The sequence below is a fragment of the Puma concolor genome, chromosome A2, assembly GCF_028749965.1.
Source record: "Puma concolor isolate L17-30 chromosome A2, mPumCon1.1.hap2, whole genome shotgun sequence".
NCBI classification, from domain to species: Eukaryota; Metazoa; Chordata; class Mammalia; order Carnivora; family Felidae; genus Puma; species Puma concolor.
This window is the reverse complement of record NC_141668.1, coordinates 101,599,548-101,671,636: the sequence shown is the minus strand read 5'-3', so window position 1 is coordinate 101,671,636 and position 72,089 is coordinate 101,599,548. Positions and strand designations below refer to the sequence as shown.

The following is a 72,089-nucleotide window of genomic DNA, read 5'->3' as shown; positions in this document are numbered from 1 at the left end:
GCTACAACTCTCTGAACTAACATTTACAAACTTCTCCATCCCTTCTGACTTGGAACCCTTACAAAACTAAAACAACTCTTCTCCCAAAGCCATGTAAACAAAAGCTAGACAACCTAATATAAACTTCAGATAAACTACCGCAACGGCTCACATATAAACAATCTTCACGTATGTTGTTGTGTGAGGCACTTAGAAAGATTTCCAGAGATATTGAAACTGCAAACACGAAAAACCTATTGGATTGTCACTGCCTGCACTCACTTCGTCTAAACACCCTCCAAGCCAGACATCTAAAAATCTACTCAAGTGGCTGCCTTCAAAACTTAGAAACTGAGATTGTAATCTGCTCCAATTATTAACCTTAGTTTTCCTTTTATTTCCATAGAAATTTGCACCACAGGCCTAAGTTTGGGAGCCCACCTGCATCACCATCTGAAATGAGACACAGCTGTTTAACAGAAGTGACCTGTTTTCAGGACTGAGGTTCAATGAAATGGGGCAAGATACCAAGCCGAAGGGTTTGGAATGAACCTTCCCAAAATGTGCACATGGGTTATTTTGAACAGAAAGCAATCAAGACCCAGTTGACTCAAGAACAGTTTCTACCTTTCCTTTAAACTACCTAAAAGAATTTAGATAAGAACTATGGCCCAAAAAGAGAACTATTACTAAGAGATAACTTTTTATCTGAATGACCTTTTCTGTACCGCAGGACAAGCATTTAATTGTCAAACATCTGCTGTTCATATCATCTTGTAAATCGCCTTCATCCCCTTTGAAGCCCCAGGCCTCAATCTCATTCTTTAGCTCAAGATGGCACATAAGCCTCAATTGTCTCGTTTGTCCTTGGGTCTCATAGTCTTATGGGGCCCAATACTTATGTAATTAAATTTGTTTTTCTCCTGTCAATCTGTCTTCTGTTGATTTGATGATTAAATCAAACAAAGAATCTAGAAAGGTAGAAAGAAAAATTTCTCCTCCCCAATGATTTTTGGATTGCCATTGGCAAGATCACAGAAGTTTTTCCAATTAAAACTAAGAAAGGACATGACAAAAATTATGTAGTGTCTTCCAGTTTGTTGCCAATTCTCTATAAAGACCATTGAAATACTTCTTTTAAGGTGTCTAAATTATTTACATATCTAAATCATCCTACAACTGTTAATGTTGTCACAATATTGAATTTTGTGGCACTGTCTCCCTACCATAAAAATAAGAGGCAAACATTACCAACTTTGTTTCACACAAAAATAATCAAATTTTATGTGATTTACTTTGAATCCAATGAAAGGAAAATAAATCTAAAAGTTGAGAAAAAGTCAAAGTGAATTATATGCCAATTTATTTTATAAATTCATCAGTGATACAACATTGTCAATATTTTATTTGTATAAACTAAAAGAATAAACATTTTAAGTATTTCCTACCAAGAGATACCTAAAATAGTGTATTTTTTTATGTGTGCACTGGTTTTACCAAAATTGTGTGTCTATTCTGGGATTTCTCTTGGCCTTACCTGCCCATCCATTCCTCATATCCATTTATTCAACAAATAATATCAAAAGTCTGCTGTAGCCATTGAGTTAGGTGTTGTTAATACAGAGGTGAATAAGGTAGATATAGTCAATATCCTCCTGGGTCTTAAGAGTCCAGTATGAAAGAAAACCATTGGACCAACTAAATAATTATGTATGTAGAATTGTGATATACTCTAATAATGCATGAGGTACAGAGTGATTATACCAAGAGGTCTGAGCTGTGGTCTCAGATTGATAAGTCACTTACATAAATTGGCCAGAGGTGGGTCTCTGCAAGAAAAACATCACATAATTGTGGGATAAATATGTCTGGATAGATTTCTCTGATGAAAAATTAAATAAACAGAAAAGTAGCCAAAAAAAAAAAAGAAAAAGAAAAGAAAAGAGGGACATCTGTAGAGAAACTTGGAAAAAAACTATGGTGATAATACAAAAATTCCAGCTCCTAGAATATATAGTTTAAGAGATACCCAACAGGAAAAAAAAAAAAAAAACTTTAGATAGTTATAGTCTGTACACTCATATTAAATTACAAATTTAAAAAATGTGAAACATACAAAAAACTAGGTTATAGGAATGCCTCAGAGATATTGTGGGTTTGGTTCCAGACCACTGAAATAAAGTGAATATCACAATAAAGCAAGTCAATGACTTTTTGGTTTCCCAGAGCACATAAAAGTTCTGTTTATATAATACAGTAGTCTTTTAAAACTACAATAGAATTGTGAATTGTGGTACCTGGTTGGCTCAGGTGATGTAGCATGCCACTCTTGATCTCAGGGTCGTGAGTTCAAGCCCCACATTGGAATCAGAGATTACTTTTTTTTTTTAATATGAAATTTATTGTCAAATTGGTTTCCATACAACACCCAGTGCTCATCCCAAAAGATGCCCTCCTCAACACCCATCACCCACCCTCCCATCCCTCCCACACCCCATCAACCCTCAGTTTGTTCTCAGTTTTTAACAGTCTCTTATGTTTTGGTTCACTGCCTCTCTAACCTTTTTTTTTTTTTTTATTTCTTCCTCCCCATCCCCCCCCCCCCCCCCCCCCCCCGCCATGGTCTTCTGTTAAGTTTCTCAGGATCCACATCAGAGTGAAAACATATGGTATCTGTCTTTCTCTGTATGACTTATTTCACTTAGCATAACACTCTCCAGTTCCATCCACGTTGCTACAAAAGGCCATATTTCATTCTCTCTCATTGCCACGAGATTACTTTTTTAAAGAGTGCAATGGAATTATGTCTAAGAAAAGTACATACCTTAAATTAAAAATGTTTTATTGCCAAAAATGCTAACCATCATCTGAGCTTCCAGTGAGTCAAAATCTTTTTGTTGGTAGAGGGTTTTCCCTTCATATTGAAGATTGGGGTGGCTATGAAATTCCTTAAAATAATACAAAAAAGTGGGGCACCTGGGTGGCTCAGTCGGTTAAGCGTCCAACTTCGGCTCAGGTCATGATCTTACAGTCCGTGAGTTCGAGCCCCATGTCAGGCTTCCATGCCTTCCTCTTTCTAAGAACTTCTTTTTTCCAGGAGTGTCTCTGTGGCTCAGTTAGTTAAGTGTTCCACTTCGGCTCAGGTCATGATCTCGCGGTCGGTGAGTTCCAGCCCCGCATCAGGCTCTGTGCTCACAGCTCAGAGCCTGGAGCCTGCTTCAGATTCTGTGTCTCCCTCTCTCTCTGCCCCTCCCCAGCTCATGCTCTGTCTCTCTCTGTCTCAAAAATAAACAAAAACATTTAAAAAATTTACAAAAATACAAAAAAGTTTGCTGCCTTAATTGACTTTCTTTCACAAACAATTTCTCTGTAGCATGTGATGCATTTGATAGAATTTCACCCACAGTAGACTTCTTTCAAAATTAAAATCAATCCTCTCAAACCTTACTGCTGCTTTATCAACTAAGTTTATGTAATATCTGAATGCTTTGTTTCATTTCAACAAAGTCCTCCACTGTCATGCCACATCATCTTCACCAGGAGTGGATTCCATCTCAATAAACCACTATCTTTTCTTACCCATAACAAGCAACTCCTCATCCATTAAAGTTTCATCATAAGATTGAAGCAATTTAGTCCCCTCTTCAGGCTCCACTTCTAATTCTAGTTCTCTTGCTATTTCTACTACATCTACAGTAACTTCCCCCATTGAATCTTGAAACTTCAATTTGTAAATAAAAAAGAAGAAGGAGAAGCAGTATCTGCAAAGTGCAATAAAATGAAGGACAATAAAATGAAGTATGCCTACGTAAGACACTACTAGCCTGAGAGGAAAGGGAGAGCAAGCGGTGATAAACAATAACATAGTAATATCAAAGCAGAATTGAATTTTCACTAGAAATTAAAAACACCATAGTAGGCATTTTGCAGAACTGAATTAGTAATTGTAAGTGGAACTCTTAAGAAGCTATTAGGAAATTCAGCAAAAAAAAAAAAAAAAATCAGAATAGAAGATAATTAAAGAAGAGATAATAGTTATGGAAGACAGAGAACAGTAATAAACTATATTAATGGAAGAAATCACATGGATCTGAATTTATAATCAAAAGTAAATTTAAAAAAACTTTTGAGTTGAAGAGAAATGACAATGTAGGATAGAATGGCTCATCAAATTCAAGATTCACTAGTGGTCATATTCACTTTTTGCATTTGTCAATGATTCCCTCAATTACTACAATAAATATGTAATTGTTTAAAGTAACATATTTTTATGTATATTTAAACTTTTTATTTCAGAACAGATTTAAAGTTACAGAAAAATTGAAAGATAGTACAGAGAATTCCTATACATGCCACGTTCAGTTTTCCCGGTTATTAATATATTACACTTTTATGGTATAATTCTTACAATTAATAAACAAATGTTGATAAATTATTATTAAAGTTGATATTTTATTCAGATTTACTTAGTTTTTACCTAATATTCTCTTTCTGTTTCTATTGTTTATGTGACAGACAGATGTAGTTTAACGTATTGTTATTTGGGGGATTTTATCATTCTAAGCAAAATTTAATTCTCACAGATAAACCTATCCTCTCTAAGTCCAAGTCGTGGGGGAATCTCTGAAGTGTGAGATTTTGAGATACAACCCCATCTGAGAGAAAATTCTGGAGGGAGGTGCACCTGGCAGGTGGAGAGCTTGGACAGGGGCAGGGTAGAGGGGGGGAGTGGATGGAGGTCTGAGACAAAGGAGATACTTAATCGCAGGTTGGTGAGAGCACAAAGTTCCTGTGCCAGAGATTAGGGAGCTGGGTAAAGCCTTTTTCACCTCTCCCATGTACATGCATGCACCCATGCACACTGATCCACCCCAGTAAGCTAAGCAGCACCACTAGTGGAGAAGTGGAGAACAAAGCCATTACACCAAGTCCTGTCCAACTACGTCCTCCAATCACATCCCCCAGAAGACAATACAAGTCACTCTACCTGCTTAGTGTATTGCCTATAGAAGCCTTCATAGTTTCATTTCTAGGGGAAACTGGATATACTTCTTTGGGTTTCATTCTGTTTTCTGGTTTGCTTATTTGTTTGTTTTCTTTGCTTCTGTTTTTGCATAAATTGTTTTCTTCCTTTCTTTCTTTCTTCCTTTCTTTCTCTTTCTTGAACAAAGAAAGAGAAAAATTTATTATTTTTTACTTTATTTTATATTGTTTTAAATTTTTAATTTTATTTCATTTTCTTTATTTTATTTGATTATATATATTTTTTAATTTTTCTATTTTTTCTTACCATTTTTTTTCTTTCCTTTTCTTTTTTTCTCCATTCTATCAAACTTCTTTCAACAAGCAGACTGAAACAGAACTATATCCAGCTTCCTTTTTTTTTTCAGTTTTTGTTTTGTTTTTATTTTTTTATTTTAACTCTCTTTTATTAATTTTTTTCTTCCTCCAAAATGATAAAATAAAAGAAATCATTCCAAAAGAAAGAACAGGAAGAAATGACAGCGAGAGACATAATCAACACAGAAGTAAGATGTCAGAACTAGAATTTAAAAACACAATAATAAGAATACTTGCTAGGGTTGAAAAAAGTATAGAAGACACCAGAAAATTCCATTCTGTGGAGATAAAAGAAATAAAATCTAGGCATGCTAAAATTTAAAATGCTATAACAGAGATGAAATCTTGAATGAAGACCATGATGGCAAGGATGGACAAAGCAGAGCGGCATATCAGCGATAGAGAAGATAAAATTATGGAGAATAATGTAACAGAAAAAAAAGAGGGAAACTAAGGCAAAAAAATCATGACACAAGACTTAGATAACTCAGTGACTTTTTAAAAAGAAATAATATCTGAATCATAGAAGTCCCAGAAGATGAAGAGAGAGAAAAAGAGGTAGAAGGTTTATATAAGCAAATTATAATGGAAAACTTTCCTAATATGGGGAAAGATACAGGCATCAAAATCCAAGAAGCACAGAGAACTCTGATTAGATTCAACAAAAACCAACCATCACCAAGCATATCATAGTCAAATTTACAAAATATAGAGATAGGGAAAGAAATGAAAACAGCAAGGAAAAAAAAAAAAGGCCTTAATCTATGAGAGAAGACAGATCAGGTTTGTAGCATACCTATCCACAGAAACTTGGCAGGCCAGAAAAGAGTGGCAGGAAACATTCAACATGCTGAATTGGAAAAATATGCAGCCAAGAATTCTTTATCCAAAAAGGCTGTCATTCAAAATAGAAAAGATAGGGGCGCCTGGGTGGCGCAGTCGGTTGGGCGTCCGACTTCAGCCAGGTCACGATCTCGCGGTCCGTGAGTTCGAGCCCCGCGTCGGGCTCTGGGCTGATGGCTCGGAGCCTGGAGCCTGTTTCCGATTCTGTGTCTCCCTCTCTCTCTGCCCCTCCCCCGTTCATGCTCTGTCTCTCTCTGTCCCAAAAATAAATAAACGTTGAAAAAAAAATTAAAAAAAAAAACAAAAAAAAAACAAAATAGAAAAGATAAAGAGTTTCCCAGACAAACAAAAACTAAAGGAGTTCATGACCACTAAACTAGCCCTGCAAGAAATTTTAAGGGGGACTCTTTGAATGGAGAAAAGACAGAAAAAAATAAAAAAGACCAAAAGCAACAAAGACTAGAAAGGACCAGAGAACATCACCAGAAACACCAATTCTACAGGCAATACAATGGCACTAAATTCATATCTTTCAGTACTCACTCTAAATGTAAATGGATTAAATGTTCCAATCAAAAGACACAGGGAATCAGAATGGATAAGAAAATAAGACCCATCTCTATGCTGCTTACAGGAGACTTATTTTGGACCTAAAGCCACCTGCAGATCGAAAGTAAGAGAATGGAGAGCCATCTATCATGTTAATGGTCATCAAAAGAAAGCCATTTTTATAGCCATTTTTATACCACACAAGCTAGATTTTAAAATAAAGACTGTAACAAGAGATGAAGAAGGGCATTATATCATAATTAAGGGGTCTATCCATCAAGATCTAACAATTGCAAATATTTATTCCCCCAATGTAGAACATCCAAATATATAAATCAATTAATCACAAATATAAAGAAACTCATTGATAATAATAGTACCATGATAGTAGGGGACTTCAACATCCCAGTTACAGCAATGGGCAGATCATCTAAGCAGAAAACCAACAAGGAAACAATGGTTTTCAATGATACACTGGACCGGATGGACTTAACAGATGTATTCAGAACATTTTATCCTAAAGCAGCAGAATACATTCTTCTCAAGTGCACATGGAACATTCTCCAGAATAGATCACACACTGGACCACAAATCATCTCTCAACAAGTACAAAAAGATTGAGACATATCTTGCATATTTTCAGACCATAATGCTATGAAATTTGCCACAAGAAAAAATTTGGAAAGACCATGAATATTGGAGATTAAAGAACATCCTACTAAAGAATGAATGGGTTAGCCAAGAAATTAAAGAGGAAATTAAGAAGTACATGGAAGCCAATGAAAATAAAACACAACAGTCCAAAACCTCTGGAATGCAGGAAAGATAGTCATAAGAGGAAAGTATATAGCAATCCAGGCCTTCCCAAGAAGGAAGAAAGGTCTCAAATATCTTGATACCTATCCTTACACCTAAAAGATCAGGAAAAAACAAAAAACAGCAAATAAAACCCAAAACCAGCAGAAGAAGGGAAATAATAAAGACTAGAACAGAAATCAATGATATCAAAAACAAAAACAAAAAACGCACAGTAGAACAGATCAATAAAACCAAGAGCTGGTTCATTGAAAGAATTAACAAAATTGATAAATGCTTGGCCAAACTTATCAAAAAGAAAAAAGAAAGGACCCAAATAAATAAAATCATGAATGAAAGAGAGATCACAACCAACACCACAGAAATACAAGCAATAGTAAGAGAATATTATGAGCAATTATGCCAACAAATTGGGAAATCTGGAAGAAATGGACAAATTCCTAAAAACATATAAACTACCAAACCTGAAACAGGAAGAAATAGAACATTTGAACAGACCTATAACCAGTAAAGAAATTGAATCAGTAATCAAAAATCTCCCAAGAAACAAGTCCGGGGCTGGATGGCTTTCCAGGGGAATTCTACCAAACACTTAAAGAAGGTAACACTTATTCTTTTGACACTGTTCCAAAAAATAGAAATGGAAGGAAAACTTTCAAACTCATTCTACGAGGCCAGCATAACCTTGATTCCAAAACCAGACAAACACCCCACTAAAAAGGATACCTATAGACCACTTTCCCTAACATGAATGCAAAACTTCTCGAAAAGATACTAGCAGACCAGACCTAACAGTGCATTAAAGAATTATTCACCACGATTAAGTGAGATTTATTCCTGGGCTGCAGGGTTAGTTCAATATCCACAAGCCAATCAATGTGATACAACACACTAATAAAAGAAAGTACAAGAACCACATGACCCTCTCAAAAATGCAGGTAACATTTGACAAGATACAGAACGCTTTCTTGATAAAATCCCTCAAGAAAATAGGGATAGAGGATCATACCTCAAGATTATAAAGTCCACTTACAAAAGACCCACAGCTAATATCCTCAGTGGAGAAAAACTGAGAGCTTTCCCCCTAAGGTCAGGAATACAACAAGGATGTCCATTCTCTCCACTGTTATTCAACATAGTGTTGGAAATCCTAGCCTCAGCAATCAGGCAACACAAAGAAATAAAAGACATCCAAATCAGCAAGGAGGAAATCAAACTTTCACTCTTCATGAATGACATGATACTCCATATGGAAAATGCAAAAAGACTCCACCAGATCTGATACGTGAATTTAGCAAAGTTTTATATTTGATATAAAATCAATGTACAGAAATTGGTTGCATTTCTATACACCAATAACGAAGCAACAGAAAGAGAAATAAAGGAATTGATCCCATTTATAATTGCACCAAAAACCATAAAATACCTAGGAATAAACCTAACCAAAGAGGTGAAAAACATATACACTGAAAACTATAGAAAACTTATGAAACAAATTGAAGAGGACACCAAAAAAATGGAAAAATATTCCATTCTCACAGATTAGAGGAACAAATATTGTTAAAATGTTGATATTACCCAAAGCAGTCTACATATTCAATGCAATCCCTGTCAAAATAACACCAGCATTCTTCACAGAGCTTGAACAAACAATCCTAATATTTGTATGGAACCAGAAAAGACCCTGAAGAGCCAAAGCAATCTTGAAAAAGAAAACCAAAGCAGGAGGCATCACAATCCCAGACTTCCAAGCTGTACTACAAAGTTGTCATCAAGACAGTATGGTACTGGCACCAAGAACAGACACTCAAATCAATGGAACAGAATAGAGAACCTAGAAATGGACCCACAAATGTACGGCCAACTAATCTTTGACAAAGCAGGAAAGAATATCCAATGGAAAAAAAACAGTCTCTTCAGCAAATGTTGCTGGGAAAACTAGACAGTGACATGCAGAAGAATGAATCTGGGTTACTTTCTTACACCATACACAAAAATAAATTCAAAATGGATGAAAGACCTAAAAGCAAAACAGGAAGCCATTAAAATCCTAGAGGAGAAAACTGGCAACAACCGCTTCGACCATGGCCACAGCAACTTCTTACTTGACACGTCTCCAGAGGCAAAGGAAACAAAAGCAAAAATGAACCATTGGGACTTCATCAAGACAAAAATCTTCTGCACAGCAAAGCAAACAATAAGCTAACTAAAGACAACCAAATGGGAGAAGATATTTGCAAATGACATATCAGATTAAGGATTGGTATCCAAAATCTATAAAGAACTTATCAAACTCAACACACAAAAAACAAATAACCCGGTTAAGAAATGGGGCAGAAGACATGAAGAGACACTTTTCCAAAGAAGACTTCCAGCTGAGGAACAGACACATGAAAAGAACTCAACATCACTCATCATCAGGGAAATACAAATCAAAACCGCAATGAGATACCACCTGACACCTGTCAGAATGACCAACGCTAACAACTCAGGCAACAACAGATGTTGGTGAGGATGCGGAGAAAGAGGATCTCTTTTGCATTGTTGGTGGGAATGCAAACTAGTGCAGCCACTCTGGAAAACAGTATGGAGGTTCCTCAAAAAATCATAAATAGAACTACCCTACAACCTAGCAATTGCACTACTAGGTATCCAAAGGATATAGGTGTGCTGTTTCGAAGGGGCATATGCATCCCAATGTTTATAGCAGCACTATTGACAATAGCCAAAGTACGTTAAGAAGCCAAATGTCCATTGACTGATGAATGGATAAAGAAGATGTGGTGTGTGTGTGTGTGTATATATATATATATATATATATACACACATACATACATATACATATATGTATACATATACATACATATACATATATATGCATACATACATATATATACATATATATCATATATATGTATATATGTGTACATACACACACACACACACACACACAATGGAATATTATTTAGTGATCAAAAAGAATGAAATCTTGCCATTTGTAACACTGTGTCTGGAACTAGAGTGTATTATGCTCAGTGAAATAAGTCAGTCAGACAAAGATAAATATCATATGATTTCACTCATATGTAGAATTTAAGAAACAAAACAGATGAACACAGGGGAATGGAAGCAAAAGTAACATAAAAGCAGAGAGAGAGACAAACCATAAGAGACTCTTACATACAGAAAAAAACTGAGGGTTGCTGAAGGGGTGTTGGGTGGGGAGACCAATGATAGGCATTAAGAAGGGCACTTGTGATGAGCACTGGGTGTTATATGTAAGTGATGAATCACTAAATTCTATTCCTGAAATCATCATTACACATTAACATTATATGTTAGCGAACTCAGATTTAAATTAAAAAAATATATATCCTCTCTAAATTATTAGTTTGAATTCTTCAGGTAAGTCTGTGTGTTTGGTGACAGGAAGTTAGATGAGCTTTTTTTCTGATTGCTTCTTTTTTTTTTTTTTAATGTTTATTTATTTCTGAGACAGAGGCAGAGCATGAGTGGGGGAGGGGCAGAGAGAGAGGGAGACACAGAGTCAGAAGCAGGCTCCAGGCTCTGAGCTGTCAGCACAGAGCCTGACGCGGGCTCAAACTCACAAACCGTGAGATCATGACCTGAGCCGAAGTCAGTAGGTCACTCAACCGACTGAGCCACCCAGGCACTCTGATTGCTTCTATTTAATATTTAGAGTGAGAATAGAGAGAATTTGCACATCATAAAAAGGAAACTCTTGTGGCTGAAGGTTTTAGGAAGCTGGCAAAATTTAAAATAGTAACTGAGGATAATGTGGAGTGAGCCAACTAGGAAAATAATAGATTTGTTATTATTACAATGAAAATAATATAGTTACAGACATCATCAAGGGCCCATTTGAGACTGGGGATAATAAATGTTTAATGGTCAGATGTCAGTTTAGTGGAAATGGTTTTGAATTTCTTGTTACTTAACTTTTTATTAAAGAAAACTGCAGAAAACATAAATTTACAAATCAATAAATTATCACCCAGAGAATACCCATGTAACCAGTCTCCAGGTCAAGAAATAGAATATAACTAGCCCCCAGTTGAGTCTTTTTTTTTTTCAACTTTTTTTTTTTCAACTTTTTTTTTTTTTTTTGGGACAGAGAGAGACAGAGCATGAACGGGGGAGGGGCAGAGAGAGAGGGAGACACAGAATCGGAAACAGGCTCCAGGCTCTGAGCCATCAGCCCAGAGCCTGACGCGGGGCTCGAACTCACGGACCGCGAGATCGTGACCTGGCTGAAGTCGGATGCTTAACCGACTGCGCCACCCAGGCGCCCCCAGTTGAGTCTTTTAATACAACACCCATTTTCCTCTCCCGATATTGACTTTAGCACTGTAATATAGTTAGTTATACCTGTGGGGTTTTTTTTTAATTGTATTGAATTGTATGCTATAGTACATATTCTTCATGTCTGACTTTTTGTGCTCAATATGTTTATAAGATGTATCAATTTTGTTGTTTATGGTTATTTTGTTCATCTTCTTTGATGTTTGTTAGATGAACATACCATAATTTACCTATTCTAGTGTAGGTAAACATCTGATTTTACTTTTGGGCTATTAAAGGTAATGCTACGGTGAATATTCCTACACAAATTTCTTGGAGCACATATACATATATTCTTGTTGCATTTGTACATAAGAGTAGAGTTATATTTCACAGTGTAAGTACACCTTAGAATTAACAGATATGTCAAACTATGTTCCAAACCAATAGCACGATTGGGTACTACCCCCACCTAATTGAAGGAGCTTCCCTATTTTGCTTCACATGCAGACCAGTAATTGAGAATACCATTTTTTTTTTTAATTTTAGCTATCCTAATGGGATATCTCATTGCATCTTTCATTGGAATTTACATTACTATTAAAGAGATTAAACATCTTTTCATATTTTTATTGATCTTTATTCTCTTTTGTGAAGCCAGTATAAAGTCTATTGCCCATTTTTAAAAATAGTGTGCTTTTATCTACAATAGGCAAATTATGGAAACAACCCAAATGTTCATCAACTGATGAAGCTATATATATATATATATATATATATATATATATATATATATACATATATATATATATATACACACATATACATATATATATGAAGATTACTCAGTCATATAAAAAAATGAAATCTTGCCATTTGCAATGACATGGATGGAACTAGAGACTATAATGGTAAGTGAAATAAGTCAGAGAAAGGCAAATATCATATGATTTCAATCCTATGTGGAATTTAAGAAACAAACAAATGAGCATGGGGAAAAAAAGAGAAAGAGAAGCAAACCAAGAAACAGATTCTTAACTATAGAGCACAATCTGGTAGGTACCATAGGGGAGGTGGATGGGAAGATGGGTTAACTAACTGGTGATGGAGATTAAGGAGGGTGCTTGTGTTACATGTTAGTATTGAATCACTAAATTGTATACCTGAAATTAATATTACACTGTATGTTAATCAAATGAAATTTAAATAAAAACTTAAAAAATATATGGGGCGCCTGGTGGCTCAGTTGGTTGGGTGACTGACTTTGGCTCAGGTCATGATCTCACAGTTTGTGAGTCTGAGCCCCGCATTGGGCTCTGTGCTGACAGCTCAGAGCCTGGAGCCTATTTCGGATTCTGTGTCTCCCCCTCTCTCTACCCCTCCCCTGCTCATGTTCTGTATCTCTCTGTCTCTCAATAATAAATAAACGTTAAAAAAATTTTTAAAGAAACTTAAAAATATAAATAAATAAATAAATAAATAAATAAATAAATAAATAAACAAATAAGAAAAATAGTATGCTTTTCTTATTGATCCGTGGAAATATTTATATATTCTGGATATGTGTGTTTTGTTGCTTATGTATATTCCATTCATCTCTATGTTTTTAATTCTTACTCAGCTAACAATGTCATTTGATGAACAGAACTTCTAAATTTTAATGAACTCCTATGTATCAATCTAAGTAGCTGTTGGTTTTGTAACCTATTTAAGGAATCTTTCTGTAGGCCAAAATCAAGAGGATTTTCTCCTATATCATCTTCCAGAAACTTAAATATTTCAGTGTTCACAATTAGGTCATAATCAACCTGGATTTTTTTTTTTTCTGTGTGCCATAAATCAGGGACTATATTTTCCTTTATGTAGGTAGCCAATTTGCCAAGAATCATTAATAGAAAAGATTTTCCTTTGACCATGTAGCTGAAATCTCACCCTTGTTGCATATAAAAGTCCAAATATACAGAGGAAGATTTCTATATTTTTTTAATGTTTATTTATTTTTGATAGAGACACACACAAAGACACACACACACAGAGTGTGAGCAGGGGAAGGGCAGAGAGAGGGAGACACAGAATCCTAAGCAGGCTCCAGGCTCTGAGCTGTCAGCACAGTGCCCAATGTGGGGCTTGAACTCACGAACCATGAGATCATGACCTAAGCCAAAGTCAGACGCTTAACCAACTGAGCCACCCAGGCGCTTCTAGATTTTTTTAATTTCACTTTTCCCATTTGTAATCATGCCAATATGATAATGTATTATAAATTATTTATACTGTCTTGATATATCTACCAAATCATCTTCATTTCTCTTTTTCTTTTCTTAATCTTTGCTACTTTCAATTCAAAAATTACCAGAAGAAATGTCGAATTAACTTGTCAATTACCACAGATAACCTCTTGACATTTTGAGTAAAACTGAATAGATACATATGTTCATTTGTCTTCTAATCAATAAAGATAGGAATATTCTCTTTTTATTTAGATCTTCTTTTATTTCTCCCAACTTCTTTACAGAGATTCTGCAAATTTTCCATTAGATTTATTCATGGATATTTGATAATTTTATTCTCCTATAAATTCCATATCTGTATTTTTAAGTGTTTATTTATTTTTTTATTTATTTAGGTAATCTCTGCACCCAGTGTGGGGCTCAAACTCATGACCCCAAGATCAAGAGTCTCATGCTCTTCCAACTATGCCAACCACGCACCCTAGTGTTTATTTATTTTTGAGAGAGAGAGAGAAAGCACAAGCAGGGGAGGGACAGAGACAGAGGATACAGAAAATCCAAAGTGGGCTCTGTTCTGACAGCAGAGAACCCGACCTGGGGTTCATCATGACCTGAGCTAAAGTCAGATGCTTAACTGACTGATCCACCCAGGCGTCCCTTTAAATACTTTTAATATTCTAATCTGTGTTACTACGGTATGGAAATACAATTGACCTGATATATTGACCTCACATCCAACAATTTTTTTCAAAATTTACTTATAAATTCTAATAATTTATATTTATATTTTGTGTTTTCTACATATATAATCTTATCAGCCACAAGTATTGACAGTTTAATTTCAATATTTTCTTATCCTTACATGTTTTATTTCTTTTTCTTGTCTTCATACATTAGCTAGTACCTCCAATACAATGTTGTATGGTACTGAAGACTGTGGGCATCTTTGTCTATGTCCCAAACTCAGAGGCACACATTTTGCTATTAAATATGATATTTAATATTAGCATTTAGTAGATGTCTTTTATAAGGTTTAGGAAGTTCTGTTTCCTGCATAATAAGGGACACTAATCATTAATGGATATTAAATTTTATCACATTTTTATTGAATTATCAAAATGGTTCACTAAAAGAGATTCATACTTTAAGAAGCTAGCATCCAAAATTGAAAGTGACTTTAAGAATTTATTTGGCTAGATGATTAAAACTTGAATTTAAAGATGGCCTACATTAAATGAGGTCAAAATAATGAACTTCCATAATGTGGAGGAAGATAGCCAAAGCTTTAGAAATATAGGAATGTTGTATGTATTTATTATGTGAAACACATTAACCTACTCACTAGCTATCCCCTGAGGGGACTCAGAAGACACCTCATTCACTAAGATATTGACAAATACCTCAGTCAAGCATCACCAGCTTCCATATAATTAGTTTGGTGGGGTCAGTCTTCTGTAGGGCACCACTATAATGAGCTCTTTATGGGAATGATCATTTTGTGGCTGCAATTAACTACAAAGTTATAATAATAAGCCAAAGGAAGGCCATGGCAATCAGAGGGCCTTGACCTTCAGGGATTGGCCAATTGATCATGATGTACTTAAAACTTAAATAGATGACTATCTTTCAAAGTAGTATTCAATCTATATAATTGGAGGCAGGGGGGTAGAACTTTATGTCTGAACGGAAACAAGTTAATATCAAAAAACAAAACAAAACAAAACAAAACAAAAAGATCTTCTCACCAAGTGCTCAGACACAAGTTAGATCACAAATGGGGAGTCATACCAAAGCTTTTTCTCTGAAAACTCCATGCTAGATAGAACATGGCTAAATCAACTATAGAACTCTAGACTGTTATATTGGCCCCCTTCACATGTACATTTCATTAACACAGTCTCAGTATATTTTTTACATAGTCTTTTTGTTTTGAACTAATACTAGTTTTTCTCTTAAATATTAGTTGTTTTTTCTTCTGGATCATAAATCACCACAAAACAAAACAAAACAAAAAAAAAACCTCTTGAATGCAAGAGTCTCTGGGTCCCCTGAAGAAGTCTCCTGATACATCAATCAATGCCTGGGGACCTAATACACTACCATAGTTCACCATATTAAAGGCTAATGGAAATCAGGTCATACACAGAATCTTGAATCTGATGAGTGTGTGGGCCAAACTTGTGGTTTTCTCCCTTGTTTTGAATGGTGTTAGGGAAGATATGCTGAGCAGTTTGCAGAATCCTTATATGACTTGTTGGCCAAAACAAGGGAGGCTAATAGTGGTTAAAGTGATAGCACACTGAACCAGCCTTTGAGAGGAGGAAGTCAAGAAGGAATGAAATGATATATGGGGAAATGTCCAAAGAGAAACTGGTATGAATTTTTTAAATGGTTGACCAACTAATGGTGTGGGAGTTGCGGATCAAGGATGCAAGGTTTTGGTAAGTGACGGGCGATGTAAATTTACTATTTCTAAGTTACAACAGATCTAGGAAATGGCAAAGTCCACAATGAGACAAAGGAGGTATGCGACTGAAAGTAGTGTGAGCAATATTTTTATTTGATATAAAATTAAAAACCGAGAAATCAGTATTTTAAAAGCATCCTCTAACTAAATATTGAAATAACTAAGGAAAAGGGAAGTATCCTTTAGTAGTTTTTAAAGTAACTAAGAGCAGGGAAGAGCTGATAAATTAAGAAAGTCTATAAACAAAAAGGGAAACATGTTCTAAGTTGAATAACATGAGCTCCAAAGGGACACAGTTAAATTCAAGGAGGAAATATCAGGTTAGGAAGTTCTGCTCTTCAGTTACTTGAAATGTTAGAGTACAAATGGCCTAGGTGAAGGTGAAGGTTTCCTGGGGTGTTGTATCAGTTGAAGAGAACCAGGCTTTTGGTTGGTTGCATGCTGAATGTGTACAAAAGACAAAAATGGGGAAGAGAGTGAAGATGTAAGAAAGTTTCCTAATCTCAGAAGACACAGTAGAGAGAACCAGAGAAGAATGTTGGCTAGAGCATGGGCATAAGGGGTCCACGGAGTAGAGAAGCCTGGGACACATCCTCTGTGGGGAACAGATGGGTACAGCATGCTGGATACACGTGTGGTCTAGTAAAGTCAACAAAAGTGGCCAAAACATTACAAGAGAATGAGGGCCAGCTACAGTTTTCCCTTTAGCCCTGTATGTATTTACTCCCCTTTCTCCTGTCCCATCCCACCCCTGAATGTCACTGCTGCAGCACACACATACATACACCTCTCTCCTCTGAAAATGGACTGGTGAACACACCTTCCATTATTGTGAATCAAGCCTTCCAAATATAAAACAAATCCCAGGAAATTCTAAAGACCTCCTTTACTTTTTTGTTCCCTCTTTCTTAAATTGCAAAGCATTTTCTCAAAGTATAGTTTCCTGTACTTATGTTTCTTTAAATGTAAAGCTTTTTTGCTTCCTCTTAGCAATTACCAAGACTAATTGATGATTCAGCCCAGCTATCAGGGGCTACTCCCACAGGGCCTCTGGGTCTTCCAAAGAGAATGTGAGCTGACTCCCACTCTCTGTATTTAGAACATTTTGACTTGGGATCAAAATTTTCTTTCATCCAACCTCAAATACCTTCACAACTAAATCCTGGCTATTTACAGGAGTCTTAAATATTCTCTTATACCTCGCAAGTTACACAGTCATGATCGTCAACTTGACACCGGAATAAGGGCTTTATATTCCTCTTAAACTATGGTGGTCATATAATTTATCATCCAGAAAGGGATGCTTTTGAAAGCAGAAGTATGTGATATTAACAATTATAGTGAGACAGTGACATGAACCAAGACCATTCTGATGTGATCACTATATTTTTAATCAACCTAGGACTTGTATGATGCTCCCTTAAAAGGCTCAAGATTCTGAATTGGGGAATGCACCAAGTTCTTATGATGACAGGGGTTGATTATTTAAGTCATTCAGCCCTTCGGACTACAGTCAGACTAACTCCAGTTAAGTTTGTTACCATATAGAATTACTTATACCCATTTGTTAATATACCTGGCTTAGCTTAATGGAGGTGAGCGGGACCTCCATACATACTGGAGTCACATCAAAGCCCTTTTCTCAAAATAACTAAGTGCTAGAACACTGCTAAATCAGTCCTAGAACTGTGACTGTTGCCTTGGCCCCCTTCTTACAACATCTCATGAATGAAGTTTCATGGTCCTATTGTATTTTTCAAATTTAGTCTTGTTGTTTTGAATTAACTCCATTTTTCCTCTCAAATATGAGTTCTTTATTCCTCCAATACAAATGATTATAATTTGCCACCATTTGCCTGTGGGGCAGCCCAGAATACCCCCATACATTTCTTCTAAAAGATCACTATAAGGGTAATAAGACTTCCCTTTTTATTCATCCTTAATATCTTAAAATCTTGGGCTTATGAATGAAAAATAGGAATAAATGAAAATAAAAAAAATAGTTAGCTTTTATTGAACACTTACTGTATACCTGGCATTTCCTCACAAAGTATAAAACAGGAGCTGTCATTTACAGGGCAACTGGGTGACATTTAGGAAAGAAAAGTCACTTGCTTAAAAGCATACAGATAATAAATGCTGAAGGGAAGGTTGAACTCAATCTTTAATATTCAATAATTAGAAAAATGTATACTTAAAAATGTTTTGAATTAGGAAATATGTATACTTAAGCATGTAAAGCTAGTTAAATGTTTGTAAATCGCTTTGTTTCTTGAAAGATGTTCAAAAGCATTATAATATAGCTTATTATATATAAGTTATTATTTACTTTCATTCATATTATAAATATAGGCAAAGAAACATGGACAAGCATAGAAACTATAGACTCTACCAAAATTGTTGCTTTTCTTGTATTTTGGGTTTCTTTCGCCCCAAATAATTATCTGTTGCACAAAAATAGATGTAGAATATAGTTATTCATGTCTAATCAAACCCACAGGATTTTTAATGGAAAAAAAAGCATATATTGAAATTAATAAATATCACAAACCCTGAGTTTCAACTGCAGCATAATTTTGAAGCCAGAAGAAATATTCCAGAGATAGTAGAAGCAGCTGCGTGATCCTTAGGGGTTTTTTTGTTTGTCTGTTTTTTTTGTTTGTTTGTTTGTTTGTTTGTTTTTTAACTTCACAGCTTCCAGCTATAGACTCTTTATATTTTTCACTAAGGGTGGACACCCAATATTCATGTTAGCTTTTTTACTAATGAAGAAATTACCAGATACAATTTATGTTTGATCATGAGCCTATTTTAATCTCTCACGAGACAAAAGGTGAATGGAAGGATCCGTGAGTTTTGTGGAGGACGTCTAAGCAGAGCATGATATTAACTTTTACAGAAAATGTGAAGCTTCCTTCTGCTGTTTCCAGCGGTCACATCTAGACCAGATATTACAGTTTAAAAATGACATAACATGACCTCATGAATAATTAGAGGTCTGACTTTGTGAACTTCAGCTACAAAGTTACATTGAGATTCACAGAATATAAGCTAGATCTAAGTAATTTCTATTTTGGTCATGCATTAAAGGAAAAAATAAAGGGGAAAATTACGTGTGGAAGATTAAAATGAACAGTAGCCATACAAGGGGTAATTAGTCAATATAGACCACCTGGCTATTTAAAATACTGATCACTGGGGCGCCTGGGTGGCGCAGTCCGTTAAGCGTCCGACTTCAGCCAGGTCACGATCTCGCGGTCCGTGAGTTCGAGCCCCGCGTCAGGCTCTGGGCTGATGGCTCAGAGCCTGGAGCCTGTTTCTGATTCTGTGTCTCCCTCTCTCTCTGCCCCTCCCCCGTTCATGCTCTGTCTCTCTCTGTCCCAAAAATAAATAAAAAAAACGTTGAAAAGAAAAAAAAAAAAATACTGATCACTTCCAATGACCACCCATTATTCTCCCTCCCTGAATTGTTTACTTGATCAGATGCAAGATATGAGACAATCAGAATGTATGTGGAGGAGGTTCAAAGACTGGAATTTCAAGTGACTCATTTACCAGCATCTAGGAGAGAGTTTGGGTGCAACCGATTTCTTTCCATCGGTCACTTTTCCAGTGAAACCTGTAGAACCAAGAGCATGAACATGTTTTGTTTGCTTGCCTTAAAATATGCAATCCTTAATCCTTTGTTTTAAGCATTTTAGATCTTAGGATCTTGATGAAAGAAAGTCTTGATTTAGTTTTATGACCCAAAGGAGTGACCATCACTTTCAGCCCCTGGCCTGTCATCTGTAGAGTGAGCAGGTTGGTTGATAGCTAACTAGGTTCCATTCCATTTCTGAAATTCATTGATTTTAAGGAGACATGCTATATACATATACAGCAAAGGATGTTATTTATATTGTTTCTGTTGTGATTATCTTGTCCTTGACTTTCTCATATCTTTGAGAATGTGACATGTGGAGGAGACCAATAAACCCAGCACTACCAAAACAAATTTTAAAAGGTCATCTTTCCTTAATATGAGTTAGTGACTTTCTCCTAGACTCCTAATTTCTTCCATTGAAAGAGTTTCTCTGTGGGTTTTTTATATATTGCTTCCATATCTAAAGACTCTGTAATATTTCCTTTTAATTCCCCAAGTGAGAAAAAATAAGCCAGGCATGAGGTTACAGGTGAAAATATGCCTCAATATCTTGAAATATTCTCTCCTATACAGTTTTGAGCTTCTCCAAAGACCATGTTTGAGAACACAGTAGAATGTACCTCTAGGTGCATGGATGAAAAATCTGAGCTGCTCAACTAACCTTGCTTGCCAGAGAGGTAAAGAAATGAAGCTTATGTTTCTAGACCCATGAGGATGATCTTCCAATTTCTTAGTTTTATTTTAAAGGTTATTTATAAATAAAATACATAATCTTGGATCTTCCAATTGTTGAGAAAATTTTAAAAGTTTACATTGGGCACTAAGTCTCAATTTAGGACAGATTATGCAAATGGAATATGGAAAGTAATTTCATCTTGAGCCTTTGGAAGTGAAAAATGGTGATCCCCGTCAAGTTCAAGGTGCACAGATGCCCCAAAGCCCTCTTAGGAGAAAGGGCCAATCTACAATCTAGTTTATAATCACCGATCTTGAAGAGCCCTTCTCCTGCTTAGTTAATTCTTAGTGGATCAAAGGCTCTGAAAGTGTATGTGAGACTGTGGACATCATAAGGCAGCAGTTTTTGAAAGATAAAGTTAAACAAGTTTTTATACACAAGAAAAGAGTATGATGCAATCTAAATAAGATATCAAAGGAAGGCAATGGAATGAATTCAACCAGATTGAATTATACCCAAGGAAGGAACATATTCAAATAAGCATTCCTATTACACAGTTCAGAGGAAAAATAGCTCTGGTGATACAAATATTTAAATTTTAAAACAGCAAAAAAAAATTAACAAAAAAGTTAGTTTAGAAGGCAAGAAAACAATTTTAAAAATGAGATTTTAAGATTTTATTTTTGGAGCGTTAGTTCATAGATAGGTTTTTGTTTGCTTGTTTGTTTTAAGAAGAGATTTGCAGTCATTTTTATAGGGTGAGGGACCAGCAATCATTCTGGGAAAGGAGAAATGGGAAGAAAATGTCTCTCCCATTTCTGGATGCAAACAAGTTATCTGTGCTGGTAAGTTACCACCAACTTTATAGGAGAATGTGGTATTTTACAGGAACTTAATAAAAAATAGTGGGACTTTGCCTCAGAACTGTGACATTTGATATATTGGGTATATTTACTTTTTTAATTAAACTTTCTTATCATTTCAAACTGCTAATATAGAGATATTTTGTCTTTAATAAAGCAAATGTTCTAAAGGAAATAATGCAAGTTTGTTTGCCAGCACTATATACTGTCCTTGAAATGATACAGCAGATATTTAAGATGAAATTATTGGTCTATCTTGGCAAAAGTGAGAATAATATACCTATCGGGCATTTTTCATAAGAAAAAGAACATAAATCTTTTTCCAATTTTGTCTTTCTTGTTTCTTTATTTCTTTTTCTTTTCTTTTTTTTTCTTTCTTTTGTTGCTTAAATGCTTATAAAGTAGTTTGATAGCTTATCTGTCCTATAAAAGCTTTTCTCCTACTTTAACACTTTTCAACTTATTTTTATTGTATTTCTATAGTCACAATGATCAAGTTCCCCTTAAAAGAAATTGAAGTGCTTTGCTAAATTAATTCAGAACTTCCCTTGCTTAAAATGGATGCCCTTTTCTTTATACTGGAAACTGTTCGAACAGCAGATAACCTTGAAGTCAGGTCATTTTCATGACATATTAATCTCATGGTTATGTTATATGTTCAACTAAAGCTAAAACCAGGAGATAAACATTGAACATATCTTGTTAAGGATAACTTGAAAGTTAACCTCTGAGGATCTAATACCTGCAAAGTTCTGTTTATTTTCCAAATAATGTTAAGTACGGGGCAAGTATATTAACTTGGATTGTTTCCGTACTCTAAATACATTCTCCATGAGGAAGTATTTGGGCATAAAGAGACTTATTTTCTTGAAATGGCATACTTCAGAATCTTTTGCTCAATACAAGGATATGGAGTCTTGTTGGCCTAAACACAAACCAATGTAAAACATTCCCCATGACTTTCTTGGAATCTTATAAATCTTATATTCAGAGTGAAAAATAAATATATCTTCAGAAAATAAATAATATTCTTATGAAGTTATTGTGTATTGGTTTTCTGATCATTTAAGTTGTTGCTGCATTCAGCAGTAGAAGCATAAGTGGTTTAAAAACTCAACAGATATGTTACGGTTATTTTTTTTTGTCTGGTTAGTGAAGGAATTAGCCAACTACAGATTTTTTACCAGTAAAATGAAAATACGTATACTGCATTGGTTTCCTGACAGCATTGTTAAGGCTGAGTCATATTTCCAAATAATATTGAAAATCTGTGGTATAGTTGCATAGAAATACTAATGGGAATAAAATATCTGGTATTCTGCTTAAATAGGAAATGATTTTAATTTTGTTAAAAAGATTTAAATTCACTGGCTAATGGTTGGACTTCATAAGGACAAATGGAGTCTTTAATACACTGTTTTTAGGTTCTTAATAAGAAATAGAACATCTCTATCTCAAACCTTCTCCAGGGCAAATAAGTAGATTTGTTTCAAATTCCAAAACTTATTGTGCTTTTTTTCCCTAGGAGAATATTCCTTATTCATATAATCCTAGGGAGCATTAGATAATTATTGTTGTGCAAAAGAAAAGCAAAGAAACAAAAAGAAAACCCGTGCAATGGAGACCTTAATGGTATTTAAAACCCCTCCCCCATTCCAAAATACGTGTGAGACAGACGCAGGGAAGGCAGAGGGGCATATGAATTTTTTAAAAAATAATACAATAAAAGTAATCGTCGTGTGGTGGGCTTTTCTTTCTGGAAAATTCTCTCAATACGTGACTTTTCGTACTTTTTGTCTTCTCCGTTTGCCAGCTAGAGTGGTATGGTGCCTGCATGAGCTTTCTCCTCCGCTGGAGGCTGTTCGGCACTAAATTCGTGAGGAATAATAGCATGTGATCATTCTAGTTAAAGCAGTTAATAACTGGTTAAGCGACATTTCCCTCAAACGACTGTTTTCCTCGCCCTAAAGCAGTCTCCTTCACCCCATCCCAGTCCTCCCTTCCTCTTCAACAATGCCCCAACTTCCTCCCCAAATCTCCAGCTCCCAGCCCCCCGCAATCCTACACCGCAATCCTACAACTGTATTGTCCTCCTAAGCACCGAGCGATCCGGTCTGCCGAGGCAAGAAGGAGTCAATCCATGGAGGGAAAAAGCAAACTGGAAAAAAATAAATGCTCCTGCTCCCCAGAAGGAAAACGTAAGACGGAGCCGCCAAGCCCCGAGCCTGCCGCGGGCTGCCCGGCCCGAGTTCCCAGCAGGTGGGGAGCTGTCCGGCGCGCAGAGAGTTAAAGGCATCATCGCAGCCATTAGAGGGAAAAGTTGCGGCGCGGCGAGCCCGGTGAAGTCCTCCAGCCCGCCCCCCTTGCCCACTCCCCACTTCCCGAGCTGGCTCGGCGTTTAGGGAGGGCAGTGATCACGCAAGCCGGAGCAGCGGGCTGACGTTGGACGAGCTGCCAGGTAGCTGAGAGCAGGCAGCGAAGCAGCTGAGGCACTTCCCCGCGTTGCAAGCCCGAGTGTGGACTCGAAGCCTCTCCGAATCCAAGCCAGCTGGTTTTAACCTTCGCGAATTGCGCTCCCCTCTCCCCAAAGCCAGTGCTCGCTGAACCAGCAGCAGGATGTTTGCAGTGTCGCGCCCAGGGCTCTGAGACCGAGCCTCTGATACATTTGCATTCCTTTCTTTTAGGGCTTTTTGGCTGTCGGCTACACTGATGTGACCCCCCCCCTCCCCTTTTTGGAATGATGGGGATCTTTTTGGCGTATGTTGGATTTGTTTTCTTTTCCGTTTTATATGTACAACAAGGGCTCTCTTCTCAAGGTAAGTGTGTGCTCATTGGCAAATATACATTTGCTTGTGGAATGTGTGTGTGTGTGTGTGTGTGTGTGTGTGTGTGTGTTCTCTACATTCAAAGAACGGCCAAGCAGATGTAGTGAGATTCTTAGCAAGTAACGGTGCAATAGTGTTCTGTTTGGCATTTTTCTTTAAAGTTTATTAAATAGTAGGCAAGCTAGATTTGGCAAGCCTAGTTGGTGCCTGACAATGAAGTGGGTTCCTGTGCAAGCGCAAACACAGGGGTGTGTGTGTGTGTGTGTGTGTGTGTGCGTGTGTGTGCGTGTGTGTATGTGCGCCTTGTATCTGTGTGCATGCACTGGGTAACCACTCATGCATACATAATCATCGCAAACAAACAGAGCTGGGGATGGGGGGCTCTCCATTGCCAGTCCTCAGTGTAGACAGAATTGGTTTAGAGTTTCCTTTTTCTGGGTCCTTGCGACTTCGTTTGCATGTGTGTTTATCGAAGGACAGACTCCTCTGAGGACCCATAAAAAGGCACGACTTGCATCACAAACAGCAGCAGCCTGCTGAATCCAGTTGTTCAGGACTTCGCAGGCTGCAGTGATCATTTCAGCACCACGAACAGATCACATCTCTGCTGCCAGAAGACTGCATCACTTCTGCAAGCAGAAATGCTATCTTCCTTCTGGGAGCTGAAACAGAAAAGTCCTTTTCAGAGCCGAATGTCTTCTTTAACATCCGCTACTTCCTTTAAGTATAAATACGGTTCCACTTCGGTAGAGATAGTCTTGGTATTTCACAAAATTTTGAGAAGAGACACTGATGGTGCCTCCCTTTAAAAAGTGGGGGGAAGGTGCACCCACCCAAAATCAGTGCCACAGCCCCCCAGTCCTGTCCATGAGTGTGCGTTGTAGTTGTGCACCTCCATCACCCACAAATCTCCCTAAGACTACTTTCAGGGAAACATCAGTTCTTTGCAAAGTGTCCCTTAGACAAGATAAGAACAAACACCCAAAGCATTCCATGTTGAAGAAATGCCTTTGGGGAAAAGGGAACATTTCATTTTCGTGAGTTTCATCTTAACTCTGAATTTTGCAGAGTAGCAGTGTCAAGATCGATAGTGAAAAGACTGAAAAAAAAATATCTCTGGTGGCTTCAAAATAGTCTTTAATCTGAACTCAAATGAGGGGTGTGATTCTTACATGCCATGATGCACAGCAATTGGCAGCGTGATGGCTTGATGAGAACAAATACAAAGGTGAATCTGGAAAGAAAGAAATATTCGCAGCTTAGAGCGTGTGCAACTTGTTTCACTGCTGTGGTCTTAACATCGCAATCGCTAAACATTGTTTTGATATATCAGGAAGGTGCATTTTGACAGGTAATCACGATCCATTCTCTGTTATATGAACATCCAGTTAGTCATAGATTGTTTAGAAACTTAGCGCAAGAGGCTCTCCTCATAGATCAGCTTGACAGATTTGTCAAAAATGTAGCTCACTGAATCCCTCTGTAAGTTTTGGGTAATGCTGCAGTCTGACAAAAGGTATGTGGGCATCTTGGCTAACAGAGGGGAGTTATTTGGCAAGCTCGTTAGCCTTTCCATTATCTGGACTTCATCAACAACAAAGTTATTTAGGCATGATCCCAAAAATGAGACAGGAACGAGGCAAAGGAAGGGGGGTTGGGGAGCCAGGCAAAGTCCGAGATGTCACAGAGGGGTTTTGTTGCCCTGATTTTTAAGTCCAAGAAAAATGTAGCGAGCTCTCAAGGAAAGAGAAGCTGAGGAGAGTGGTGTGTACATTCCAACAAGATGCATTTCTGTTTTGCAGCAAAATTCACCGAGTTTCCGCGGAACGTGACAGCGACCGAGGGGCAGAATGTGGAGATGTCCTGCGCTTTCCAGAGTGGCTCTGCCTCGGTGTACCTGGAGATCCAGTGGTGGTTTCTGCGGGGGCCCGAGGACCTGGAGCCCGGGGCCGAGGTGGCTGGTGCGCAGGTAGCGGAGTCGCGTCTTCCGCAGCGACCCCCTGAGTGTGTCCCACTCACCCCCTTAGTCCTCTAGGTGTCCAGTTTAGGGGGCGCCCCCGGGGGCCCGCGTGGTTCTGTTAGCGCCACTGATGCCAGCAATACCAGGCAGTGAGCAGGAATGTGTCCTGCTGATATCACGTTAAAACCAAGGAGGACGTCCTGTTGTGGAGTCTTCCCCAGTTAAAACTGGGAATGACTTCCTCCTTTTAGTACCGGCGATGGTGGAGCTGTCCTTCCGGGACTGCTGTGTTGACACATCCCAGGACACTCTCCTCCCCTTTCCGGACGGTGGGGTGGGGAGGGATTGTTCTGTGTCTCCATCTCACACACACACACACACACGCACACACACACACAGCGTCAGTTCTCACGACTGAGGTTGTCAGAAAAGAGGTTGGGGGAGGGGGAGAGAGAAGGGAAAAGAGGAGGGGTAAGTGGAGGCGGGCAAGGGAGCGACGGAGAGGGGGAAGAAAGGCGGGGGCGGTGGAAAGAGGCGGGGAGAGAAGGAAAGACGGAAGGGAGAGGGGATGGGGAGTGAACGATGGAGGGCCCCGGAGGTGACTCCTCAACACCCCGGAGAGGAGGGCGGAGGGGTGGGGTGAGAAGGGAAAGGGAGGTGTGGAGAAACGGAGCAGGGCTGGGAAAAGGAGGAGAAGAGGAAAAGGGAAGAAGCGGTGAGAGAGGAAAAGAGGGTCCGAGCAGAGATTGAACAGTTCAGCAAAAGAGGCGGCCTTATCGGAGCGAAAAGAAAAAAGAAAATCTGGCAGAGACCCCAGGGAGGGGTCGCAGGCTGGGCTAAGACGCAGAATCCCGTCCCCGCAAACTTCGACCCGCGCCCGCGCCCGCGCCCGCGCCCGCGCCCCCTCGCGGGCCCGGCGCGTCCGGGACCCACCTCCCCGCGCGCGCGACTCGGCAGCGCCCCCGCGCGGTCCCCTCCCCGCGCCGCGGTGGCCTGGGCCGCGCTCGCCCTCGTCGGTCTCTTTTCTGAATCACCCCACCGGAGACAGTCCTACCGCCCCCGCTCGGGGCTCGTCGGGCAGGCTCGACGCGGCCGCCCCCGGGACCGGATGGGGACCGTGGGGGTCCCGAGTCTGAGCGCCGTCTCCTTCTCCCGCAGGTGGAGCTGGTGCCCGACCGAGACCCGGACAACGACGGGACCAAGATCAGCGTGAGTATCACAGCGACAGGCGACAGGGGGCGCGTGCCTTTGTCAGCTGCCAGGCAGGCCCCAGGTGAAAATGAGTGAATTTTAGGTTTTTTAAAAAGCCTTTTAACTAGTTGTCCCCGAGAACGGCAATGTCACGAACGCAGGGCGAGAACCAGTCTTCCCTTTCTTATTTCACTGGGTCCCAAAAAAATTGAAGCCGATTTAAAGATGACACAATAAAATTATTTACTTTACTATCCTAAGTATTTAAACAATTACTAAAGACTCATTTTGCCGGCCAAAGAGTGTGACGCTTTTTTTCTCACTCTTTTTTAACAGTTAAATAAATAGTTGTAAGCCTGTAGCGCTGCAATGCTAATCTTCATTCAAAATCATAGAAAGAATTATCCTTTAATAGGAAGTAAAACACTAACTTATGAAAATCTTCCTAGGCAGGAAAAAATTAAAGCATCCAACGGGATGTTGAAATTGTCTTGAAAACACTCAATTTTCAATGTGATTCATAATGCATGCCATGTATTTCTAATGCAGTGCTCAAAATCATATAAAGCCAAAGCCAATATAAATATAAAACACAGTGGAGGAGGTTGACCTATTGAAAATATCGAGATGTATTTCGACTGTCCTGATTATTACTTTTAATAACTCTATGTGAAATTAGAAATAAAAAGAAAATTGTATCTTTTTACTACACCACAATTGAAACCTCCTACAATCACTTTATATTGACAGAACTGCCTAGCTCATTCATAAATAATAAAGAAGATTCCATTACTACAAATGAAATAGTTGTATAATCAAGAAGTACAAGGCCTCCTTAGCGTATATATGTGTTTAGGAATTCTTTTATAAAACACTGATATATGTAAATTATAAAATACATGTATTTTATAAAAATACATAATATTTTATATATTCTATAATTTTATAATATGAAACTAATATTTTATAAAATAAATGTAAATGTATAATCTAAACATGGAAGCAAATATCAAACAAAAATAAGACATAAACCAAAAACTACAATTTACGTTCATAAACTTACCGACTTTAGAATATTTTAATTCAATTATTATGCTATCACACAATTCTTGTTTTCACACGATGCTAGAAAGGCTCACGGGTAAAATTAATTATTGACAATACTTTTCTTAAGTATTTCATTTTATATACATATATATGTGGCTGGATTGTTCACTGACTAGTCAGGTTTCACCCTTCACCCACGCCTGTATCTTCCAAAAAGCGGTAAGGAAAATAGCTTCCCACATCCTGAACTAAGGAAGCATGCAGTTAAGAAACACGGTCATGCACACAGCTACTACATACTGCGACTAACAGTATTATCTATGCCAAAGGTTAATAAAATCTAGTGAATCAGCAAAAAATTCTCGTTATAAACTGAGGTAGAAACCAGTTGGTTCCCAGTTTACCTACAAGGTGACCTTGGTCATGTCATGTGTCTTAAACCAGCGGTTGTTAACTTAGAATTCTCAGGTATTCTTTTACGAAACATTGTGATAGCTTCACCTCTTGGAGATGCAGACTTAATGTTTCCACATTAATCCAAATGAGACCATTTTCTCACAGCTCCCTAGAGGATTCTAATGTGCAATCAGTGCTGAGAATCACGGATCCAAACCCCCAAATCTCAGTTTACTGTAAAACAATAATCATATAAGTACTCCAACTATTTCAAACTTTATTAGGAGACTCAACTGACTATATTTGAAACGATTAGTCCCCATTATTTTTATAGTATTAGTATATTTATAAGTAATTTTGCATACAAATAAATACATACTATGGTTATGGTTCAACTGTTGGAAACTGTATACAACTCTGTAGGTAAAAACAGATGAGCGCTCCCCAAGTTTTCTTAATTACTTGGGGCATTTGAAAGTGTATGCCTTCTTCACTTCTTTTCCCTGCCTTTCAAAATCATCCAAGGCCTTAAATCCTGGGTGTCTTATGAAATCCATCATCCGGTCAATCATGGATAATAGATGATGTATATAAAATCTAGCTGTTCTGATAAAGACGCTTATGGATATCTATGTGTATATGTAGATTCGACATAATATAAAATTATATATAATCTTACATATTACAATTATATATAATTTTGCTGTTAGTCTGGCATCAAAATTATTAGAAGAAATAAGAAAGCCGGTTTCACTCTTGAAAATCAAACCAGCGTCTGATTGATGGCCTCTCCAGTTCCAGTAGCATAAAAACCCTATCATTGCCGGAAGTATGTACTCTGCCCATAAGACCAGGTGATATTAATCTGCACCCCAAGTCATGCCACCCCATGACTGTTGGTAAGCCTGCACCAAACATTTGAGAAGAATACTTAATATTCAAGCCTTGTGTCACTACCTTTAGTAAGGCATCCCCAATGTGGGGATAAAAACACATTCTCACTTAAACCCTGGTGTCCCCAACAACATAGTTTTGTGATCTCTCAGAGTTGTAGCCTGAAGTGATGACAAGAGGCGGTGCAAACTATATCCTTTACCTTATTATGTCCGTGTTTCGTTCAACGGAGCCAACCAGGCCGAGGTCAATCCCATGGTTGGAAAATGGCAGACCTGGAACCTAGGATCTGGGGACCACACGGCTGAGAGACTCTGGCGCTGGCCGGATTGAACTAATTACCCCATGATTTTGTGAAGCCAGTTGTTAGTGCAATGGGATAAATACGACCTTCGTATTTGACTGTTGAGAAAATAAATAGCTCTCTGACCGTGGCTACGAGGCTATTAAGACCCTTTCATTTTCCAACATTAGCAAGCTTAGGAGCACGTATGGGAACAAAATCATTTGATGTAGCACTTTTTTTTTTTTCCACCTGCAATTTTTCAGACAGTGAAAGTCCAAGGCAATGACATCTCTCACAAGCTTCAGATTTCCAAAGTGAGGAAAAAGGATGAAGGCTTGTATGAATGCAGGGTGACAGACGCTAATTACGGAGAGCTGCAGGAACACAAAGCCCAGGCCTACTTGAAAGTCAATGCCAACAGCCATGCTAGGAGGATGCAGGCCTTCGAAGCCTCGCCCATGTGGCTGCAGGATATGAAGCCTCGCAAGAATGTCTCAGTGGCCATTCCCAGCAGCATCCACAGCTCTGGCAACCAGCGAATGCACTCCACCTCCAGCCCTCAAGCGGTAGCCAAAATCCCCAAACAAAGTCCACAATCAGGTATGGAAACCCATTTTGAGCCTTTCATTTTACCACTCACAAACCTTCCCACAGGAAGATCGGTCAAGTAGAGTAGACAGGTTTATGTATGATGGTTTTAAAATTGGAGACCTAGTGCAGTTGGAATGATGACGAGATGAAGCACGCGGGGCCTTCCCAGAGGACGTGAGTCACCCCGTTAGTCTCTGGCCGTGTACACGTCCAGGGGACCTAAGAGCTGGACTTTTTTTTTTTTTTTCCTTCTGTATTTACACCTTAGAAGAACAGTAAATCATGTCATGTTGGTCGCATTATAAATGCATGTTCATTTTCTCTACAGATTTATGTATCGATAATGGCCCAAATTAAGAGACTTTCACTTAATCAAAATGTAAATGAAAGAGACAACACATTTTCAGCGGCCCCTAGCTTGAAGGCAGGATTGTTCTCCAAGGGCTTTTGATTTTGAAGGAGAAACTTCAGCTGCCTGTGATGAAAGTGATAATGATAATGGGAGGAAGTGAGGGGGGATGAAAGGCAGTAAGTAGTGCGGAGTTTCGGCAACTCCCGCAAATGTGCCTTCGATGCCAATTTAGGAGCTTAGTCACACATTTCCCAAGTCAGCTGTGCAAGTTAAAGCTGTTCTGAATAGCATTAATTTATGCAATCACTCAGCCAATGGAAACTCATTGAAGTTTTAACCTTGATGGGGGATAAAGGGTTCTTGGAATGAGCAGTCCCCTGCACGACCCCGTGACTGTTCTGTATTTTGTTCAAACACTTGACGTAATATTACAGGATGCAGGCAGCATAAAAATACTTAATTTATCGTTCTTTAAGTTTTTCCCTTCACCGTTTATCATTGAAGAAGTATTGATACTACTATTGGTAGTAGCAAATGACACTGCTAACATTCAAGGTCACTTTAGCCATCAAATACATGATGGGCATTTCATTAGGATAATTTCAGATACATGTGTACATATATATTAAATATTTGCTGGTAAACAGCACTTTTAAGATAATGTGTGCCAACCTAGGCTTCCTTCTTATTCATCACGTGCTAATGGATATGATGTGTGGAGAGCTTGACTCAGGGTCCCTGGGGGTTTGCATCGCTTTTAAATGTGGGTGAGTTTGCCTTGGTCCTGGCAGTTTCTGCCAGTCTGATGAATAAATAGCTTAGCCCCTTAGCCTCTCTAAGGCTCAGTTTGTGTGGCTTTGTCTCATTTTCCTCCTTATCATCTCTTTTGTTTCCCAAGTTAAAAAACAAGACCACAGCTAGAATATATATGTACATATATATGTATATGTATATGTATATGTATACATATGTATATACACATATGCATATGTAACACACGGAAACACACACACACACACACACACCCCTAGTGGTTAGAATTTTTGTATCCATTATTTAATAGAGATTCAAAGTCTTTGGAGACATTGTCCCCCTCCCCTTCATGCAAAGATAAAAACAGAAGCTAGACACTATATGCAAAATTAGAGTAGCCTCAGCAGACAGTTTACAGCCTTATTAGGGAGAACTCCAAATCATGGAAGTGAAATTATTAGCCTACATAGACTACTCCAAACTCCAAACTCCAGAGATCATAAATCTGTTCCACTGAATAAAATCAAATGGGTTACCTATTCCAATGGAGGATTTTAAGCATGGAATGAAATGTTCTATTTCTAAATTATTTACTTTTGGATTAAGTAACGTACTCTCAAAATAGCTAACTTATCTTAATATATTTTTCTCAGTATTGTGATTGGAGCTAAATGGTAGAACTCTAGATATCTTCTAACAGTTTTCAAGTAGGAATCACCGCTTATTTTCCACCACACCACCAGCTTGACTTGTTTTCTCTAAAGCGAAGTGGGAGAAGGGATGCTGACTTCATGGATATGCATCCATGGATATGCATCCAGATATGCATGGATATATGCATATGGAAGAAAGGATGTAGACTTCATGCATAAGCATCCAGATATGCATCCAAAGCCATCTGCTTATAGCAAAGATTAATATGAAATATATCCAAATCTTTCATGTCTATGTTTTTCTACCAGTAGAAATACTAGAAAATATTTTTGATACATTTAGTAACATTTTTTAACTACTTCAGAAGCTGGGGTTGCCCAGCCACCCATTCTATATGTGTGTAAGTTTTTGAGCTTGCACAATTATTGTATACAATACAGTATCTGGGATGGATATTTATATAGTAGATTCACTGTAACACCTACATCCTGATTTATAATTTTGCTTTATAATTTTCCAGGTTATATCCAAATAAAGCTGATTTCAATACCCATGCTTCATTTATTCACTCTCCATCCTTCCAAGAGCTTCTACGCCAGGCACAATGACACAAAAATGGGAGACATATTTCCTCTCTTTGTGAGCAAACACAATATTTGTAAATTCCATTCATCATGCATCTTTTTTTTCCCCCTTGTTCTATTAAAGGCAAGACATAATGAAGACACAAAAATTAAAATCTTGCTTTTACAGGCCAAGATAGTAACCTTTTGTCTATTTTCGCTACCAGGAGGCATGCTTCATCCATGGTACATAAGACACTGTAATATTAACCTAGGTTACAAAAGGCTGGTTTATCTGGCCTTTTCTCTTCACGATAGTCTTTGACTTGGTTGAGTAAATTATTTAGGATGAATTACTCAACTCTTAATTCATAGTATTTTTCTGTCAAAGGATTTTTGTCTCTCTGTAGGACAAGCACTAACTGAAAGTAACTCTGTATATATACCTAGATATAATGTTCAAATTGTCATACAATTAACCAGTTTTCCTAAAAACAGAAATTTACATGGAAAAAAAAAGGATGGAAAAAGAGCCTATTACCATCTACGTATCACAAGATAAAGACACATTTAACTATCATTTAATATAGCTAGTCCCATTTTTCCAAAAGTTAGTGAGCATGTGACTGGACCCTCCGGCTTTAAACTGTTTATCTTTATGACATCGCCTTTTCAATTCACTTGATTAATGCACAATTAAAACCAAAATAATGAGGGAAAATGATAAAGCAAATGGATAGACAAAACCTGGCTTTTTCAACCCCTTGTTTTCTCATTGCCAGTTCTTTTGAACTTCAGTTTTGTGCACCCATAACTGACATTGAAAAACTGTCCTGTAGATGTTCTGAGGAGGAAGAAATTCCTGGTTCTACTTCCATCTTCACAGGGAACACCCAGACGTACTGGAGCGCTGGCGCCTCCCCAAACACCTCCCTCTACACACCCTTGTCTACTTGCTTCTTCCCGTCTCATCCCCCTTCCAGGAGCCAAAGGTGCCCCCCACAGGCCACCGTCCAGTCCTCCCTTTGTCCCTCTCTTCTTTCCCGGCTGCTGGACCCCTCCCCACGCCTGGAAAACTGGCAAATTGGACTGAAGGCTCTAGCCGCCAACCACCATCCGGCAGGGGGCGCCGGCGCCCACTCTGCCTTCCTAGCACCTCCTTCCCTGCCAGCCCTGCAGTCAGTCCCCAGCCCGGTCCCCTCACCTCCCCTGTCTTGTCCTGAGCAGTTGCTAGGAACATCAGTCTTCCCGTGTCCTCTTGATTGGCTGGTAGAGTTTCACGTTTGTTGGCTTCTCCCCAAAACGCCTCTCTTGAATGTAGACCTCTTCCATTCTCAACTCCCTGAACTTCTCATCCACTGTTAGGATTTCCACTGCTAACTTTCCCTCAGAAAACTCCTCCACCCGTTTCCAGTTCTGATTTCTTTCTGGAGAGCCAGACTGCGGTTCACTCTGGTCCCCCAGTGCATCTCCACATGTGCCTTCTACAAGCACTGTGGCAGGGTAGAGAGGGCTGCACCTTTGTTGACTGCACCCATTGACACCTGGGGCCTTTCCTCCCTGCCCCCCGCCGCCCCAGCCCGGCTGGCATGAGACACTTAGACAGGAAGGTGTAAGGTAATGTTATGCAAGCACTGCAACGCCCAGTCGAGAGACCTAGCCTTTCTGTTGTTGGCTTTCTAGCTTCTGCTGTTGGCCTCTTAGAAGCCAGGCGTCATAAAAGGACAGCTACCTTGAGACCGCCTTACTGAGTTGACAGAAGCCCAAGCGGGCCAACCTTTACCTTCAGCCCTCACTGCTATTTCAACCAGCACCTTGCAGCTGAGCCCAGCTGACATTAACTCCTGAGAAATAATAAAGAGTTGTAGGATGGTTTGTTTCACAGTGATCTCTAGGTTAGGCCCCCAAACGCAAACAACTCAAAACTGAGTTTATTATCTTAGCTTCCTCACCAAAAAGAAATGTTCTTCCTCTGGGGTTCCCCAATCCTTTTAACAACATGATCACCATCCACAGGTCTTGTGGAAATCTTGAAAATGTTCTTATTTCCTCTTCTTCCGGTTGCCACAATGAATCAGTTATTCAGTCCTCCAAATGGTCTCTTTAAAATAACCTTGAACAACTGCGTTTTTTTTTTCCTGTTCCACCAAGAGAGACTTTGTTCTCAAGATGGAGCCTGTTCACTTTCCGCATCTCTTGCAACAGCTCCTAATAGTTTGCCTGTTTAAATTCTAATGCATCGAACAGATCACAACAGAGCAAGTATGATATAATTACTATTTCCAAAGCACCGTCGCAAACTTGCGTGGTGTAATTTCCAGCCTTGTTGCTCCCGCTTTCCCAATCCTCACGCCCATAATCTTCTTAATTGGTATTTCTGCAACATTTTCAGATACTGTTTTACCTCTGTGACTTTGCAACTGTGTTTTCCCTGCGTGGGCCCTTCCCTCTTTGCTGAGTTCCTACTCAAATGCAAATTCTTTTATAAAGCGTCCTCCTTCGTCTTAGAATTGGTTATTTCCTCTTTCAGGGCTCAAAGCAACTTGTTTACACTTAACTTTGAAGCCATTGTTGTGCCTTGTAGTGTAGTGTAGGAATTTTTCCTGGGGCTTTCCTCCTTTCCTGGCTGGATTCTGCCCTACTGGGAAGCCTCAGGCTCAGGGGATAGTCGGTCACCCAACTATAACTCCTAGGCTCCAAATATTACAATTTGCATTTGCAATCCACCAGGTGCCTGGAACAAGTGGAGTTCATGTTTGCTGGAGGAAAGGGAAACAGAGAGGGACAGTAAATCTTTGTTTTTGTTGTTTTTTTCCTTATAATTATATTTGCATAAGTACATAATACTGCCACTATCCCAAAACTGAACGAGACTCTAAAACAGTGTTTCTCGAAGTGTAGTGCAGACGACCTAAGCCAGACTCACCAAGGGAGCTGGTTAAAAATTCATATTCAAAGACTCCACCCAGGACCTACTGAATGAAAGTCTGAATCGAGAACCAGAAAGAAGTATTTTTATGTGCAGCAAATTACGAAAATCATTAGCTGTACAGAGTTCTTATAGGCGAGGAAAGAATTTTGTATCGTTTCCTAGGAGATAGGCATGCAAGTGTTCGATGCTACAAAATCCTTTTTTTGAAACTGGCCTTTGGCCATCGTTTATTTTCCAGTGTAGAGATAGACTTGTGCAAAGCTGTTCTCTTCACTCCCGTGATCTGCAGCTGGCACTTACAGGAAATCTGGCCATTGGTTAAGGGGTAGTTCTGTTTCCGCGTGTGGAGTCTCTAGTCACTCAGCAGGGACGCTGATTCTCTGAACTCCGAAATATGATTGTGTTTTCACCAGGAGGTGAACCTGAACACTGAGAGGCAGCTGCCTTGCTACAGCTGCTAGATGCCAAGAGCTCCTGGAGCTCCCCTGCTGCCGATAAACATGGCTGCTTTCCCAAAGTGGCCAGATCTAGTAAGAATGATCCTGAAACAGGATTCAAAGCTGCCGGTGGGGGTGGGGGTAGGGGTGGGGGTGGGGGGATGGGAGGGGGCAGCTGAGGGGCTGAGGGGCTTGCAGGAGATTGTTTTCCTCACTTAAAATATGAGGAAATGGTGCGTGGCATCCAGGTAGAAAGCCCATGATATGATTTAGACCTCAATGTTGATTTTGGTTTAAATGATCCAACTTGGCTGCTTACACAGGTTAAATTAATTTGATCATCGTAATTCTATCAGTTAAATGGCTGCTATGTAAATCAAGTGTCTATGAATAAGATGAAAAATAGATTTGAGGCAGTGCTTTAGATAATACCGGCCAAGGAATCTGCTCGAGCCATGTTTGAACCGGAATTATGTGGATTAAAAGTCTATACTGGCTAAATTCTCTCGCAAACCATACTTCACTCATTGAAATTCAGTACCTATCTGGGTCTATAAAACCAAGGGCCAGCTATATGTTGGGAGGGCTTTTCAATGCACGACTGGACACATTAAGGTTTACCTGTGATTTCCAGGAGCTCTGTAATTACGGAGCCATAAAGCAGAATTGTCAGGGTTCTAAGCTCTTGTCTCTAATGATTGCATGATCCTTGAGATTTCAGAAAGCTGCCAGAGAAGCAGCTATCTGGATAGATGACCAAAGGTTGGAGAAGTTGCTGGAAAGACTTAGTTCGGTTGGCCAAGGTAACACACATCTTAAAAGAGAAAATGCAGGGTTCCTTCTCCCAAGGATTGCTGCTGCCACCTATAGCTACCACAGGTGCATTCATATCAGCTGCAAGGGGTAGAAATAAACAGGAAGGTGTTCCTTAGACCTTCTGCCTCTTGCCTTGGCATTCACCAGCAGGGGCAGTAGGCACAGCACTTAAGGAGGACGTCCGTCCCCACCTCATGTCCATCACTCATAACTGGTCATGTCTCCATATCCTCATTTATTAAATGGAAACTATGGTATCCTCACCGAGTTTTGAGGATTCAATGAAATTAGATACAGAGAGAGCTCGGCATTGATCAAGCCCACAATAAATGATAACTAGTTGTTGTATTAATAGGACTGTTGTTGCATGTGCGTTGTTATTATGATGGTGATTATTAGGAACCGTGAAGTCCTGAGAGTACATGGTCTACACCACCTGGCTCCACTGTGGCGGAGTGTGTGTATTGAGTGTGTGTAGGTGATGAATTAAAGAAGGAAGACTGAGTCTTCATTCCTGGCTCACGTTTTGTTGTGCATAATTTCAGAACTTCCTTTTTTACTCTGTCACAATGCCATTAGTTGATGATAAATTTCCCCCTAGATAACCATACTAAATATATTGGCCACCAGCTGTCTTGCCCAAGGTTGTAACTAGATCCTTATTGTAAAGCATAATAAAACTCCAAAGGATTGTTAGGAATTTGAACTGTGTGACCGGAATAAGCAACATGTATTTGGAAACCACAATTATACACCTCGGCTGCTCTCTTAATTAATTTCAAGCTTTCCAAAACTGACCCTCAGAATTTTTAAAATTGTAAAATAATTAAACATACATCTGAAAACATAAACAAGTGAGACTAGTTAAAAGCTTTAAAAATAGAAAAAATAAAATAAAATGGATTTAGATAAACCAATAACTCCCAGCCTGTTTGTTGAGTGAGCTGTGTACAAAATATCTCTGAACCTCAGGAGTCATTATTTATGACACTGAAATATTAACACATATGCCCTAAGGGTCATTTCCAGCAGTAAGTGACATGATGTATTTTAACTATCTGGCAGGGTAAACCTGGCAGTGATTGGTTCCTTTTTCTGTACCTACCAGATATTGAAACATATTATTAAGTAACTATGATTAAAAAGGTAGCAAAGGAACACAAATATGAATAAGGAAGAAAGAAAATAAGAAGCCTGGGAAGCCCTAAAATTACATAAAATAATATCATACTGATGAACTAAAAAATACAAGAATTAAGAAAGGATTGATTTAATTAATAAGTGACAAAAGGAAACATTGTCATAATTTAGGATATATATCCAGATGAACTCAAATTAATTAAAGAGCAGAGCAGAAAAGAAAAATCAGATTTAGAAAGATTAGCATAAAATCAGATGCCTGAGGCTCTCAAGATTTAAAGTTACTAAATATACAAGTGAAAGTAACATTTTACTGTAAGAAATTAAAAAAAAATTTTTTGATTAAGTCAAATGTAAGTAAAACACGATGCTGCAGACAAGGAAATATGTACATCTAATACTTAGGAAAAGAATAAAATAATATCAATTTTACATATACTATGATTATGTAGTCCATTCTAAATGACTTAGAGATAGCAAAATACACTTAAGCCTATTTGGGTATGGACAACAATACCCAAATAGAAAATATTTGGGGCATAATAATAATTCTCAACAGTAACAACAAAAACGAAAGATATACAGTATCTAGTTTTCTTTTTAAAGACAATAACAAGCATTCTAAATATGAAGACCGTTGGAACACTTGGTTCAGAGAGTTCAGGTTTGCATAAATGAATAAATATGCTGTGTCTTTGGATGGGCGATCTCAATTTAAAAAATGTCAAGTTTTTCAAAAGTAGTTATAGACTTGATGCAGTCTCAGTCAAAACCCTAGTCTTTTTTTCAAACTTGACACATATAATCTTGGCAAAGATTTTTAGAATCAACATGTATCATCAAGGTTACAGGGACTCAAGCATTTTGGTATATGATTACTTACATGGTGAATTGGTACTTTCCTTCTGGAGAAAAATTTATCTGGAAAGATCAGTCACAGGGCTTTAGATTGTGTGGCCCACTTGTGCTTGAAGTAATATTCCTGGGAGGAGATTCCAGAAAGATCAGTGGGAAGTAGGCCCAGACCCATGCTTATTACAGAGGTCATCCCTAAATTGGAAATACTCAAATGACCAACAGCAAGGAAGTTACTTAATGAATGTGTTAAAATGTTAAAACCATACAGTGACTGTTACACAGCTTCTAAAATCAAGTTTTAATGAAACTAGGTAAGATTCAACACATAATATAATGTGAAAGATACAGAACAAAACATTAAAGTCAAAAATATAGGATATAAAACTTTAAATCAATCTGAGATACTTGCATAGAAAAATGACAAGAAATATATGAAAATGTACGTCCGAAGTCAAGATGTAATGATTATTTTTAATGTTTATTTATTTTTGAGAGAGAGAGAGAGAGAGAGCAGGAGAGAGGCAGAGAGGAAGAGGGAGACACAGAATCTGAAGCAGGCTCTAGGCTCTGAGCTTTCAGCACGGAGCCCGACACAGGGCTCAAACCCACAAACTGCAAAATCATGACCTGAGCCAAAGTAGGACACTCAACCGACTGAGCCACCCAAGCACCCCAAGATGTTATGATTTTTAATTGCTTAATTATTTTGTGTGTATAATTAATATTTATATGGTGATAATTTATTACTTTTGTTATATTGGGGGGAAAAAACACATCATTTAAAATTTCCCAGATTTAAAGATAGTCCAGTGACAGGCAACTCATGACAGAGAAAACAAACAAACAAATAAAATATATTAAACAAATAAAAACAAAAAGGCAAGGTAAAATAATGGTGTATGATTGTGGAGGTCATGACAAATTAAAAACATATACACACATGCATGTATGTGTACATGCACATATTTATACACACGTGCACACGTGTGTGCACACATACGTTAGAAGTCCTAGCATGGAAGTAGGAATTCTCAGAAATTCTAGTAGCATCGAAGTTAAGAACACTGCATCTTATTTCCTGTGAGCTAGATGGATAATCTGACCATCAAATTATTTTTTTTTATTTTTCTGAACATAACAAGTGTGATCTTGATAAATTTATTTTGATGAAACTAATCAAACTCATATAAAGTCCATAAATTACATATCATGCAATCATTTTCCTCTCAATAGCATGACTCATTCGGCCCCCAATTCAGAGGGATTTCAGAGTGATGAATAATGGTGCAGTCATTGGGGCTATCAAGGAAAATTAGTACCCCGGAGGATTTATAAATGATAATTATGTTTTATTTAATATGTCTTTTAAAAAGCCTGAGAGAGCATTTTTGCATGAATTTAGAACCCTATATGTATAAAACAAACCCAAGACAGGTTAAACTCTTGGTGTTTGAACTAAAGCCAATGGTAAAACTAGGCGTTAGGATTCCCTATTCCGTGGAGCTGTTGAAAAAGTAAACTGCAAGAAATTACCTGAAGCAATTTTATTAGCTTCACAGACAAAAATACTTTAATAAAGATTAAGTAATGCAGTCACTCTATATTTTAAAGTAGACAGGTCTTAGGCATTGCGCAATGAGGGGGTCTATCATGGGACTGCTTTTTTTCTTGTTTTATTTATGTTTTGTGTTACAGACACAATCTCAGCAACATCTTCTTCAGCCCTGGAACACATTTGAGCTTTAATTTTTCTGATTAAATAAGTTTATTAATTTTTCTCACTTCTCTTAGCAATGTAAATGGTTAATTTGAAAAACCCTACATGTAGGGAGCAAACAATAGGATCACAAGTACTAAATAGAAAGAAAAACCCTTTAGAATGTAAAAACTCAGTTTCAAACAATCTGAAAATATAAGTATTTTATAGATATGAACTATGTCTAGATATTTTTGGTGTTAATGCAGTGTCTAAATATTGTATTTAGCATATAATTAGAGAGAGAGAGAGGGAGAGAGAGAGAGAGAGAGAGAGAGGCAGGGTGTGAGCAGGGGAGGGGCAGAGAGAGAGGGAGACACAGAATCCGAAGCAGGATCCAGACTCTGAGCTGTCAGCACAAAGCCCGACGTGGGGCTCGAACTCACAGACTGAGAGATCATGACCTGAGCCAAAGTCCGACATTTAACCCACTGAGCCACCCAGGCGCCCCAAGTGACATGATTTTTTATGTAATTCAGTCAATCTATAAGAAAAGAACCCCAGGCCCCTTATGTATTAATGGAGAGAGAGGATTAGAAATTACAATTGGACAATCCTTCGTTACATACCATGACAACAATATTCATGTATTTAAAATTGTATCTAATAACAAATTATGTTTAGGACATTTGGTAAGCAGTCCTGGCAACTACATATTTTTCTTGTATGCACATGCCTTGATAAAGGGGATTTTAAATGCTTCAACTATCTCTGTTAATTACATAATTCTGATGGCTAAGGTCATTTCTGTTCTGAGGATAATTTGTAAAACATTATAATTTAGATAATTTTGAAATGGCTGGATTAAGGAAAAGGATAAAACCATGGGCTCAAATTTAGAAAATATATGGGTAAAGTCTCAAAACATGTTTCTTATGTTAAAATAGGTGTTTTCTGAAGCTATATAACTGATGTTTTTCTAAAAAAAAATCTTAACGTTTATTCATTTTTGAGAGACAGAGTGTGAGCAGGGGAGGGGCAGAGAGAGAGGGAGACACAGAATCTGAAGCAGGCTCCAGGCTCCGAACTGTCAGCACAGAGCCCGGCATAGGACTCAAACTCATAAACCCTGAGATCATGACCTGAGCCGAAGCTGGACGCTTAACCGACTGAGCCACTCAGGTGCCCCAAGGTTTTTCTACATCCTATTGGCAGTAGGTACTCAAATAATTTTTTCCTCAAAAGCAAACATTGCTGTACAATTAAAATGGATTTTTTAAAGATTTTTTTTCCAAATGTTTATTTATTTACTTTTGAGAGAAAGACAGAGAGGGAGAGAGCAAGGAGGGGAGGGACAGAGAGAGAAGGAGACAGAATCCCAAGCAGGCTCTGTGCCATTGGCACAGAGCCAGATGTGGGGCTCGAACTCACAAACCATGAGATCATGACCTGAGCCTAAACCAAGAATTGGACGCTTAACCAACTGAGCCACCCAGGCACCCCAAAGGTGATGTTTAAATGTAGGCAAATTACTGTGTAAATTTTGTTGAAATCTTTACTTTTCAATTTATGTAAGAGGATAAGTGAAAAGTGAAATCACATTTCCGCAGCTATTTTTCTTTCCTTGTCTTTCCTTGACTTCTGTTTCTTCACTCTGAGTGCCGCAGTTGCCATTTCTGTAAAAATATGAGATGTGTTTCTTTGACGAGAAATTCTTCTCTGGTGATGTTAGGGGAAGGGTGATCTATAACAACAGATTCTTTATTTCACCAATTAGTGAGTGATGGCTCAAATCTGAAAATACAGCTTTCTTACCTCTTCACTTAGTAGTCAATAATTCTAGCTGTGGTGCGCTCTTATTTTTTAATGCTTATTTATTTATTTATTTAGAGAGAGAGAGAGAGAAAGAGAGCATGAGAGCTGGGGAGGGACAGAGAGAGAGGGAGAGGGAGTAGGGCAGGGCAGAGAGAGGTGGAGTGGGGGGGAAGGGAGAGGGAGAGAGATGGGGAAAGGGGCAGAGAGACAGGGAGGGAGATCCCCAGCAGGCTCTGCTGTGTCAGCATGCAGCCCAGCGTGGGGCTGGATCTTAGGAACCATGAGGTCGTGACCTGAGCCAAAATCAAGAGTTGGATGCTTAACTGACGGAGCCTCCCAGGAGCCCCTGTGGTGCTCTTTGTATCGGCTTCCTCACTCAGGGCAGACAGTCATAGCCTACCCTGACCTAAGGTCATTCCACATTGATCCCAGTTGTCTTCATAATTTCCTCTCTTACATTCCCCAAGTTGAATGTGCTTATTTAAGCTCTTTGGGAAAGGTGGCGTTGTTCAACAACACTGTCAAACTGCAACAAAACCACGTGTGTGTGCAGTCCCTAACAGGGGGTTTGTGATCATACCAACAAGATGTGGATTAATATCTACCTTTGTGTTATGAATAAAGAATATGCTAGTTAATAATGAAAACATACATGCAGGAAGGATAGTTAAACTCCGTGGGTAAAGAGTTGCCAGCCTCTCCGCAGCATTTATTTATATACTGGTGGATGTGATGCTAATAATAAATCATTCTTATTCATGCATCAAAGGAGTTATTAAATGCATGTAGTATTAAAAACCTCACTCTGAGAACATTTTGTTTTCCACTAATTTATATTGTTCTCCATTCCATTTTGTCAAAACAGCTCATATTTCCAAATATTTCTAATAGGCAGAATTGAGAGAGTCTAGAGTTTTCAGGCATGAAGAATCACGGGAGGAAATTATGATGCAAATTACCTTTTGGATTGAAACAGAACTGGTTTTGAATGTCTGCGGCACCACCCACTGGCTGGGTAAACTCAAGCACAGAGTCAGGTCCTTAAGTAGCAAAATGATTATCGTAACTTCATGGGATCACAAGCAGAGGTCAAGAAATAACAAACGTTCAAGAAATATTAGCTGCTGCCATTGTAATCATCATCCGGTCTGCACCCAAAGCAGTCTTAGCCAGATGAATGAGTTACAATGAAAGTGTGTTGTGAGATGCACTATGGCCTTAGCAGGTGGGAGGCACCATCGCTTTATATGTTCCTTCTCAAGTCAGCGTACAAGGTAGGTAGAAATCCTGAAATCCTGCCAAGGCTAGATTCTCGAAAATTCTGTGGTGAATGGCGTATCATCTCGTCAGTCAGATCTTGAGTATTTGGGCAACTTCACTTCCCACCCCCTCCCCCCAGCTCCAATAAGAGGCCTCATAACTAGAATAGAGGTGTAAATTTGCTGACTAAAGGAACGCAGGAAAGGAAATTTAAACAGCTAACCTGCCAACATGCTGGGGCACAGTAAAATAGGCAATTTATGTATTAGGTCAAATGAAGCACACTTCTTTTAAAAAATGGATTTCTGGAAGAAATTGGCACTGGATCTGTAAGAATTCTAATAAAAAGATATTCTTTTCAAAAAATTATAGGATAAAATCATTCTATTATTTGACCTTTCCCCTTAAATAGTGATTTAGTATGTGCAAACCTGAATAAAAATTGCATTAAAAGCTAGCCCAAATTTTCTCACACAGCTATTTTCATTTCTTAAAACTGGAATCTGTAATAAAAGAGAAGTATGTCAAAGGTTATGTCTGTTCCCAGAGCTGTAATGGACACTCATTCTTTATAAACTTGGCCTCCTTACAGACAAAAAAAAAAAAAAAAAAAAAGTCTTTGACAGTTGCTTCCTTTTTTTTTTGGAGCATTTTCATTTTTAGGTTTGTTCAGATGATAAACCTTGCTAATATTCACTTTCACAAAATAAAGACTGGAGTAAGACCGTGGAGCCACACAACTGGAGACAAATTGTTTTCTTTCTCTTTTCTTGTTCCTTTTAATTCCTGTAGATACTCAAACAAGAGAAAGAGGAGAATTATGCCCAAATTTGTAGACAGATGGCCTGAATTGTGATTGTTCTTCGTATCTAAACCAATGAAAAGTTGTACTCACATAGGAAATTAATCCATCAGAAAATATTCACGGCCAAGGAAAAGTGGATATTTGAAGAGCTGGTAAAATTGCGATGGGATAAAGTGTCTAGACAGTTGTCTAAACGCTCCACCTGGTTCTTTGAATTCAATACCCATAGCCTCTTCTAATGCTTTTTCCTGGTAGACAAGTTAACTTTTTTGGCCCTAGGCTATCAATCTGAATTAAACAGCTTGGAAAAAAGAACTTCGTTAAATTTTTTTAAATGCTTATTTTTGAGAGAGAGAGACAGAGTGCGAGCGGTGGGGAGGGGAAGAGAGAGAGGGAGACACAGAATCTGAAACAGGCTCCAGGTTCTGAGCTGTGAGCACAGAGCCTGATGCGGGGCTGGAACTCCCGCACTGCGGGATCATGACCTGAGCCGAAGCCGAACACTTAACTAACTGAGCCACAGAGACACTCCTGGAAAAAAGAAATTCTTAGAAAGAGGAAGGCATGGAAGAATGATGGTGGAGTCACCTTTTACTCAAATGTTTAAGTTAATCTGGATGAACCTTTAAGCTGTAAAAGTCTATAAAACGAAAAGGTTAAAATATTATGTCATAGGACAGTTGGTACACTATACAGAGCAAAACAAACTTTACTTGTTATTACTATTTGGGAAAACTAAAAGTCTGATGATGTTTTAATATCCAATATTTATCAACTTAGAGTTGGGAAAGAAACTTTAGATCAAACTTTTTTATTCTTTTTTTTTTTTTTTTTTTGCTCTGAAGTATGTTATCGCCAGTGCATTTTCTCTGAAAAGATTAGTGTATATACAAATAATAGCTTCACATCTTGATGTAACAGATGTGGAGACCATGGAGCAAGGCTGTTTGCCTTAGGGAGTTTCAGAAAAAAAGGATGTCCTTTTTAAAAATTTTTTTAATGTTTTATTTTATGCACGTGAGCATGAGTGGGGGAGGGGCAGGGAGCAAGGGAGACACAGAATCTGAGGCAGGCTCCAGGCTCCAAGCTGTCAGCACAGAGCCCGATGCAGGGCTCGAACCCATGAACCGTGAGATCATGACCTGAGCTGAAGTTGATTGAGCCACCCAGGTGCCCAATCCTTTAGTTTGTTGGTTGGTTGGTTTTAACATTTATATATTTAGAGAGAGAGACAGAAAGAGAGAGAACGCGTGCATGCGTGTGCACAGGGGAGGGACAGAGAAAGAATCCCATGCAGGCTCCGCGCTGTCACCACAGAGACTCACTTGGGGCTTGATCCCACAGACCACCTGACCCAAAATCCAGAGTCAGACCTGCTTCTGGGCAGGACACTTAACCCACTGACCTACCCAGGCACCTGTGTCCTTCTAAGCTGATCTGACTTGCCTCGCTGTTGCTTCATTTCTGTACTTTACCACCTATCGTCCATGTAACTTAGGGTGAGTTATTCCAGGTCGCTGAGTTGCATGTTCTTGACCTGTTTGTCTACTATACAGAACTGTCTAGAGGGCGAACTAAGACAATGTATGCAAATTCCCTGACACATCGTTGAGGCCCGATGCACGGTAGTCATTTTGGGAATTGATGTGAACGAGAAGAGTGATGCCGCGTTGTTAAATATGCCCAGTGCCTTCCAGCCTCCTGACCGTGGGTGCCGGAAGGAGATGGCAGTACAGATGGACTAGTTTAAAAAGGAAGGTGCTAACAGGGAGCTAAGTTCTTCCATCTGGCAGACACCTCAGAGGGGCAGGGCACACTTTGCTGTCTGGAAAGTTGTAGTGAGTTAAATGAGGCAGGAAGATGCAGGACTGAGCTGAACCCAACAGTGGTTTCCACCATGCGGGAGAACTGGGCACCATCTGCACGGGACTGCGGACAATGCCAAGGTCTCACTGCCGTGCCCTGATTGGTAGTTTTTCAGGTCGTTTTGTTTTTTTAAAAGCAATGGAGGGAATTTTTTGTTCTTCTCTGAAATAATAATTACGGTTAAGACAAAATATTTGAAGGCTTTTCTTTTTTTATTCTTTTTTCCTATTTCTCCTCAGCCAGACTCGTTTGTCACAGTCAGCCTCTTGAGAAATGCCTGCTTGTCCACATCTCAGTGAAGGTGATGCGACAATGGGTATTGCATGAGGTCTAAAAAGAGCTGAGAATTGGAAGCTAGGTTCCTGCACTCCTTAGACGTCTAAGAAGATTTCTTAGACTTTTCCATTTGCAAAAATGGAGAAAATGTCTTGCCTGTCTTACAAAGGCGTGGGGAATTACACCTGAGAGAGCACCATGGAAATCTTAAGCATAAAACCAAACGGAAGTCGTCATTATTAAATAGAAGTGAAAGGACATTACGAAATGGCATTCTGAGTCATAGAGAAATCTTTAAGTTCTATTAGCCTGCTCTTCATCCGGGCATGTTCTCTTGTGCATTTTCTTCACACAATTGAGATAATGGTATCTCTCTTCTTTATAGCGTATTTTGTGTTGGGCGCAAAAGTTTTAAAATTCTCCAGGCATTGTTTTAGACATTGAGAGTCGTAAAAAAATTGCTAAAGTTTTGCCCCTTGCCTTTAATGAGCTTGCAATGTAATCCATGAGATAAGATATGAATATAATGAATTCTTCTTTCAGGGGTCAATGTAAGCCATGTTAAGGCCATTGGAGAGGCAAAGCCAATACACTGTGAAGTTCAGAGGGCGGGAGACAACAGCTAGCTGATGCAGACACACAAAGTGGATGCAGGGTTTTTGAGGGGAAGAGTGGCTTAAATTCATGGTCCTATGAGGAAATAGCAAGTTAACCTGCTTCGGGGCATAAGGCAGAAGAAACCTCAATAATAATTAATTAATAATTAATTAACCTCCCAATAATCGTCATAGTCTCACAAAAGTGAGATGTTTCTATCGATGAAGATAAGAATAAAGCGTGATGAGTGGCCAAAGTTTTCTTTTTGCAAAATAATAATAATAATAATAATAATAACAATAATAAAATTAACACTCTAGAAAAGAGCATAACATGTTTGGTAATAATGTAGTACTCAGAATAGTGTACATCCGAAAGAAAGGACTATGATGATTATTTGTTAAAACTACACAGGACAAATGACAGCATTTAAGAGTCTTGTATTTTACTAAATCTTTGGGATTACAAAGATAAAGGAGCACATATCTCTTCATTCAAGACGTAAAACAGAAAGAAGAGAAAAACGATCAGTGATTTGATGATAAAATTGCTGTCGAATCTAATGTACAGGGGGAAGGAGGGACGTTTTACAATTGCCCTGACAGCAATACATTTCATTTAATAGAAATATGCTAGGAAATGCATGTACCTAGAGCAGATGAATGATTACGAGCTGAAAAACAAACAAATGCAAAAACAGTACCATGTTACAATGGCACATTGCCTGTGAGGGCAGTTCAGAAATTTAGTAGCCTTAAAATACTCTACGGTCTGCAGTTGAGTTTCTTTCTAATTATACTACTTGTGTCAATCTTGTTTTAACTTGCACATGCTGGACAGAGTATAGTTGGAAGTGTTGGGTCAAAATGCAGTAGCTGTTCCCTTCATATCTTTTGGGGAATGGTGGGCTTAGACATCTCCTCTGAAGGGTTGATTATTTGAGAAAGGGGCAACATGGTACACACACAGGTTGAGCAAGTGTGAACCAATTTGCAGTGACCATGCTGAAAAGGAAACTATTACTTCACACAGTACCTTCTCTGAAGAGTGAGTTGTTTTACTGCTCTTAGCATTTTTTAAACCTTTATTCAATACCTGACATATTTTGTGTCACATCAAAAGCAGTTAGCTATTACTAAAGGAGTCATGTAATCATTTCTTTTCTTTCTTTTTTTCTTTCCTTTTTTTTTTTTTTTGGATTAAATGAGTCCATGTCAAAGAATTTCTCTTCAAAAGCTAACAAGAATATATATTTAATTTTGGAAAGCTCTGATGCTAACGGTTCTACATAGATTGACTATATTTCCCTTGCATGATCTTTGTGGTTAGAGCTGCACATGACCTACGCTATCACTTTTGCATTTTTGAACCTTCTTACCCAGCCTGAGTGAAGGCACTCTCCAGAGACTCACCATTAACCTCGGGGTCTTCAGGCACTAGGTTTCTGTGTGGAGATACTGTGTTAAATATATGGCTCACTTACCAAACAAGACGATCAATGGCAGTGACCTAACCAAAAAATGGTAATTTTGGCCTACTAAATGTGAGCCTGTGTTTTTGCCTCAATGTTTATCATTGCCAATGTGGAACTGAACACGCATTAGCAGAAATGTTCCAAAGAGTGAATTTCCCTACCCTTATCCTTTCGAATGGTTTCAACCTTTCTCCAATTAAAAAAAAAAGAAAAGAAAGAAAAAAGAAAAAAAAAAGAAAGACAAAAAAAAACAAAAACCAAAAAAAAATAACAAAAAAAATAACGAAAGAAAATACTTTGAGCCTCATCACATTTTTGTCTTCTTACAAATAAAGGTATTTCATACGTAATTAGCTAGAAGCTTACTGTATAAAATGCATGAAGAATAAAATACAAAAATGCAATGTAGTTCTCCCTCTTACATTTTCCCCAAGCTCTTTCAAAAATTTCCAACTCTTGATAGCACTAACTTTTCCTCAGATCTCCGAGATAAACAATTAAGAAAGATCTTTCTCTAGAACAAAATGCCCCTAACACACCCATCCCAGAACACAATTCTCCCCACCCACGAGACGCCTGTTGCTCTCAGTGTTGGGTATACTCCTGTGGTTTTGTGCTTATGCGGTAGTAAAACAGGTTACGTGTGTTTTCGGTACCAATAGAGGAATAACGGAATGACTATAGGGAATGATCCGTAAAGAATTCCTTGAGGGAAGAGTATTTGGATTTGTTCCTCTCAGTGTTCCCAACCATGGGATGGCATTGTTTGAAAACAGACAAAACAAACAAGACCAACTTCCTGGGACTGAAATACTTTGTATGTGTTGTTATTTGCAGTGCATGCCAAGACATTCATGAGCACCAGAGCCAAGCTGGCGAGCTAATTAAATATATATATGTATGTGTTTAAAACAGCCTAATAAGGAGCATTGGAAATCTTCAAGATGAGCGAATATCTTATAACTTCTTCCGCAGGTGCAAGGATGATAGCTACAAGCCATGGACTTTCTGTCCTGCTTCTTGTTTGTGGCTTTGTGAAGGGTGCTTTGCTTTAATCTAAAGTGCTGACTTTTTTCCAATATCACTTTCTCTTCTTAAAGCAAAGAGCAAATCGCCTGTAAAATCTACGGAGCGGACAGCAAAGTTGACCCTAAACTCCAAGCACCATTCTGCACCCACTGTTCTCTAATTACCTACCCAAGGAGCGCCTGCTTCCGGAAGCATAAACGAAGAGGCTATCACACGCTTTGTTCATAACATTTTCTTGGGCAAATCACTGATCTTTTATTTCAAGAAAATTAGTGTGACGTGATAGGACATTTTCTAATAGCAAGATCTATTTTTTGTTTTTGTTTTTTCTCTTCTTTCGGCTGCTTAAAGCATCATCTCGCTGACTGCTCAGGGGTTGGCCCGAACGTCATCGATATAGTAAATATTTCCTATGGATACCACTGATTTCCTACTAAAAGACACATTATCTGCAGGAAGGAAACAGAAATCAAAAAGCTACAGAACATAAGCTATCATCAAACGAAATCCCCATCTTGGGGCAACGACAAAATCATCAACACTGCGTGTCAACAAGGAGAACGTTATTTTAAATAAGACATGATAAAAGAAGGATTTTTTTTTTAATTTTCTTCTTTTTTCCCTTGGATTTTTTTTTCTCCTTCTTCTTGATTATAGTTTTTGTTCAATGGTGGCAAGTGCTGATTACGGCCAATCCCTGTCAATCCTGGGAGGTTTATATAAATACATTTTGAGTGTTCTATATTTCAATGTATTTTAATTCATTTTGCAATTCCTGTATATGCAAACTTGACAAATTCTGTAAATTGCTTCTAGTATGTGTGATATAACTTCAAAGTAGGTAGACTATGACCCTCATGCAAGCTGATTTTTATCATTATATATATAAATATATACATATAGAGATCTATATGTTGGGTCACCAACCAACTTTTTTTAGATAACACATTTGTTTTTCACTTATAATTCATATATTGGTGTGAATTTTGTAATGCATTGTTTCACTTCCACAGGTCTGACAGCTGCAGGTGGTCTCTGTTGCCCTCTGCTTCCTTCTGGAAAATGCATATTCAAAATTGTATTGGTCTCTGATAAATGAATTACTTTTGTTGTGTGTATGCTGTGTTGAAATTTGCTATGTTCCTTTATATATGGTGTTTATTGAGGTTTGAGGGTCTCTTGACTCTGAAGAATGTACACTTTCTGGTTTTGACAGCTATCCCCACATGATTATCATCATTATTGTTTTCAAAAAGCAATGTTGCTTCTAGAAAATTTGCCTTGGAGGTGAATGTGGAGAAGATGAAGTGGTCACCATGATTCCCTAAATTCATGGAAGAACACTTCTTGCTGTGGCTAAAAATGCTGCTTCCTTTGACCTTTATGAATTTTTGTAGATTTGTCATTCTGTTATTTGCTGCTAATTATATTTTAATGCCTCCTAATTAAAAATTAAAATTTGGTTGTTGGCTAAATATAATATGCAAAAGATGACTGCGAGTCTCCAACTAAAGAAGATAATGTGTTCAAGTTTTCACTGGTTAAGTGAATTACAATTTTAAATATTTCTTTCTTATTTTTTGGCTTTATGATAATTCAGATTATTTCATTTGGAAACTGTTTTCTACTCTGGCAAAGAATGATAGGCAAAACTACTAATGTGCTCCATATACACTATGGAATACGTACAGGTTGAGATAGAAATGACCTAAGTTTTCCTTCCAGAGAGATTCTTCCATTCCCTTTCATAACAAAACCAGAAGATCATCTCTGTAGGACCAGTAGCTGGCAGGCTGAGGTCCTAAACTGAAGCTTGAAGGCAATGAATACCTCTGCTTTTCAAAGGTAAATGCATTGATTTTCCTGCACTTCAATTACAAGCAATGCGCATATTTTCATATTATCTTAACATTATCTTTGAGAAATAATGTTTCAGGCTAAAACTTTTATTGACATTTTTCTTGTCCATTTGGTTTATTATTTCAGTCTAATGAGAAAAATAAATAAAGGATTTGATTGCGCTATTTTATTAACCTAGAAATTTATTTTCTTTCAAAATTTAATACTTCAAATGCATAAATTAATGGTAAGGTAAATATTAATCGAGTCTATCTGGCCTCTAAAGATCATATACATTCAAGCGTAATTTAGCATACTGATTCTAATTCAGTCAGGCTGGGAAAATCCACCATGTAATTTTTTTACCCAAAGTTCAGGTCATGAGATTGGTCAACTCTAAAGCAAGACAGATGTGTATCTGTTATCAATGATGTTTACCATGCTCGCTCGTAATAAAGGATATATGCTGGCTTGGGAAGAATTCTCACTAGATTCATTGTGTCAGTGTCCAAAATAATCAAGTCTTCTCTGTCAGTGCATTACCAAGAGTCTGGCTCACCGGTGTCTGTGAGAAAGAACATGATACACTATATCTCCAAACTCGAAAAGTTAATGTGTAACCTTAAATATTGGAACAGAAGCCTTTAAAAATTAAAGAGTATCTCTAGTGGTTTTCACCTTGTATTGCTCTGGGACTATTCCTCATAGGTAACCATGATTCTAGAAATAAAGATTGAAAAATAAATTATATGACTTTCTCAACCTTGACTTCTAAGGTTATGCAACGTTCTTCAGAAGAGAAAGTCATAAAAATTTGAAATTGCTTACTTGAATTCAAATCAGATTCTTTCGTTCTTTCTTAAAGACTTACACATTGCTTACAAATGAAACAATACCAATGCCAACACTTGAGGATAAAATAAGGTAACAAAAATCATCTGAAGCAGGAGATCTTATTCTGAGTTAGTAAACAAGCTAACTGGGTAGAGTCTATGGATCCACTAAAATTTTATGCATATTTTTGCATATGTGTATTTGGTTTTCTTTGAAGCTTTCTTTAAAATTCCAGTTAGTTAACATACAGTGAAATATTAGTTTCAGGTATAGAATTTAGTGATTCAACACTTCCATAAGTCGCCCTGTGCTCATCACAAGTGCACTCGTTAATCCCCATCACCTATTTCCCCCATCCCTCCACACCTCCCCTCTGGTACCCATCAGCGTGTTCTCCATAGTTAAGAGTTGATTCTTAGTTTGCCTCTCTCCCTCCCTTTCTCTCTCTCTCTCTCTCTCTCTCTCTCTCTCTCTTTCTCCCTTTGCTCATTGGTTTTGTTTCTCAAATTCCACATATGAGTGAAATCATATGGTATTTGTCCTTCTCTGACAGACTTATTTACGTAGCATGATACACTCTAACTCCATCCATGTCGTTGCAAATGGCAAGATTTCATTCTTTTTGATGGCTGAGTAAGTTCCATTGTGTGTGTGTATGTGTGTGTATATGTGTGTGTGTGTGTGTGTGTGTATATATATATATATATATATACCATTTCTTCTTTATCCATTCATCAGCCAATGGACATTTGGGATCTTTCCATAGTTTGGCTATTATAGATAATGTTGCTATAAAATCAGGGTGCATGTATCCCTTTGAATTAGTGTTTTTGTATTCTTTGAGTAAATACCTGGTAATTCAGTTGCTGAGTCTGTGGATGGTTCTATTTTTACTGTATCGAGGAACCCCCATACCGTTTTCCACAATGGCTGCACCAGTTTGCATTCCCACCAACAGTGTAAGAGGGTTCCCCTTTTCCTGAATCCTCACCAACACCTGTTGTTTCTTGTGTTGTAGATTTTAGCCATTCTGACAGGCGTGAAGTGATATATGTGTATTTGTTTTATGGCTAAGGTCCCTTGCATTCACTGTTTCTGAAAGTGATTTGATTATGGTTTGCCGGTCCCACAGAAGAATGCTTAGACATTTCTGAGCACCTAAAAGGACCTGATTATTATTTTAAACTAATTTGCCTTCAAGTCCTTGGAAGCAAGACATGTTTAGGGAAATAGTAGGGGTGTGGGTGTGTGTGTGTGTGTGTGTGTGTGTGTGTGTGTGTGTGTGTGTGTGTATTTGTATACAGATATTCATATGTATATAAGAAAACATTTATTTTTAAATCCAGAAAAAAATTTTCCTTTAAATTTATCATATACTGCATGAAATAACAGATATAAGATGATGTGTGTTTGGTTTGTTTTGTTTTGTTTTGGAGCCAAAGCTAACAACTTAAAATACAATTTTACAAGATATACACAAATACTATTCAAATAAACAGTCTTGGTTTTGATCTTATATAAAAAACAAAATATTAAATATAACTTAGTAGTAGTTCCTATAAGAAAAAGTAATTGCTAGAGGTGAATGTAATCTGAGGTCATTCATAAACTGATAATTTCATCTTGCAGTTAAGACTACACAGCTACAAAATAGACTTGCACATAATTTCAAATATGAAGCCCAAATCATTTTAATTTTAGAACTGCCCATTAATTAGGGTACAGTCTATCATTTAGGAAGTGTTACAGACCTTATGGTTTCACCTATGGAACGGGTAAAGGCCTTTCCTGTATCTAGGGAGAGACAGACAGGAAACAACCAGAAACAAGGGAATATAAGCTAGTGATAAATTCTAAGAAGAAAACCCAGTAGGATGATATAAAGGAGTGTGAATGGAAGTGACCAGGGCAGGCTGCTCAGAGGAGGCAATATTTAAGCTTGAAAGACAAGAAGCCCCTCAGGCAAGGATCTGGGAGAAGCTTTCAGGGAAAGGAAACTTCCCTCAGGGGAAATCCATCTAGGCTGGCTCTTGCACTAGAAACACACAAGGGTGTAGTTAGTGAGGGGAGGCTGGCAGGAGATAAGATCAGGCAAGGGAGAGCCAGAGGAACTAAGCAAGGACAGAGGAATAGAACAGTTTGTGAAAATTCCAAGGTGAGCTATTATTCTGAGATCCAGACACAGGCTACATCTGGACTTATTGCATATACTTTAGCTTGTAAGCAAGACTCCTTTGGGAACAAAATTGAATCTCTCAAATAGTCAAGTTATACTTTTGTCTGGGGGCTCCGGGATAGAGTAGGCATAAAGGAAGGTAACTACATTTTAATGCTAATTTACAATTTGATAACTTTGAGGAGGGAAAGAAAAAATTGGGGAGATAATCAGGACTGCTTCTGGTGTAGTACTGAACTGGTTATAATAATTACAAATGTGATTTGAAGTAAAAACATGAATTATATGAACTCAAAGTGCAGACAGGTTGAATAAAAGAGACTCCTAGACACTTGGTGTAACATAGTAATTAAAAACGTAGAGGGAGGGGAAAATTCTGCAAGTGCACAGAAAAAAAAAATGATCAAAAAATAAAAAAATAAGATCATAGAGTCCTCCACAATACAAATCCCAGAAGAAAATGGATTACAGAGGAAAGTGGGAGAAATACTGTGACAAAATAATTTTTACTTAGTTGTTATATTTCCGTTATTAAAGAAATAAACAAAAATCATTCTGAGGTAGGCATAACTCAGAAAAATCACATGTATCTACTCTTCTTAAAGCTAGGCTTACTTACCTCCTATATGCTCCAAGAAAAGAATCAAATATGATGTTAAAAATAAATAGGCATAAGATAAACTGTCTACCATATGAACTTTGAAATTGTTTTCAATCTAAAGAGTCATTGAATATTTTGTTGTATTTTACTGTATATGAAAAGAAACAAAAGTTTCACAAAATAATATTTACCCTTATTGTGTGCCTGAAGTGAAACACACTCTAACATTTTCTATTTTGTTCTGTTTCTTTCTTTTTTGTTAACACTTGTCACACAACATTAGATTGATTTTACAACCCAAAATCTGAAAGAAATCACATTTTAATCCAAAATGTAATACAAAGGACAAGCATATCTAAATGGCAGTATATAATATAAAGAGCAGTAATCTAATTGAGTTCTAAACTCCTATGTCTTTAAAAACCAGGAAGTCAGCAATGACCCAAGGGAAAAAATGCATTGTCTCTCCTGTACTAAAGTGACATGACTCATATGAGGGGTAAGGGATTAATAGGGTTATTGTGCATGTCTCTGGTCTTTTTGTTCTCTTTTGGGTTTGTGTCTTTCTCTTTTTCCGGCTTATTATCATCTGAACCCCTTCCTGTATTTGAGACATCCCTAACCCCTAGTTATAATTGCTAAGGTCCTCCAGAGGACATTTCCCTCTTCAAAGCTTTGAGAGCTACGTTGGAGAGATAGCATGCCAGCATATTTGAAGTCTATTTCCATGGCTGTCCTCAGATACCTGAGAAATGGTGGAAGACATTAGAATATGGCATTTAACCACAAGAATAAAGTCAGGTAACAAGCAGCAAACCCAGAGAGGTAATCAGAATGTTTTGAAAGAAGGAAATAGAAAAGCGGCCATCTTAAAGACGCACTTGATTTGTGTGATCACCTTTTCTTGGAAACAGAGTTTTGAGCCACCATACCAAAGTCTCACTCCTCATTCAAACTCATTGCCAGAGTCAGATTCGTGAAATGGATCACGGGTCTCAACAATAATACTTCATGTGAATTCTGAGAACATTATTTTCAGCATCCCCTAAAGGACCTGAGACGTTTGGAGAGTAAGTGTGCATTGAAGAAAGAGAAATATTCAGACGTGGGGTGTTACTGGACAATGACTCAGGACTAATACTGTATCCTGGGATCCCTGACACGTCTAGTGGAAAATGAGGGAGGCAGGCAGTTCACAGAATATTTATCCTTATCTCTTATTGGCTACAGAGACCACTCTACCCACCTGCAGTCACTTCCCCAGCTCCAAAAAACACAGTTGAAATGTCTAATCAGAGCAATAGAAGAAAAACTCCACATCACTTCCCTGCCCAGTTAGCTAATAGACATATTTTTGAAGGACCCTGGAATTTCTCCTCTTCACCAAAATAGTCAATAAGAAACAATAACAGAAAAAAAGTGACACTATTAAAGTCATGGATAAACCATTTACCTCTTTCTCTGGTAGCACAAAAGACAGCTGAGTCTTGAGTCGAGGCTATCACAAGCATATTTAGGTGATGAGTGCATTGTAGCTGCTGGTTCAAACATGGGTACTTACTGGAGCAAAGCAGCAGAACTCTTAGCACCTGTTCTGCAGTTAATAATTTGGTAATTTTCTGCTTTAGTGCAACTAAAATAAATAAAAGGATACTTTCATCACCTAGCAGAGATGAAAGTACCCCTTTGCCATCTTGCGTGGAAAATTACATGGACTCTCCAGGTCTGAGCCACAATTTAGTTTTCCTCCTCACCAGCCCCTCAGAAATCCTATTGATCTATCATGTTGATGGCATCATGTTGATAAGATCTGGAGATCAGGAAAAAATAATGCCATGGAGACCTTAATAATATATGTACACTCTACAGGATGAAAGATAAACTCTAAGAAACATAGGGTTTGTGGTAGCTCCAAGTATGCCTTTAAACATCCAAGGAAGTATAATTCCAGTTTTTCACAAAAACCTCAAGTGAGTAGAAAAGTGTAGCTTGGGGGCGCCTGGGTGGCGCAGTCGGTTAAGCGTCCGACTTCAGCCAGGTCACGATCTCGCGGTCCGTGAGTTCGAGCCCCGCGTCAGGCTCTGGGCTGATGGCTCAGAGCCTGGAGCCTGTTTCCGATTCTGTGTCTCCCTCTCTCTCTGCCCCTCCCCCGTTCATGCTCTGTCTCTCTCTGTCCCAAAAATAAATAAAAAACGTTGAAAAAAAAATTAAAAAAAAAAAAAAAAAGAAAGAAAAGTGTAGCTTGTTCTCTGGTTCCCCTTATGAGACTAGCATTACCTTGCTAAAAAACCTCACAGTAACGGTGGAAAAAAGGAAAATTACAGGTAATCTAACTCATGAATATAGGCACAAAAATCAACCACAGAATAACAAAATAAATCCATATATATATATATATATATATATATATATATATATACACACACACACACACACACATATATATGTATATTTAGTTTGTTTTAATATTTATTTATTTTTGAGAGAGAGTGCAGGGGAGGGACGGGGGGGGGGGGGGGAGAGGGAGAACAGGAGCAGGATAGGGACAGAAAGAGAGGGAGGCACAGAATCTGAAGCAGGCTCCAGGCTCTGAGCTGTCAGCACAGAGCCCGACACGGGGCTTAAACTCAAGAACAGTGAGATCATGACCTGAGCCAAAGTCAGTCGTTTAACTGACTGAGCTACCAAGGCACCCTATCATCAATATATAATATATCACATAGAATAAACATGGTTTATTTCAGGAATGCCCAGTTGGATACACCAACAATGAGATGCTCAATGGTCTTAGATTATAGTCCCCAGAAGCAAAAACTGAGAGAGGATCTGAGTCTAATTGATTTATTGGGAGATTCAAGAACCATGAGTCAAAGAGAAGGAAAGAAGACAGAAGACAGATTGTGTTGTCAAGCCAGCTACCATTACAGGCAACTGACTAAGCACCTGGAATAAAACACACCTCAGTGTTATCACCATCCAAAGGAGAAGCTGGAGTATTTAAATGCCAACTCCTGCCACTCATTGGCTGAGGGTGGCTGGCCCTGTGGGGAGGAAGTTAACAGGGTTCATTTCCAGCCGCTACAAGCCTGCCTTGGGCATGAGCAGAATAGCCTTTTGCAGTTTCCAAGACAGTCTTTAAGAAAAGAACTGTAGATATTGGCAGGTAAGGAATTTGCTTGAACATATGGAAGCGCTGAGCCCCATTCCATAGGGACCACAACAGTTCCTGTGACAACATTGACAAAATAAAAAAGTATGCACATATCTCAGGAGATGAAAGAAAGGCATCTGATGAAACTCAACATCCGTTCATGATTAAAAACTTGAAAAGAACTTCCTTACCCTGGTAATGGGTATTTTCAAAATTGTTGCAGCAAATACCATACTGCATTATGGCACATTGGATATTTTCCCTTTATACTCAAAATTGAGGAGCAAGACAATAAAACCCACTATCCCACATATATTTATTATATAAGTATGTTTTCAGAAGCATTTTAATGTTCCATAGTTGGAAAGAACACCAATTATCATTAATAGTAACATATATGTATATATACTATGTTCACAAAATAATATACTGGATAACAAAGAAAATACTTTAATTAGGGCTATTTACAACATTACGGATGAATTTTAAATCTGTAATGGATACCTGATTGATTAAAGACATAAGATATACTTATGGTAAGATTTCTGTTTATACAAAATGCAGAAATAAGTAAAATTGAACCGGTGTCTGAAGCATGTCAGAAAATTTCTTCTACAATGAAGAAATATGTCACACCTTATCCTTCTTAATACTAAAAAGAGTCCCATATTTCATGGGCCTGTTTGAATTTTGTATACACACACACTATGTGTGTCTGCTGTGCTGTTCCGACTTATTGAGTGACCTGAAAGTTTGCCAGGTTTGAGTGCAAACTAGAGGAAAAGAAGGCTTCTTATATGGTCCAGGCCATGAAGCAAATAGCTCTGCCCATTGATACTTACAGCTCTACACGTCCAATTGTGCTCAAAGTATCTTGTTAATATATATGGGGTCTACTAAAAATCTTGCCAGAAGAATCACTATGAACATCACTTGATTTTTGTCGGAAAGCCATGCCTTTTATGGTAGTTTATTCCTTTGCTTTTAATAAACCATTTACCACTGCCCCCTGGGAGAGATTAAAGATGAGATACCAGGAAATTATGCAACTTTCTGGAACTTAGTGTTATCTCTGAAGTCCAGCACACCACAACAGTCCACCATCATGTAGAAGAAAGTGTCTGAGAACATCCTAAAAGTATGAGTCATTGCGTAAAAATGCCACACTGTCAGTTTCCATATTCCCACCATAAACGTCAATCCTCAATCAACCCACGTTATAGTGTCATGAAGAATTAGTTCTCCATAAAGGAAAATGTTTACATTCAACTTACGGATGAGTTTGCAACCCTTTTTAAAAGATATCTAGAGGCTATACAAAATTTGAAATATTCAACAGCATCCTTGACAATCAGAATTGTATATACACCTACTTGTACACATTTAATGTGTATATTAGATAGCATATGATAAAGACAGCATTCTAAATCACTGGGAAAAAATGATTCTGTCAGCAATTGTGAGATAATTGATTAACTATTTGGGAAAAAAATCAAGCAAAATAAAGTTAGGAAAGAGTCAATTAAATGGCAATATAAAACTTAAACTTCATTTAGGCAAAAATTCAAACTCAAAAGAAGAACTAAGGGAAAAAGTGCTTCAATATTATGATATGCCTAAAATATCCTTCCTTATTTTTAAAACTTATGTAAATCAGAAAGCAAAAGAAAAGCATCTCAGCTTTAAAAAGCAGGGGGTAAATAATCAATGTTTTTCAAGAAAAGAAATATAAATAGCCAATATATATGAAAATATTCAATCTCACTAAAAATAAAAGAAAGCAGGAACAACATGATCAATGTTTTATAAACATACATCTGAATTTGAGGAAAATGAATGTTCTTAAATGTTTTATTATGAAACAAGAAAAAAACTGGATAAATTAAATTCTCAACCCAAGAAGGTAAAAATTGTCCTTTAAATGAACCAGAGGATAAGAAGAAATAATAAAGATAAATATAAAAATAACAAATGATATAATAGAAAAACCTTAAAGAGCAGCTATAAGGAAAAGTTGTTTGAATAAACAATAAAATAGGCAAAATTCTGGGTGGTAGGGAAAAAAGTGGAAGAAAATAAAATGTGAAGACCAAACAAAAGGCAAGACACTGAAAATTACAAAAGACTATAAAATACACGTCTGATTATCTATAGTAGGTTCAGTGGGATAAAAAGCTCAGAATGGCGAGTAGCAATCTCAACTGCCAATTCAATGAAGCCCTAGGTATGCTGGTGGAGGCCTACGTCCTTTGAGAACCAAAATCTCCAAAAGAGCAAAATAAGGAGCCACTCTCACTTCCAGCCTTGTTTTCTGGACCCTTACATGCTGGCCTTGGGAAAATCAGCACCACATATCAGATGCTGATTCAAATCATATATGATCTTTCCGGATGTTGATATCAACTGGGGCATAACAGAGTCTCAGTGGGCCATGTCTCTGTTTTCTCGGGCCGGCTGCTACTGGGTGGTGGGGTATGGGGTAACACCAGTGGATTCTGTGCACATGCATCCTTTGGTGTATTTCTGCTGTAGAATAATTCCTTGATCAGAGGTAATGTTGGGATGATAGCACTGGCAAAAGCACTACCTAGGAGACAGAAATTCATGTACAGAATTCTTATATGTTCCTGATATAACAAATGATCATTCCCTCCACGATGGAAAGAATCCAATGTAATCAACCTCCTACCTATCAGGTCTTCCTGGCAATGATGCCAGGCGCTTGGCTCTGGTTTTTACTATAAGCAAGATGGATGCTCAGCAGTGTGGCAGCACTAAGCAGCCTTTATGTGGGGAAGCCCCAGTCAGTGAGCCCAGAGAAATGTATTAATATAAGATGACATAGCATACCATAAGATTGTAATACAGCTAAGAAATGATCACCCCTATAGATGAAAATTGATAGTTCATAAAGTTCAAAATTCTTTTCAAAACATCTTTGCAAACTTGGATTTGAGAGATATTTTCTCAGTAAAATGAACAAAATCTATCTTAAGCTAACAACAGAACATACTATTAGAATTTAAATACTATAAACATGTTCATTAAGCTAAGAAACATAACCAGGATCCCTGTTACCATTGTTTGATATTTGTGATTTGGTAATAGTGATTTGATCATCTAGCCAGTGTAAGATGCAAAAATAAGAAACAAATACTGAAAAGAAGAATATACTCATCATAATTTGGAGACGAATAATTATCTACCTAAAAGCACAAGAGGGCAAACTGGCATATTTTAAGCCAAGTAATTGACTACAAAATGACAAAAGACAGATATTAAAATACAAAACAGCATTTTCTACATGCCACCCAGAAAACCATAATGAAAAAATAAATGCATTCACATTGGCAACAAACACACAAATTAAATAAGAATAGCAATGTGAAGAAAGATGTCAGACCTAAATGAAGAAAAAAACAAAAATATTGAGGGCACAAAATTAATCATGGGAAACCATACCATATTACAGAAAAAGTCTTTATAAAGATGACAATCCTTCCCGAAGCCACACATTTCTAAACATATCCTAGCTAGATGTTGTTTTGTTTTGGAATTTTGCCAAATTATTTTAAGTTTGATCTTGAAAATGAAATGATGGAAGATAGCCAGGGGGGAAAAAAATTAAGAGTAATGAATAAAGAGTTAACTTCCCAGCTAATGAAAGTACAATAATTAAAATAATGTAGTTTGGGCCAAAACATGGACAGGAAGATAAATAGAACACGATGAATGTTCTAGAAATACTCAAGTGTCTATAAAAAATTGCATGATATAGATGATATGAACAAGCAACTGGGAAAGTGGAATTATTTAGTCAATAATTATGATTTGATGAATAAGTGGTTGCATAGTCAGTGTTCACCATGGATTCATGAATATTCTAGGTGGATTAGACAATTAAATGAAAAAAAAAGACAGATGAAAAAATTCATGAAAAACTTCTAAGCAGAAAACATTAGAAATAAGCAATTATAAAGGAAATTAGCAGATAAAATATGGAGAAATATAAAATTTCTATAAGAAAGACAATTTTGAAAGGCAACATCTTGAACAGGCAAAAAAAGAAACAGATAAGTAGCTTATATCCTTAATAGTTAAGAACATCATAAATATGAAGACATTAACCCTCCAGTTGGAAAGTTGGCTACAGACACAGCTATTAGACAGAAGAGTATATACTATATATATAATATATAACAATATATTATATAATAATATATAATAAGTGATATAGAGGAAATTGAAATAGAAATTTTTTATAAAGATATGCAAATATATTTGAAAATATAAACATGGAAAGAATATAGACATTAGATACTCTTTCCATTAACTCAATACCCTATGCACATATATATTTCCCGGGTTATCGCTGGAATTTAGTGTTATGGAGAAAATCTCTGAAGCCAGAGTGAATTTTATTTTGGGGTTGGTCAGCTGATTTTTCCCCAGAAGCTTTTAGGACTTTTTTTTTAACCTTACTATTAAATTTGTTGTGAAGATATTTCTTGTCTCACTTGAATTATCTGCTCAACCATAGTTCAAATATCACTACCCTCTGTCATTTTTGTTGCTGGAACAAATAATAGAAATTTGAAATATTTTGTTCAGAAAAACTGCTCTTAGCTTAAAGTCTGAACTCATGACAGTTCCCAAAGTGTGCAAGAACCTATATATATCCAAACTGCCAAACTATTAAGCCCCTGTCTGACAATGAACACTTCATAGACAGTCGCCTTCAACCTGTTCTTAGAGTTCCAAAGTAATTTGCCCAGGTCCTGGCACATAGTAGGTGAAAAATAAGTATTTCCTTCTATTGTTACTTTTGATAACAAGGTCACTATAGAATAGCCCAGATCTCCATTTCTGTGTCATTACTGTGAGGCTCATTTTTATACAGTAGTTAATCAACACATAGGGAAGCACAACACAGTGATGAGAAGGATGCTTCAAGTCAACACAATACCGAAGAAGAACAAAGTTGTAGGATGGACCCTGCCTAACGTCAAGACTTATTATAAAGCTACAATAATCAAGACAGTGTGGTATTGGCAAAACAGACAAATAGATCAATGGAGCAGAATTGAGAGCCCAGGAATAGACCCACACAAATATGGTCAATGATTTTTCACAAGGCTATTCAATGAAGAAAAGATAGTCTATTAAATAAATGGTACTGGAACAACTGGGTACCCACTTGGAAAAAAAAAGAACATAGGGGTCCCTGGGTGGCTCAGTTAGTTGAGCGGCTGACTTCAGCTCACGTCATGATCTTGTGGTCTGTGAGTTCGAGCTCCGCGTCGGGGCTCTGTGCTGACAGCTCGGAACCTGGAGCCTGCTTTGGATTCTGTGTCTCCTCTCTCTGCCCCTTCCCTGCTTATGCGCGCTCTCTCTCTCTCTTTCTCAAAAATAAATAAACATTAAAAAATTTAAAATAATAACAAAAAAATAAAATAAAAGCGTAATTGGAAGGGGCACCTAGGTGGCTCAGTCAGTTAAAGCGTCTGACTTTGGCTCAGGTCATGATCTCACTGTTCGTGGGCTGGAGCACCACGTCGGGCTCTGTGCTGACAGCTCAGAGCCTGAAGCCTGTTTTGGATTCTGCGTCTCTCTCTGCTCCTCCCCCACTTGTGCTCTGTCTCCCTCTGTCTCAAAAATAAATAAACATTAAAAAAAATTTTAAATAAATAAATAATAAATAAATAAATAAGTGTTAAAAAATTTAAAAAAAAGAAAAAAAAAAGAATATAGGTGCTAATCTTATACCTTTCCCAAAAATTAACTCAAAATGTATCTACGGGGTGTCTGGGTGGCTCAGTCATTTAAGTGTCCGACTTCGGCTCTGGTCATGATCTCACTGTCTGTGAGTTTGAACCCCGTGTCAGGCTCTGTGCTGATGGCTCAGAGCCTGGAGCCTGCTTCAGATTCTGTGTCTCCCTCTCTCTCTGCCCTCCCCCACTCACACTCTGTCTCTGTCTCTCAAAAATAAACATTGAAAAAAAATGTTTTTAATGCATCTACATATAAGACCTAAATGTAAAACACAAGACTATGAAACTCCCAGAAGAAAAAAAAAATAGAAAACCACCTAGATAACCATATACTTGGAGAAGAATTTTAGATACAACACCAGAAACATACTCCATGAAAGAAAAAATTGAAAACTTAAAGTTTATGAAAATTAAAAACTGTTCTGTGAAAGATAGTTACAAAAGAATATAAATACAAGCCAGAGAACAGAACAGAAAACATTTGTAAAATGCATATCTGACAAAGAAGTTATGTCCAAAACATACAAAGAACTCTTGAATTTTCATAAGAATGAAACCATATCATTTTAAATATGGGCAAGTGATCTGAGCAGGCACATCACCAATGAAAAAAATACTAATGGTTACTAAATATATGAAAAGATGAATTCCAAGCTGAAACAATAAAATACCGCTACCCACATATTAGAATAGCTAAAATTCAAAACATTGACACCACTGATGCCAGTGAGAATGTGGAGTAACAGATACCCTCATTCGTTGCTGGTGGGAATTCAAACTTGTACAGCCCTTTTGGAAGACAGTTTGACCGTTTCTTCCATAGCTAAATATAGTGTTACCGTATGATTCAGCAATTACACCCCCAAGTATTTACCCAAGTGAGTTGAAAAATCTTCCACTCGAAAATAAGCACATAAATGTGCACATTTATCCATAATCACCAAAAACTGGACGTGACCAAGGTATCCTTCAAAAAGTGAATGGATAAATAACTGTGGTCCATCTGTGCAATGGAATGTAACTCAGCAATGGAAAGAAATTAGTAATCAAGCCATGGAAGGTGTAAAGGAAATTTACATGTATATTGCTAAGTGAAAGAAAAAACTACATACCATGTGATTCCAAATAAATTATGTCCTGGAAAGGCAAAACAATGGAGAACGTAAAAGGTCAGTGGTTACCACGAGAGATGGATGGGGGAGTGCCTGGGAATCTTAGTGCAGGGAAACTATTGTGTATGATATGAAACATATTGGGTAATGGTGGTTAAATGACATTGTGCATTTGTCAAAACACATACAACTGTAGAACACAAAGAGTAGTTGGTAATGTACACTATAGGCATTAGTTAATAATAATGTATTGATAGGAGTTCACCAATTGTTACAAATATTACACTACTGAGACATGTGAATAATAGGGAAAACTAAATGGGGGCATGAGAAAGTATATCTTAGCTGTCTGTACCGTCTGCTCAGTTACCTGAAAACCCAAAACTTTTCTAAAAAATAAAATCTGTTCATTTAAAAAAGGTGACTGAGATGTTTTAAAATATGTCAACACAGTTTACTGTCTTTCAAAAAACAAAAATCAAGATACTCCAACTACAAACTGACTCAGCTTGACCAAGGTCAAAGATTTTGGAAGGACTGTAACAATCACTCTAAGATTATTTGTAAGTCTTTGAAACCACATGCCATTGTTACTAACTACGTCAAACGGTCAGTATCTTCAATTAAAAATTAAGCCAAACAACAATTAAATCTTCACATACCAAGATGCATAATATATTAAAACCTTAAACTACTAAAATTTTTATGATGACAATTATGCAAAGAAAACTATTCTATAAGCAATAAGCCCCTAAAGCACAACATCGTATGTATTTCTACATCATGCATAGTTAGGAATTCTTTTGCTGTGAGATTTCATTTCACCTGCATCTCAAATTCAAAGGCTTGAAAATGTGAATCATAGGTCTTTGGGTAGATGCTAGTGGTACATGGATTGTATCTTTGCATTCCTAACAGTAGTGTAGACTCTTACCTGGAGTAAAAATGCAATGCTTGCATGTAAATAAAGAGAGAAGAAAGGAGGAAGAAAAGAAAGCCAAGAAAGAAAAGGATGAAGAAGCATTGATTGGGCTCTTTATGCAAATGCCTGAGTTCTTTGTCTAAGCCTGAAGGAGCTCTTTGGGGAATCATAAAGATAGTCAAACTCTTCTGTATTCGACTTGGGTTTCAAATTTCTGAAAGTATACAGAAAATGTTAGATGCGCTGAGCTCATTTCCACCTCTACCTTATGCAGGTTTTTCTTAAAGCATCTATTTTGTGTAAGTATTGTTTTAATGACAGCTATGGATGAGGCTGATGTGTCTAAAATAGTTTGTACACTAATACAGGAGTGCCTTATTCTTTTTCATGAGAGCCTTGTTTCATTTTTAAATTGGCAGCGGCAGCATATTTTCTCATATTCCTCAGCACGGGCACATACCTATTCCCAGCATGGTCGGAATGGTCAGGATTGGCACATCATTTAAATGTTTGTTGTGACACATCCTTGCATTTTATTATCTGTGATTTGAGGGTAAAGAATGAAAGCAATTTTCACAAGCTTCTAAAATGACAACTAACTGTAAAGACATCAAATGTGCTTTTATGTGAGAGTGACACATCTTTCTGTTATATATTAATTTGATCATCCTTCTTTTCCTTACTCTTTCAGGGAGTAAGAGGATGAGAAAAAGGGACTCATAAATTTGAAAAGAATGGGTGTTTGGGCATTGGGAAATAAGTTTGCAAAGATAAGAATATACTCTTGGCATTGGACAGCGATAAAGATTGGCCCTGGGGGACCCATCTTAAAGCATTATAGAAAGAAATTCAATAAAAAAAACTTTATAAGCTACATACTAATTATATCGACAGTATGAGAACTTGAAGAGATAACATTACTGATGCCAGAACTAAATTATCAGCAAAATTAGTCTCTGAAATAGGTACTGATACGCTACTATTCATTCCAGGTCCAGTGCTATTCTCCATAACATGCAGTAGAAAATGTAGAGACTGAATAGCTTCATGAACTATTGCTACAAGGCATTAGCCTATCTATACATGGTGTAATGTCTACATGTTTATTGAAAAAGCATCTAATAAATTAAGGAATACGTGCATAATTATAATTATATGCAAACCATATAGTATAAATAATTTGGAATTACAAAAAGTCACTTAATTTGTTAAATCCAGTTGGAAACCAGTGAATGCATCCAATGAATGGACAGCATGACTTTCCTTAAAACTTTTCAATGTCTCTCATTTGTCAGTAGAGTCTAAATTACATAAGCAGGCAGTCAGGGGTCTCTGAGATCTGGATTCACCCTTCCACCTCACTCTCATCCCTCAGTGATTCTTCCCAGATACCTCTAGTCCAGCCAAAGTCTTATTCATCACACCCTTACACACAACAATCCACAGACACATGACTCAAGCCTAGGGGCCACACATCTCAGGCTGTTTCTAAAGTGTGTCTCCCCAAATGGCACCTGTCCATGCTATTGTTTTCAAGAAGCAGCAGGTGGTATGGGAATTCTATTGTAATAGTGTCCAAGGACAATGATGTCTGCACATTCCTCACGAGTAAGAATGCTGTAGCTCTGTGATGATTTCTCCATCCAAAGAAGAGTTCTAACAAAGAAAATAAATACAAATAATAACACTGAAAGTCGCCTTTCCACTCCCTCTTTAGCATCTTTCTCCCATCTTGTCGTTTTTCCCTGCCTGTTGGCCTGCTCCAACCCCTGCCTATGTTCCCTACTCTCTGTTCATCATAGTCATTATTTTAAACTTCAAATTATTCCTCTGGGTTTGTATGTAGGGTGTTATTGTTATTGAGTGTGTTCCATTTTAGATGTCTCATTTCAAGACACAGACCTCAGGGAATTTAAATGACACGATCAAGACAGTGCAGAAGATGGGAAAAGACAGGATTCTAAGACACTGTTTCCTAAGCTGGTGTCTTTTCTCCCATTCCATGCTGCTTTCTACAAAACTGATGCCTTTCACCAAAGAAGTAACATGCCGGTGATGAGACACTTAACCTCCCTGATCCCCAATTTCCTCATCTGTCAGTGGGAATTATATGTCCTGCCCTGCCTATCTTACATGGTGGCTGCAAGGAGCAAATAAGATAATGCACGTGAAGGAGTTTCTGAAGCACTAATAAAAAATTAAAAGTGTCACTTCATGATCTTCACCTGGAAAGCAGCTGAAGCGTACTGGGATTAAAACTACCAGGTTTAATCTCTTACTACATGGGTCCTTACTAGACACTGAATCGAGGTTTGGAATAAACTGACATCTGATTTGTGATTTCGCAATTTCCAGTTAAAATGCCCTTCAAGGTACGAAAGAATAAAATAAAACATAGAATGGTCTCTAAGGTATCAAAAGAAGTATCAAACTCACAAAAGATTAAGAGCATTGAAGAATTCTTAGAAACGTTTTTCCTAAGACTACAATACCTTAGGATTTGAGTAAGAAAGCCAGTTGTGCCTAGATTAAACTGAAATCTCATTAGAAAGTTCCAAAATAACGTCTATGAACACTGAGGAAGACACATTCTATTTCTAAAGACTGATATTGACAGTTCATGCATTGCCAGAATCTGTGAGGGTTTCATATCAACCATCACATTAATGAATCTGGAGTTAGAGCCTCATTCACAGGCCTGTCCACTCACAGAGCAACCTCCAATCCTCCATGCTCCCTGCTGCAGTTCATAGCACTGCAAAGTCTGTGAGGAAAAGAGCTGTGAGTCCTCTGTTGAGCTGTGGCTGCTGTGGGGTAGCTGGAGAGCTCCACTCTCCAAGCCAGAGCACTCGAATGGGAGAAGATGGGCAGAGTGCTGATGTCCTAGCAACCTGGGAACTGTGGGTTTTCATTCCCAACACCTTCTCTCCAGTGTCAAACGACAAGTCAGGTGTCAGTGAAGGACGATGTCATTTCAGTCCAGCAGAACCACACTAGACCAATCCCTGGACATTTATGCAGGGGTTTTGCTCATCCAGCAGCTGTTGAAAAGAGGGAAAATTCATAAAGGGTCAGGGTGGAAGTCAGAAGGGCTGAGACTAATCTGAGTACCCTGAGAGCAGATAGTAGCCCTCGACAGAGCTTTATGAGTTCAAATTTTGCACAAAGAAAACTCATGTATAAATAAATTAAAAAACAAATGAACCAACAATAGTGGAACTTATTGAAAAGGATTCATGTTGGTCACAAAAATCAATCAGATACAAATGCTGCCAGTAAATGGTAAAACAAAATAAAAATAAAAGTTGTAATATATAAAGTCCAACTATTTGTAAACAGTTCTAATATTTGCTCTCAAACAAATGACCTCAAGCATGGGGAAAATAATCTATCAGCTCGATTGTTATGTAATTGAACTATTACTTTATTTAAAAAAATTTTTTTCATGCTTATTTATTTTTGAGAGAGAGAGACAGAGCATGAGTGGGGGTGGGGTAGAGAGAGAGATAGAGACAGAGAGAGAAAGAATCTGAACAGGCTCCAAGCTCTGAGCTGTCAGCACAGAGCCTGACGCGGGGCTCAAACTCACAAGCTTTGAGATCATGACCTGAGATGAAGTTGGACACTTAACAGACTGAGCCACCCAGGCCCCCTGAACTATTACTTTAATGTGTAAAAGACATTTAAGGGTTTGTAACCTCAAGGAAAATTACTGATAAATATAAAAACATGAAATTTTATGAAAAATATGATGATGATGATGGCTAATATTATTAGGTATTCACAATGTGGCAAGCATATTTCTAAGATATTTACATATATTAACTTCTTTCATTCTCATAAACATTTGATGTAGGTACTGCTTCTTTCCCCTTTCTTGGATGAGGACAGTTAGTTTCAAAGAGGTTAAGCAACTTATAAATTCTTCAGTGTTACAGAGAGATGATATGGCAGAATTGGGATTTAAAGCAATTCATTCTGGTTTCAAATTCTTGTGACTATATATGCATATACATATATTTCATGATTAATGCTAAAATGATATAAGCCAAAATGTTATTTATTGGTCATTGTTTTGAACTATGATATTACAGGATATTTGTAGAACTTCTTTTCAACCTAGTAATTTTTACTTATAAAAGGAAATAATGTACTACTCCTAAAATGTGAAAGTCATTTTATTAAAAGAAATTATTACCATACACCCACACCAATGTAAGTGGTAGAATTAACATATACAATATAAAAGACGCCATTTGTATAGTTATGTTGCCAAATCAAAATGGATTTTATGTATGTTAAAGGAGTATGTGGCTCAGAGCTGAGTTGTCACTAGGTTGACTCAACTTTGGGGACTCACCTTCCTACTCTTTATTTAGGGCTTCTTTAGCCCTTGACTTGAATTTTTAAAATTATCTAAAATAAATACAGGGGCGCCTGGGTGGCGCAGTCGGTTGAGCGTCCGACTTCAGCCAGGTCACGATCTCGCGGTCCGTGAGTTCGAGCCCCGCGTCAGGCTCTGGGCTGATGGCTCAGAGCCTGGAGCCTGTTTCCGATTCTGTGTCTCCCTCTCTCTCTGCCCCTCCCCCGTTCATGCTCTGTCTCTCTCTGTCCCAAAAATAAATAAATGTTGAAAAAAAAAATTTAAAATAAATACACATTTATATATGTTTTAAATAACAAGGAGATAATGGTAAATAATACTTTTAAACTAGACAGGGTAAAAAGGTAATGACATTCAGGAAAACGAGACCATTAAGACCTACAAATAAACTATGCAAAATTTACTCAAAAGTACGAAATTAATGTATGCGAACTTATCATCACTTAGGTAGGTAGTTTTTAATTTTAATTTTTTAAGTTTATTTATTTAGAGAGAGAGAGAAAGCACACCCATGCAAGCATAGGAGGGGCAGAGAGAGAGGGAGAGAGAGGAAAAGAGAGAATCCCAAGCAACCTCAATACAAGGGCTTGATCCCACAAACCGTGAGGTTGTGACCTGAACCGAAATCAAGACACTTGACTGAGCCACCCAGGTGTCCCTTTTTAAAAAATTTTTATTCAAATTCCAGTTAGTGAACGTGCAGTGTAATATTAGTTTCAGGTGTACAATTTAGTGATTCACCACTTTCATACAACACCTGGTGCTCATCACGACATGTGTACCCCTTAACCCCCATCACCTATTCATCACCTCATTCACCCATCCCCCCACCCACCTCCCTTCTGGTCACCATCAGTTCTCTAGAGTTAAGAGTGTTTCTGGGTTTGCCTCTCCTTTTCTTCCCAACTATGTTTGTTCATTTTGCTTCTTAAATTCTACATATGAGTGAAATCATATGATATTTGTCTTTCTCTGACTTAGTTTGCTTAATATTATAGTCTAGCCCCATCTATGCCATGGCAAATGACAAGATTTCATTGTTTTTTATGGCTGAGTAGTATTCCATTGTATATGTAT

At 37.8% G+C, this 72,089-nt stretch overlaps 1 protein-coding gene across 3 annotated transcripts; it reads left to right on the top strand.

Annotated features, from left to right (window-relative positions):
* The first annotated feature begins 24,027 nt into the window (after positions 1–24,027).
* Positions 24,028–52,542, top strand: VSTM2A (V-set and transmembrane domain containing 2A). Of its 3 annotated transcripts, XM_025923366.2 has the most exons (6): positions 24,037–24,167; positions 24,394–24,525; positions 26,337–26,503; positions 27,653–27,703; positions 30,572–30,908; positions 50,294–52,542. In XM_025923366.2, exons 2-6 carry the CDS (start codon positions 24,447–24,449, stop codon positions 50,380–50,382), a joined length of 723 nt encoding a protein of 240 aa, XP_025779151.1. In that variant the 5' UTR covers positions 24,037–24,167; positions 24,394–24,446; the 3' UTR covers positions 50,383–52,542. The 3 variants fall into 3 exon arrangements, with proteins under 3 accessions (XP_025779158.1, XP_086553192.1, XP_025779151.1); XM_025923373.2 differs by having other exon boundaries at positions 24,028–24,525; positions 50,169–52,542; XM_086697066.1 differs by lacking the exon at positions 50,294–52,542 and adding an exon at positions 50,031–50,162 and having other exon boundaries at positions 24,028–24,525.
* Positions 52,543–72,089: the final 19,547 nt, after the last annotated feature.

Bases quoted from the DNA above. Each gene is read 5' to 3' on its own strand.
- VSTM2A (XM_025923366.2), top strand. From the start codon at position 24,447: ATGATGGGGATCTTTTTGGCGTATGTTGGATTTGTTTTCTTTTCCGTT. The intron at 26,504-27,652 runs GTAGCGGAGTCG...CTTCTCCCGCAG, and splicing joins CCGAGGTGGCTGGTGCGCAG to GTGGAGCTGGTGCCCGACCG. The intron at 27,704-30,571 runs GTGAGTATCACA...GCAATTTTTCAG, and splicing joins ACGACGGGACCAAGATCAGC to ACAGTGAAAGTCCAAGGCAA.